The following is a 72,089-nucleotide window of genomic DNA, read 5'->3' as shown; positions in this document are numbered from 1 at the left end:
TGGGTTCACGAAGCTTCTGCAGCTACTTTACTTCCACAGCTGCACTTTACTTACAGCCTCCAGTTTTTTTACTTACAGCTTTCTACCAGCTTTTCTCCGCTTTACTTGGGGCAAGGGCTATATTTATACAGTAGCAGCAACTGACCTCATCTCACTCCAAACCACCTCATCCGATCAGAATCACACACGCTCCAGGCATTAGCTCAGGTTGGTTACAGATAGGCTGACAGATCCGGATCACAAGGAATAATCTAACTTGGCAGGCAGCTTACACATGCAGTTTCATTGCACATGTTCGGGCAAGGCAGTAAACATGTAGGTTTCATGGGACCTGGCAATGGGCCAGGGTGCCATCTTGACCCATGCGGCCACTCCCGCTTCCCGCACATCATCTCTGAATGAACACATACCCAGAAGTCCTCTACTGTATGTGTGTTGAGGGCCTCATATCATCTGGTGTATGTTGTCTGTTTGGTGGTCCAGTGTTTGAGAGATCTCAGGGGTCCAGATTAATTGAGACTGCTGGTCTTCCTACAGGATCGCCCTTCTCCTCAGCTTCTTTCAGCCTCTCCTAAATTCAATAACAGGAGTAAGCTGCTTCTGCCCATTGGTTGGGTACAAATATCTGCATCTGACTCTTCCATCTGCTTGTTGGGTCTTTTGGGGGACATTCATGACAGATCCCTTTTTGTGAATGCTCCATAGCCTCAGTAATAGTGTCAGGCCTTGGGACCTTCCCTTGAGCTGGATCACACCTTGGGCCTGTTGTTGGACCTTCTTTTACTCAGCCTCCTCTTCAGTTCCATACCTGTAATTCTTTCAGATAGGAAAAATTGTGGGTCAGAGTTGTGACTGAGGGATGGCAACCCCATCCCTCACTTGATGTCCTGTCTTTCTGCTGGAGGTGGGCTCTCCCTCTCCCTACTGTTGGGCATTTTATCTACGGTCCCTCCCTTTGAGTCCTGTGAGTCTCCCAACTCCCAGGTCTCTGGTGCTTTCCGGGGTGAGGGGTTCCACCAACCTCCTATTTCCTGAGGTTGCCTGTTTCCATTCTTTCTGTTGGCCCTCAGGGCTTCAGTCCTTTTCCCTTACCCAATATCAGATCAGGTTTCCCTCTCCCCTTTCTTCCTCCCTACCCTGTCCATTTTCCCTTTCAGGTCTTTCCCTCCCTACACACTTTTGATTACTTTCTTTTCTCTCCCAATTGGGACTGAGGCATCCTCACTTGGGCACTTCTGCTTGAACTTTTTGAGTTCTGTGGACTGTACCTTGGGTATTCTGTATGTTTTTGTTTGTTTAGTTGGTTGGTTGGTTGGTTGGTTGGTTTTGTTTTTTTGTTTTTGGCTAATATCCACTTATTAGTGAGTACATACCATGCATATCCTTTTGAGTCTGAGTTACCTCACTCAGAATGATATTTTCTAGTTCCACCTATTTGCCTACAAAACTCAGGATGGCCTCATTCTTAATTGCTGAGTAGTATCCATTGTGAAAATGAACCACATTTTCTATATCCATCCTTCTGTCGTGGGACACCTAGGTTGTTTCCAGCTTCTGACTATCACAAATTAGGCCACTATGAACATAGTGGAAGATGTGATGCTGTGGTATGATGGGTCATCTTTTGGGTATATTCCCAAGAGTGATACTTCTGGGTCTTCATTTTCTGAGGAACCTTCATATTGATTTTCAGTGTAGTTGTACCAGTTTGCAATCCCACCATCAATGGAGGAGTTTTTCTCTTTCTCCACATCCTCTCCAACATGTGTTGTCACCTGAGGTTTTGTTCTTAGCCATTCTAATTGGTGTAAGGTGGATTCTCAGGGTCTTTCTGATTTGTATTTCTCTGATCACTAAGGACTTTTAACATTTCTTTAGGTGATTCTCAGCCATTCAAGATTCCTCAGTTGTGAGGAATTTTTTTTTTATTGGGTTGCATTTTTTTTTAACTTCTTGAGTTCTTTATATCTTTTGGATATTGGGCCTCTATCGGATGTGGGGTTAGTGAAAAATTTTTTCCCAATCTGTAGGTTGCCAATTTGTCTTTTCAACTATCTTTTGCCTTACAGAAGTTTTCCAGTTTCATGAGGTCCCATGTATCAATTCTCAATTTCAGAGCATGAGCCGCTGGAATTTTGTTTAGGAAATTTTCCCCTGTGCCAATGAACTCAAGGCTCTTTTCCATTCTCTCTTCTATGAGATTCAGTGTATCTGGTTTTATGTTGAGTTCCTTGACCCACTTGGACTTGAGCTTTGTACAAAGTGACAAATATGGGTCTATTTTCATTCTCTTACACAGAGACAGCCAGTTAGACCAGCACCATTTATTGAAGATGCTTTCTTTTTTCCATTATATATTTTTGGCATCTTTGTCAAAGATCAAGTGACAGTAAGTATATGCTTTTATTTATGGGTCTTCAATTCTGTTTCATTGATCAACATGTCTGTCTCTGTACTAATACCATGCAGTTTTTATCACTGTTACTCTGTAGTAAAGCTTGAGATCTGGAATGGTGATACTCCCAGCTGTTCTTTTATGGTTAAGAATTTTTTTTTTTTTTTTGCCATTCTGGTTTTTTTGTCTGTCTGTTTGTTTGTTTGTTTGTTTTTGTTTTGTTTTGTTTTGTTTTTTGTTTTTTGTCTTTCCAGATGAAGTTGAGAATTGCTCTTTCCATGTCTTTGAAGAATTGTGTTGGCATTATGATGAGGATTGTATTGAATCTCTAGATTGCCTTTGGTAGGATAGCTATTTTTACTGTTAATTCTGCTAATCCATGATCATAGGAGATCTTTCCACCTTCTGAGATCTTCTTTGATTTCTTTCTTAAGAGACTTATAATAAGGATACATACTCCATAATGTTCATAGCAGCCTTATTTATAATAGCAAGAAGATGGAAAGAACCCAGATGTCCCTCAACAGAAGAATGGATACAGTAAAAGTGGTACATTTACACAATGGAGTACTACTCAGCTATTAAAAACAATGAATTTATGAAATTTTGGGGCAAAATGCTGGATCTTGTTTGCATATTCAGTGTTAGCTTATGTCTTTTTATAGGTGAGTTGAGTCTATTAATATTGAGAGATATTAAAGATAGATGACTGTTGCTTCCTGATATGTTTGTTTTTGTGGTGGCTTTGTGTGCTTGTCGTTCTCTCCTTTTTACTTTGTTGTGAGATGCTTGTCTTTTCTTTGGTATAGATACCTTCTTGTGTTGGATTTTTCCTCTGTAGGCAGGTAGATAGATACTGTTTGAATTTGGTTTTGTTCTGTAATATTTTGGTTTCTCTATCTATGTCAATTGAGAATTTTGCTGGGTATAGTAGCCTAGGCTGGCATTGTATTCTTTTAGATTCTGCATGACCTCTGATCAGGCTCTTCTGGCTTTCACAGTCTCTGTTGAGAAATCTGGTTTAATTTTGATAGGTCTACCTTTGTATGTTACTTGACTCTTTTCCCTTGCAGCTTTTAATATCCTTTCTTTGCTCTATGCATGTAGTGTTTTGGTTATTATGTAACAAGAAGATTTTCTTTTCTGGTCCCATTTATTTGGTGTTCTATACACTTCTTGTACCTTTATGTCCATCTCTTTCTTTAGGTTGGGAATGTTTTCTTCTATGATTTTGTTGAAGATGTTTTCTGGTCCTTTAGGCTGGGAAGCTTCTTTCTCCTCTATTCTGATTATCCTTAGATTTGGTCTTTTCATTGTGTCCTGAATTTCCTGGATGCTTTGGGTTAGGAGTTTTTTATGTTTTGAATTCTTTGACAGGTGTGTCAATCTCTTCTACCATATCTTCTACACCTGAGATTCTCTCTTCTATCTCTTATATTCTTTTCATAATACTTATATCTGTAATTTCTGACCTTTCGCCTACGTTTTTCATTTCCAGGTTGGCCTCCATTTGTGTATTGTTTATTGTTTCTACTTCCATTTTTAGGTCTTGGATTGCTTTATTCAATTCCTTCACCTGTTTACCTATGCTTTCCTGTATTTCTTTCAGTTAGTTATTGCTATCCTCCTTAAAGAACTCTATTACCTTCATGAGATAGGAATTTAGGATAGATTCCTGAATTTCAGGTGTGTTGGTGTATTCAGGATATTTTTGGCCTCTGTTACTTATTGTCTTGTGCTTATATTTCACCATCTGGATATCCCTGGTGTTTGTTGATCTGGGCAACTGTATGGAGTCTGCCTCTTTTGTCCCTGAGTTGCTTCAGTTCTCCTTGTAGGCTTGCAGCCCTGGCTGTATCAGATCACCTATAGGGCCTTCCAAATGGGGCTCTTCACAGGTACATAGAAGCTACTGATATGTTTCCCTGGCTGCAGTAGATCTCCTGGGAGTCCTTTAGATTGTTGGGTCTTCAGTGGAGCAGTCAAGCCACTGTCCAACTGTTCTGAGTGCAGCTGATGCTCAACTGTTCTGAGAGCAGTGGATCCTCAACTGATGAACTGCTCTGAGTGCAGTGAATCCAACGGCTCTGAGTGCAATGGTTCTCTACAATGTATCAGGATATGGAGTCTTCACAGGAGCAGACAAACTAGGAGCCTGTCCCAGCAGCAAGGGCAAGGCAGAAGGGGTGGAAGGGAAAGAAGGAGGGAAGGAAGGAAGGAAGGAAGGAAGGAAGGAAGGAAGGAAGAAAGAAAGGAAGGAAGGGGAGTAGTATTTGGGAGGGTGGGGTTTTGGTGGTTGATGGGTCCCTCAGGACTCCAGCAGCAGCTCTGGGATGTGGGTGTGTGAGTTGAAGTAGTTTCTTCAAGAAGCAGAGCAACTAGGGCTCTGCCCCAGCAGCAAGAACCAGTTCTATTTTTTTAAATATATTTTAATTGAAATAATCATATTACTTTCTTCCCTATAGCCCCTCCCAAATAACCTTCCACAAACCCTTCTCCTGCTCCCAATTCTCAAGTTGGTGGCCTATTTTTATTACTATTGTAGCACAATACACACATATACATGCAAAAATAGAACCTGCTGAGTGTGTTTTTGTTGTTTGTATGTATATGGTTTCAGAGCTGACCACTCTGCATTAAGCATCCATAAGGGGACTCATCACTAGAAGAGGATAATTCTTCTCACAGCAGTCCTTAGTTCTTCGTTGATTAGTGGGACCTCACAACATTTTCCCCTTCCATGCTATTACAGCCTTTGAGATGTACATCATTCTTGACTTATTTGTGCAACCATTTCTAAGAGAGATTGTTAACAGAAGACTTCCTGCTGGTTTACCATCTGCACCTGGGAGCTGAGGCAGTTCACAGCCTGCTGTGCACAGGTCCTGTCACGAGAGACCTGTTCTCCCCAGGAGTGCTTTACTTCAGGGGTTGAGGTGAGATAGCCACTTTCTCTCCAATAACTGTCAGGCGCGGGCTAGCAAGGAGCACACAGGGAATAAGAACAGTAGAGCAGCTGGGAGAGGATCCTTCCAGTCGCCATATGCACCCATATCTTGGGCTGTTCCAGAGCCCTCTGTACACAAATTCTTCCAGGAGAAAGCTGGTCTCCCAGGAGGGCTGACACAAGCTTACAGACCGACAGGAGGAACAAGCTCCAGCCAGAGATAGCTAGAACATCTAACACCAGAGATAAACAGATGGCAAAAGGCAAATGCAAGAATCTTACCAACAGAAACCAAGACTACATGGCATCATCAGAACCCAGTTCTCCCACCACAGCAAGTCCTGGATACTCCAACACACCAGAAAAGCAGATGTGGATTTAAAATCACATTTCATGATACTGATAGAGGATTTTGAGAAAGACATAAATAACTCCCTTAAAGAAATACAGGAGAACAGAAATAAACAGGTAGAAGCCCTTAAAGAAGAAACACAAAAATCCCTTAAAGCATTACAGGAGAACACAGGTAGACAACTAGAAGCCCTTAAAGAGGAAACAGAAAAAACTCTTAAAGAATTACAGGAAAACACAACCAAACAGGTGAAGAAATTAAACAAAACCATCCAGGATCCAAAAATGGAAGTATAAATATTAAACAAATCACAAAGGGAGACAACTTTGGAGATAGAAAATCTAGGAAAGAGATCAGAAAGCATAGATGCAAGCATCACCAACAGAATACAAGAATTGGAACAACCTCAGGTACAGAATATACCATAGAAAACATTGGCACAACAATCACAGAAAACACAAAGTGCTAAAAGACCCTAACTCAAAACATCCAGGAAATCCAGGACACAGTAAGAAGACTACTCCAAAGGATAATAGGTAAAGAAGAGAGTGAAGATTTCCAGCTTAAAGGGCCAGTAAATATCTTCAACAAAATTATAGAAGAAAATTTCCATAACCTAAAGAAAGAGATGCCCATGAACATACAAGAAGCCTACAGAACTCCAAATAGACTGGACCAGAAAAGAAATTTCTCCCAACACATAATAATCAAAACACCAAATGCACTAAATAAAGATAGAATATTAAAAGCAGTAAGGTAAAAGGTCAAGTAACATATAAAGGCAGACCTATTAGAATTACACCAGACTTCTCACCAGAGAGTATGAAAGCCAGAAGATCCTGGACAGATGTTATACAGCCACTAAGAGAACACAAATGCCATGGCATTTAGGCTACTATACACAGCAAAACTCTCAATTACCATAGATGGAGAAACCAAGATATTCCATGACAAAAACAAATTTGTACAATATTTCTTTCAAATCAAGCCCTTGAAAGGATAATGAATGGAAAACTCAAACACAAGGAGGGAAACTACAACCAAGAAAAAGGAAGAAAATAATCTTCTTTTAACAAGCAAAAAAGAAGATAGCCACAAAAAAAAAAACATAAAACCAGCTCTAACAACAAAAATAACAGGAAGCGACAATCTTTTTTAATGGACTCAATTCCCCCAATAAAATGACATAGACTAACAGACTGGATATGTAAACAGGACCCAACATTTTGCTGCATACAGGAAACACACATCAGTTACAACACAGACACTACCTCAGAGTAAAAGGCTGTAAAACAATTCTTCAAGCAAATGGCCCAAAGAAGCTGGACTAGCCATTCTACATTGAATAAAATCAACTTTCAACCTAAAGTTATCAAAAAAGATAAAGAAGGACACTTCATACTTATCAAAGGAAAAATCTTCCAAGTAGAACTCTCTATTCTGAACATCTATGCTCCTAATGCAAGGGCATCCACATTCAAAAAAAACAAAAACAAAAACAAAAACAAAAACAGCACCAACTTTATTAAAGCTCAAAGAACACATTTTACCACACACAATAATAGTGGGAGACTTCAACACCCCACTCTCAGCAATGGACATATCATGGAAAAAGAAACTAAACAGAAACACAGTGAGACTAACTAAAGCTGTGTACCAAATGGATTTAACAGATAGTATAGAATATTTTATCCTAAAACAAAAGAATATACTTTCTTCTCAACATCTCCTGGTGCCTTCTCCAAAACTGACCATGTAATCAGTCACAAAACAGGCCTCAACAGATACAAGAAGATTGAAAGGATCCCGTGCATCCTATCAGATCACCACAGACTAAGGCTGGTCTTCAGTAACAACTTAAACAATAGAAAGCCTACATATACATGGAAGCTGAACAACACTCTACTCAATGATAACTTGGTCAAGAAAGAAATTAAAGACGTTTTAGAATTTAATAAAAATGAAGCCAAAACATACCCAAACTTATGGGACACCATGAAAGCAGTCCTAAGAAGAAAACTCATAGCTCTGAGTGCCTCCAAAAAGAAACTGGAGAGAGAATACACTAGCAGCTTTGCAGCACATCTAATACCTCTAGAACAAAATGAAGCAAATATACCCAAAAGGAGTAGATGAGAGGAAATAAATTCAGGGCTAAAATCAAGTAACTGGAAACAAAAAGAACTATCCAAAGAAGCAACCAAACCAGAAGCTGGTTCTTTGAGAAAATTAACAAAATAGAGAAACCCTTAGCTAGATTCACTAGAGAGCACAGAGACAGTATCCTAATTAACAAAAGCAGAAATGAAAAGGAAGACATAACAACAGAAACAGAGGAAATCCAAAAAACCATCAGATCCTACTACAAAAGCTCATACTCAACAAAATTGGAAAACCTGGATGAAATTGATAGTGCTCTAGACAGATACCAGCTTCCAAAGTTAAATCGGGATCAGATAAACAATCTAAACAATCCCATATCCCCTAAAGAAATAGGAACAGTCATAAAAATTCTCCCAACCAAAAAGATCCCAGGACCAGATGGATTTAGTGCAGAGTTCTATCAGACCTTCAAAGAAGACCCAATACAAATACTCAAAACTATTCCATGAATAGAAACAGAAGGTACTCTATGCAACTCATTCTATGAAGCTACAATTACTCTGATACATAAACCATACAAAGACCCAACAAAGAAAGAGAACTTCAGACCAATTTCCCTTATGAATATTGATGTAAAAATACTCAATAAAATTCTCACAAACCAAACCCAAGAACACATCAAAACAATCATTCATCATGATCAAGTAGGCTTCATCCTAGGAATGCAGGGATGGTTCAATATAAGGAAATTGATCAATGTAATCCACTATATAAATAAACTCAAGGGGGGGGACATATGATCATCTCATTAGGTGCTGAGAAATTGTTTGCAAAATCCAATACCCCTTCATGATGAAAGACTAGAAAAAATCAGAAATTCAAGGCTCATACCTAAGCATAGTAAAGGCAATATACAGCATCCAGTACCCAACATCAAACAAAATGTAGAGAAACTTGAAGCAATCCCACTAAAATCAGGGACTAGGAAAGTGTGCCCACTCTCTCCGTACCTATTCAAAATAGTGCTTGAAGTCCTCGCCAGAGCAATTAGATAACATATGAGATCAAAGGGATACAAATTGGAAAGGAAGAAGTCAAAATATCACTATTTGCAGATGATATGATAGTATACCTAAATGACCCCAAAAATTCTACCAGAGAGCTTCCTAAACCTGATAAACTACTTCAGCAATGTAGCTGGATATAAAATTAACTCAAACAAATCAGTAACCTTCTTCTATAGAGAATAAATAGGTTGAGAAAGAAATTAGGGAAACACATCCTTCACAGTAATCACAAATAATATAAAATACCTTGGTGTGGTTCTAACTAAGCAAGCAAAGATATGTACAACAAGAACTTCAAGTCTGAAGAAAGAAATCAAAGAAGATCTCAAAGATAGAAAGATCTCCCATACTCACAGTATGGCAGGATTAATATAGTAAAAATGGCCATCTTGCCAAAAGCAGTCTACAGATTTAATGCAATCCTCATCAAAATTCCAACTCAATTCTTCATAGAGTTAGAAAGAGCAATTTGCAAGTTCATCAGGAATAACAAAAAACCCAGGGTTGCAAAAAATATTATCAACAATAAAAAACAAACAAACAAACTTCTAGTGGAACCACCATCCCTGACGTCAAGCTATACTACAGAGAAATTGTGATTAAAAAAAAAAACTGCTTAATATTGGTACAGTGACAGGCAGGTAGATCAATGGAATAAAATTGAATACCCAGAAATGAACCCACATACCTACGGTAACTTGTTCTTTGACAAAGGAGCTAAAAACCATCCAGTCAAAAAAGACAGCATTTTCAACAAATGGTGCTGGTTCAACTGGTGGTTAGCATGTAGAAGAATGTGAATTGATACATTCTTATCTCCTTGTACAAAGCTCCAGTCCAAGTGGATCAAGACCTCCACATAAATCCAGATACACTGATACTAATCGATAAAGAGTGGGGAAGAGTCGCAAGCACCTGGTCACAGGGGAAATTTTCCTGAAGAGAACACAAATAGCTCATCCTCTAAGATAAAGCCGGGGTCTAGCAAACACAGAAGTGGATGCTCACAGTCAGCTATTGGATGGATCACAGGGTTCCCAATGGAGGAGCTAGAGAAAGTACCCAAGGAGCTAAAGGGATCTGAAACCCTATAGGTGGAACAACATTATGAACTAACCAGTACCACGGAGCTCTTGACTCTAGCTGCATATGTATCAAAAGATGGCCTAGTCGGCCATCACTGGAAAGAGAGGCCCATTGGACTTGCAAACTGTATATGCCCCAGTACAGGGGAACGCCAGGGCCAAAAAAAAAAAAAAAAATGGGAATGAGTGGGTAGGGAAGTGGGGGGGGGGTATGGGGGACTTTTGGGATAGCATTGGAAATGTAATTGAGGAAAATATGTAATAAAATAAATAAATTAAAAAAATTTTAAAAAAAGAATTGACAAATAGGACCTCATAAAATTGCAAAGCTTCTGTAAGGCGAAGGACCCTGTCAATAGAAAAAAAAAACAGCAAACAACTAATTAGAAAAATATCTTTATTGTTCATACATCTGATAGAGGGCTAATATCCAGTATATTCAAAGAACTCAAGAAGTTACACTCCAGAGAAACAAATAACCCTACTAAAAGTGGGGTACAGAGCTAAACAAAGAATTCTCAACTGAGGAATACTGAATGGCTGAGAAGTACCTAAAGTACCTATGTTCAATATCCTTAGTCAAAACAAACCTGAGATTCCACCTCGCACCAATCAGAGATGTTGGAAGATGCTGGTGAGGCTGTGGAGAAAAAGGAGCCCTCCTCCATTTTTGGTGGGATTGTAAGCTGGTATAACCACTCTGGAAATCAGTTTGACAGTTCCTCAGAAATTTGGACATAGTATTACCTGAGAACCCATAAATACCACTCCTGACCATATACCCAGAAGATGCTCCAACATGTAATAAGGACACATGCTCCACTATGTTCATAGAAGCCTTATTTATAATAGCCATTAGCTGGAAAGAACTGAGATGTCTCTCAACAGAGGAATGGATATAGGAAATGTAGTACATTTATACAATGGAGTACTACTCAGCTATTAATAACAATGAATTAGTGAAATTCTTAGGCAAATGGATGAAACTAGAAAATATCATCCTAAGTGAGGTAACTCAATCACAAAACAATACACATGTAATCTACTCACTGATAAGTGGATATTAGCCCAGAAGTTCGGAATACCCAAGATACAATTCACAAACCTCATGAAACTCAAGAAGAAGGAAGACCAAATTGTGGATACTTCAGTCGTTCTTAGAATGGGCAATAAAATACCCATGGAAGGAGTTACAGAGACAAATTGTAGAGCAGAGACTGAAGGAATGACCATCCATAGACTGCCCTAACTGCTGATCCATCCCATATACAGTCACCAAACACAGACACTATTGTGGATTCCAACAAGTGCTTGCTGACAGAAGCCTGTTGTAGCTGTCTCCTGAGAAGCTCTACCAGTGCCTGAAAAATACAGAGGTGGATGATCTCAGCCATCTACTGGACTGAGCACAGGGTCCCCAATGCAGGAGCTAGAGAAAGGACCCAAGGAGCTGAATGGGTTTGCAGCTTCATAGGAGGATCAACAATATGAACTAGCCAGTACCTCCAGAGCTCCCAGGGACTAAACTACCAACTAAAGTGTACACATGGTGAGACTCTTGGCTCCAGCTGCATATGTAGCAGTGGATGGCCTTGTCTGTCATCAATGGGAGGAGGGGCCCTTACTCCTGTGAAGGCTCTATGCCCCAATATAGGGGAACCCAGGGCCAGGAATTAGGTGTGTTGGCGAGCAGGTGTAGGTGGAAAGGTATAGGGAATATTCTGAGGGGAAACCAGGAAAGGGGATAACATTTGAAATGTAAGTAAAGAAAATATCTAATTTTTAAAAAACTGAAAAAAAAAAAAAAACAGAGGACTAGGAGATTCCGGTAATCTTTCTGACTTCCCTTCTTTGATGGTCCCTAAGTCATACATGAGGTGTACACTGCAGATGTCAAATATCTGTTGTGGCTGGGAGCCCCATGTTCCAGTAACCCCTGCCTTGTCTAGTAGTGTTTTATTGTTGTGGTTTCCATTTGCTAAAGTGTCGGTATTTTGATGAGGAATGGTAACTATACTTCTCTGTGGATATATGTATAAGTTTTAGAATAAAGTAAGTAATTATGCTGGTCTAGCTTGGTGGTAGTACCAGATTCGTTTCTAGGTTTTTAGTCTGAGGCATAATTTCCCTACTATTGAGTTAGACTTAAGCAATACGATCGGTGTTGATTACCACCAACAGGTAAGGGACATTTATTGCATCTTTTTTTTTTTTTTTTTTTTTTTTTTGGTTTTTCAAGACAGGGTTTCTCTGTATAGCCCTGGCTGTCCTGGACCTCACTCTGTAGACCAGGCTGGCCTTGAACTCAGAAATCTGCCTACCTCTGCCTCCTGAGTGCTGCGATTAAAGGTGTGTGCCCGGCCCTTATTGCATCTTTATGAAGAGCCTGCTATGCTTGTCATTGTCTTGTTTCATAGGTGTTGCAGTCGTGTAGGGCTGTTTAATTGCTTCCCTTCCTTGCCAGCTCTCATAGCATTTTCTGGTACCCTGGAGGCTCGAGTACAAGAACAAGGCTTTTGGGTAAGATCCATCTCAAATGTTTAGGCTTTAATGAACATATCTCTTTTTATATATAAAATTGTGCACAAACAATTTGGGGGTATTATTTCCCTGCCTATATTACTTAGGAACTCTTTCTTCAGCAAAAAAATGAAAACATTTCCTATCTCTGAGGAACTTGTAGAAACACTTCCTAAAAGTAGTGATTATATAATTGAATTGTAGGGCTAAGCCCAAGTGTACATGTAAAAAATACATTTTAATCACAGGCCAAAGTTTTTTCATATTTGGTTCCTGAAGGTCAGCTTTCTCAACTAACTCCAAACTGGTCAAGAAATATTTAACCAAACTCCCACCAGCAAAAGTAGCTTAGAGCAACATGCAGTCTCAGATTTAGTCTCATGAAAGGATTTTGGATTAGAAAGTTAAGAAAGAAAAACTTTTAAAAATTCTTATATACCATTTTTATTATGGAACATATTACAGTAAACGGCCTACTCCAAAAACGTGATAAGCTTTAATAGACAGTATAGTATATATTGTGAACACTAGACCATCATTTCAGAGGCTAGTAAGTGGCACACATTTTCAGCTACAGATCATGATAATACTGACATCCAACACACCATTGCTCCCTACATCTTTTTCAGGAGCACTGTAGTTCCTTCTGTTACTGTTCCATTTAAATCCCAGAAACAGATGTTCATCCAGGAATAGAAATACCACCAGGGTTTTGGTTAGGTTTGCATTATATCTAATCATCAATATGGAGAAAACTAACCATAAAGTTTCCGTTTCTAATCGGTGACTTTTGTATGTATTATCAGGTTTTGTTGTTATTGTTTACTTGGGGGGTTTGTGGGGTTGTTTGTTTGTTTCTTTGTTTTTGTCCTCAGAATATCCTCTACTTTTCTCTGTAGATGTCTCGCATGTCTGTACCTGGCAGGTTCGGTTTAGAAATGCAATGCTTTTCTAACATAACAAATGTCTTTATCTTAAGTTGTACTCCTTATGCTCTGTCATTTTTTAAATAAAACTGATCTTTTTACATATTGGATATTTTTAACCTGGAATTCGCCAACTATCTTTATACATCTTTTCTAAATTTTAATTTATTTTTATTCTGTATTCATGGGTGCTTGTCTACATATATGTCTGTGTCTCAGTTACATGTCTTGTGACCACAGAGACTGGAATACTGTGTTATAGCACTTGAGATTGGAATCACAGAGGTTTTGAGCTTCCATGTGGGTTTCTGTGATTTGAATCGATCAAATTCCTCTGGGACAGTAGCAATTACCTTTATGGTTGAGCCTTATCTTTGTAATTCTTATGAATGAAGAATCTTTGGGCATGTAAGATATAGAACATATGTATAAAAGTAATGTTAATTTTGGTTAATTTTTTTAAAAATTTTAAATTTTCCTTTATTTTCTTTTAACCTGTTTTCTAGTGTAACATGAAGCAGAAATGTTGATGGCAAGAAACATATCTGGGAAGGTAAACTTTCATTTTTTAGTTATGGAATATAATCAGGGTTATCAATTATTAGTGTGTCTTTATCTAATGTAGAACATTTTCTTTTAACATCATCTTGTTACCATTTAAAATCATGAATCATATTGAATTTTATAAGATTTATCACTAAGTTACTCATGATTGTTGGATTCCTCTCCTTTCTCTACTTCTTAGAGAGCAGACCCAGGCAAAGCATGAATGACATCCAACACACCAAATGCTCCCTACATCTTTTTCAGGAGTACTATACACATGTACACATCCACAGATCTGTGCTTATTTCTCTCTCTCTCTCTCTCTCTCTCTCTCTCTCTCTCTCTCTCTCCCTCTCTCCCTCTCTCCCTCTCTCTCTGTCTTTCTCTCTCTGTCTCTCTCTCTCTCTCTCGCTGTGTGTGTGTGTGTGTGTGTGTGTGCACGTATGTGCATCTATCTATCTATCTATCTATCTATCTATCTATCATCTACAATCTATCTATAAGTTTGTAACTTGGCTTCAATTCCAACCCAATCTTGTAGGATCCATTCTAGTCTACTGCCTTTCCTTATCTGTAATTCTTTCCTCCAATAAGAACGTCTGAATCTCATTACCTACAATGTATTTGCTTGTTTTCTCAGTCACAGAGTACATACAATGAAGCTTTAAATGTATAGCACACATCACTGCAAAACCTGAACTCACTAACCAGAGTAATTGTGCATAGTTCATTTTGTCCTTTGCCTTGGAATTGATGTGAAATATCATAAACCTACTTAGGCTTTTTCTTCTTTCCCAAACCCTGTGTGATGATATTATTGATTTACGTTAAATGCTTCTTTAACATTTGTAGGATTGCTTGCACATTGATTAATTTATTCAAAATTAAATGCATTAGAATATTAAGATAAAATGAGTGTAAACTGTGACTGTCAGAAAGCATCAAGTAGCTTTCACAACACATCAAGTAATGAATCTTTAAAGAGAAAATATTTTATTTTATCTCACAGTTTTTGAGGTTTCAGCTCTTTATTGGCTGTTCTCATTGCTTCTGAGGCAGAAGTGAGGTAGCACACTGAGGACAATCAGGTGCATGCATATTTTTTCCTCTCTTTTCCCTTCCTCTACATCTCTCAATTTCAAAGTTTACTTTTTACTCACTAAAAGATAATCCAATTGGGAAACCACAGAAAAGACAGAATAACTGAACTACTGTTTTTATTTGAAATGAGGCAATGATTTTAAATGATGCTCTGAGTGATGGGAGGCAGTCCCTTAATCTCAATTCAACTGGCTTTAAAATCTGGTGAGACTTGTATAGAGGTGAAAAGAGATACTGTACTGCAGATCAGTTTCCAGATAAGTAAAATCTTCTGTATCTGCAAAAGCACTAAATTTTCACTTTCTGTATAGCAGGTGATTTTATAGCAAGGCTTCTTGGTTCCTGCTGTGCTGCCTCCTGATCACATGTGGAATGTTATTTTAGTTAGTTCATCTAAATTTCTTCATCACAGTTTGATTGTATAAACATGAAATGAAACATAAATCTGTCCAGAGAACATTACCTGAGAAATCATGGTGATTGTCAGGTTTGCAACCGGGGACAAATGGCTGAGGTGCCAGTTTAACTTATTAAAGCAGATGCCGATCACTAGGTTCTCCCTGAACCCTTCAGTCCATATATGTTAGATGGCCCTCCTGGCTGGCTTACCCTGTCCCACATGCTAAACTTCTCTAGCCCTGGGCCTGGGCCACCTTCCCCCCAACTGCCCTTCATCATATAACCATATAACTTCATCATAATCATATAACTGCCTATATCATTTAACCATTTTTGTTACCTGGTCCTCTACATATACTCTCTTTTGGACCTCCTGGCTGCTACACCTAGTTTCTTTCTCTCTCTCTCTCTCTCTCTCTCTCTCTCTCTCTCTCTCTCTCTCTCTCTCTCTCTCTCTCTCTCTCTCTTTTCCCATCCCAACTCTCTTCATATAGTTCAGGATTATGTCCACTCTGTTATTCTCCAGATGTCTATGCCTTGGGCTAAGCTATCCCACATATCTATAACAAACTTTCTCCTGCATCATACCTAGCAGCAGTCATGTCCTTTTCTTTTTCTTTCTTTTTTTCACTCAGTAATGTTTATGCAATACTGATGTAAATTAAGATCTAGTTCAGTGTAAATTTCCTCATGAATCTCTATTTATCTATCATCTATCTAGATAGATGATAGAGAGATAGAGAGATAGAGATAGAGAGAGAGAGAGAGAGAGAGAGAGAGAGAGAGAGAGAGAGAGATACAGAGACAGGGATAGATATTGATATATAGATAGATATAGATATATGTGCACATCTATATCATATATATATATATATATATATATATATATATACATATGGTTGTGCATATTAAGGCTGTGCATTACTAATGAATTCATTCCTCCATCATTCTCCACATTATTTTCTTAGACAGGTCTCTTCTTAGACAGGGTCTCTTTGAGTGAACCTGGAACTCACTGATTTCACTATGCTGGTTGAGCTGGCAAGCACCTATGACCTCCTGTCTCCACCATCCCATCACAAAGAATACAAGTATGCACTGCCATGCCCAGAATTTTTACATGATTGCTGGAGATCTGTACTTAGGTCCTCATGATTGATTGCATAGCAAGGACTGTCTTTAACTCCTACACTTTCTCTTTAGTTCTCTCCTAGTAACTGTTGTGATAAATAATTAATTCTCTCTCACTTAATATCTGAAGAATATAACTAGGAAGTTATTGATTTTTAATGTTTGAAAAATCACAAAACCATGAAAGTTTAACTTGTCTTTAATATGTCTGGTGATACCAGTCACTTTTAGCTTCTGTGACCCTTAGTCACCAAAGTCTTTTTGTTAGTTTAATTTGAATACAGAAACTCATTAAGATGTCACAGTGTGATTTCTAGAAAAAAAATTAATCCACAACATATTTGTACTGGCTAATTTTATGTCACCCTGACACAAGCAAGAGTCATTTGAGAAAAAGGGTGCTTAATTGATAATGCACCTATCAGATTGGCCTACTGTAGACAAGCCTATGGCGCATTTTCTCACTTGTTCATTGATGTGAGGGACCCGGTTCACTGTGAGTGGTGCTACTCCTGGACTAGTGGTCCTGTGTGCTTTAAGAAATCAGAATGAGCAAGCCATGGAGCACAATCTGTAGACAGCAATTCCTCTATACCTCTATGCCAGTGCCTGCCTTTAGTTCTTGCCTTAATTTCAGTGGATAATGAACTATAAGCTATAAGATAAAGAAAATCTCTTCCTCCTCAAGTTACTTTTGATCATAGTGTTTTTATCACAGCAATGGAAGTTGTAACTAAAACACCTTCTATATATATAGATGTATTTCCTTTAACTATGTAAGGAAATAACTCTTAGGATAGCATCAAAGATCAGCAGCAGCCTAGTAATACATCTAGCAGCTTTCACAAATATCCTGGCTCTTCTTGGTTCTTAAATAGGAAAGATGTGTAAATCCATTTGTTCTCATGTAACATCTATAGCAATTTATGACTAAGTTAATGGATGTACTATTGAAGTTACTCATAGTTGAAATTTGTAAGATAAGTTGGCACATTAATATTATATATACATAGGTTTTTTGAGACAGGGTTTCTCTGTATAGCTCTGGCTGTCCTGGAACTCAACCCTAGGCCAGGCTGGCCTCGAACTCAGAAATCCATCTGCCTCTGCCCTCGAACTCAGAAATCCATCTGCCTCTGGCCCCCAAGTGCTGGGATTAACAGTGTGCGCCACCACTGCCCGGAAGCTAATTTAAAGTTAGTTTAAATTAGTTAATTTTACATTAGTCTATTTTAAACCCCAGTTGGCACATAACACTATGTGCTAAGGTTAAAATGTTTCATGTATACACATAATTTGAATGTTAGCAGTCTGGTGTTTTGTTTTGTTTTGTTTTGTTTTGTTTTTCTGTTCTTTCCTTTCCAATCTTACTATTATTTTACCTACACCATTATCTGATTGTTTTTATCATAGTTTGGTTAATACCATAGTATGTTCCATGGTAATACATCAATAATATTTTATTCACAATTTGATAATCTCTAGACTTCATGTGTCTGTCCAATGTAAATTATTTATTTCATCATCTCTAAGGTACCATCCCCTCTTCCTGTTATGTATTCACTTAAATTTCTTGTTTTTACTTAATTTTGCCTCTAGAAAAATGGAATGCTTAGTGAGAATGTGATTTTAGACTCTATCAAGATTTTAGACTCTATCAAGGAAATTTCCACTAAGAATTCTGAAATAAATTTAGCTAGACCAAGTTAAATATAATACTCACTGATTAAAAATTACAGTGAATTTTATTTTTAATTTTAACCATATTTTTGATAATCTTAGAGTCTAGTAAACACATATTCCTTGGAAATTTTCTTTAAATGTAAATATGTGTATGTCTTTGACAAATTATGTCTACAGTATTCAGGGTGCTCCCATACAGAGATACCTTACAGAAGAACATATGCCATCAACAAATTAGGAATAGTACCTATTGGAAATCTTACTTATATGAGGATACATACATGTATTATTTGCATGCCATGTTGATAGTTATTTAACAGTAGATTCTCTTTCCCCACATGTACCACACAAAGGGGTGCTTTCTGTCAACTTTTAACCAAGTCTTAAAGTCACCAACCTGAGAAATTATCCAGATGAAATAAAGTAAACAAGTTTTCTAAATATGCAAGATATTTTTCTGTATTTGAAATAACACCTAGAATAGATAAAGTATCACCTGAATCTTTACTGGAAAAAAATAGGCCACATCATGGTTTGCTTCTGAGTCAAGAACATTAGCTTTTCACACACCTACCTACTATATAAAGCATAATCATGCTCTGTGTGATTTGATAGTTGTTTTTGAATACCTAGACTGGAATTAGAGCTGTATGGGCTTCATGATGATATTGAGAATAAACACTTGTTCTCATGGGGGTGTATTTAATCACACTCATATACTTTACCATCTATTTAGAAATCACTCAGTGGTTGAGCTGCCACATAGCTTACTTTTAAATACAATACTGGTGAATGAATCATAGGCACAGCATCCCTATTACCTGCTATCTATTTAGTACTAGAAGGAAGAAACAAAGAGAAAGTATTCTCCTGTAATGAGGTCTAAACATGTTTGTAGTCATCAATCTATTTATAAAGTCAGTTTACAGCAAGCCCATAGCCAACATCAACTTAAATGGAAATAAACTCTAAGAAATTCCACTAAAGTCAGGAACAAAACAAAAATTTCCACTCTCTTTATAACTATTAAATATAGTACTTGACGTCTTCCTTAGCTCAGTAAGACAACTGAAGGAGACCAAACGGATATATAAATTGGAAAGGAAGAAGTCAAAATATTCGTAAGTAACCCTAAAAATTTCACTGGGGAACTCTGACAGCTGATTAACACTTCCAGCAAAGTAGCTGTATACAAAATTAATTCACAAAAATCAATAGCCTTCCTACATACAGATGACAAATCAATGGATAAAGATGTCAGGCAAGCCGCACCTTACTCAATAGCCTCAAATAATATAAAATATATTGAGTTAACTCTAACCAGGCAAGTGAAAAACTTGCATGATAAATTCTTCAAGTCACTGAAGAAAAAAATTTTTAAATATATCAGAAAAGGTTAAGGTCTCCCATGCTCGTTGATAGGAACAATAGTTTGAAAAGGGCCATTCTACCAAAACCAATTTATATATTCAATGTAATCTCCATCAAAATTCCAACACGATTCATCACAAACATTGAAAGTGCAATTCTCAACTTCATAGGGAAAAACAAGAAAACCCAGGATATGTAAAAACAATCTTGAATATTATAGAACATAATATTGAATAATATAGAATATTCAGAGGTGTCACCATTCCTGATTTCAAATTGTACTTTATAGCTTTTTCTTTGACTATTATTCGTGTGTGTGTGTGTGTGTGTGTGTGTGTGTGTGTGTGTGTGCACAGATGTATGCAAATACAACCTTCTTAGTCTGTTTTGTTGGTAGTGAATATATGGTTTTAAGGATTAGACAACCAATAACAAGGCTCATCTTTGGGAAAGACAAATTCTTGTTCTCCCAGCAGTCATTCATTGCCTACAGTTCTTTTTTTGGGGTTAGGATAATGCAAACTTTTCTCTTCCATATAAACATATACCCTCACGTTATTAAAGAGAGCATGGAGGTTTGAGGTCTCAGATTCAGTTTAGTAATTACACTTCACCAATCTAGTATTTATACTGCTTTAAAAATGGCTCTCAGTATGATTCATTTGCTAGACTAGATAAAAAATGTAGCATCAAGACTGAGGAAGCTGCTAGGCTCACAGCCTCCCTGCTCTCCATCCTAGGGTAACATTGAATTAATAAGAATTTATTACCATGGCACTTTCCTCCTTCTGCACCTGATGGACTAAAACTTCTAAATCCCAGCTAAGATTAACTTCCAGCTCCAATTTCAGGGAAATATACATAACAAAATCTCTAGATATTCTCTTGTCCATCCTATGTCAGTCATGAGACTGTAAACAGACTTTTCAGGCCCCACAGTGCTTTAATCAGATAACAACAAGAAAAAATACTGTAAAGCAGGTCAGAGGTACTGATGGGCCCCCCAGAGGGGCCTCCATGCTGAAAGTTCACAATAGGGTAGAGAAGGCTCTACTGAACATGCATTTCTTTTTATATATATTTTTTCCCAATTTTTATTAGGTATTTACTTCATTTACATTTCAAATGCTATCCTGAAAGTCCCCTATACCCTCACCCCACCCTGCTCCTTTACCCACCCACTCCCACTTCTTGGCCCCGGGGTTTCCCCTGTACTGGGGCATATAAAGTTTGCAAGACCAAGGGGCCTCTCTTCCCAGTGATGGCCAACTAGGCCATCTTCTGCTACATATGCAGCTAGAGACACGAGCTCTCGGGGAGCACGCATTTCTTTGGTGAATTCACTTTGCCCATGTGTGGCAGCAAAAGACTTAGAAATTCTCCTACCCTGTGTCATGGAATGCCAAAACTTTGTGGGTAGAGTAAGAGTCTACAAGGGAGTTTGCAAAATGAGGGATTGATGTTGGGACCTTGTGCCCAAGGAAAGGTGACAATTACCTCTTTGTCTAAACTGAATCAGTTGCAGTCAAGATATAACAAATTCAGGAATAGCTGCTTCACACCTGAGAGAAATGAGGCAGCCAGTGAGCCAAGCCTGTAGCTCTCCTATTCTGGAAGGCAACTTCCCTTTATGTGCCAGAACTCTACTGCTTTCTCCTGGGCAAAAATGGCAGGAGAACCATATACCAAATACCTTAGTTTATTGTCTAAGAGACCATTTAAACTAAAGCAACTGAAACATTATTGACTGAGACCTGAGATGTTGCCCCCTCTTTGGTGGGAACCTCATAAATAAATATAATTCAGCCATAGGAAATAAAGAGATGTTTTGGCATGTGTTAAAGGGTGAAAGTAATATATTTATAGTAAAACTGTATTTTATTAACTTCTGTTTTTTATTGACTTTTCATATCCAAGGCTTCTAGTTATTTTTAGATGGCACCAAATTTGTTTTCCCCATTTTATGCCTGCTTGCTTGACCTTACTATTTCCTGACAACATTAACTTGGAAAGCTATCATGCTTATTGTTGGTATTCTGTCTGGACTCCACCCCCACAGTTACCTGGCAACAATCAGATATGCTCCTCCTCACAGTTACCTGGCAATAGCCAGGTAGGCCTGGCCCACTATAAAAGGGACTGCTTACAGCCCCCTCACCTCTCTCTTGCCTCTTGCTGTCTTGCTCCCCTTTTCTCCCCCCCTTCCCCCACTCTCTCCACGTGGTTTTGGCCAGCCTCTACTTCTCTACTCTCTCCCTCTCTCTGCCTTTCTCTGCCTCTACTACCCTCTTAATTTCACTCCCCATGCCATGAATAAACCCTATTCTATACTATACCATCATATGGTTGGCCCCTCAGGGGGAAGAGATGGCTCGTCATGGGCCCGCTGAGGAACTCCCCTCACAACTCACCACACCCCTGTAGAACATATCTTAATATTCCTTCATCTTTCTTTAATCACAACATTAGTGCCGTGACTCGGATCTAGAAACTCTGCAGGTTTGCATCCCACCTCAGCTACCACAAGAGATCCACACTCACTAACCCAGATCTGGTCAACCCCCATTCTCACTGGTCAGAGTCACCATCTGCATGGTCCCAGAGAAGATATCTTGAGTTCAGAGCTAACCCTGTGCTGCCCTGCCCCTTGTTTTGGGACTCTTTCCCTTGGATGAGATTTCCCTTTCCTTGGAGACAGTTTCTTTCTCACAGCTAAGAATTCCAGGCTGGGCCTGGACAACTGCTCTTTGGCTCAACAGCACCAGCTCTGAGCATTAGACTTTAGCCCCCATGTGTCTCTCCCTTGGGTCAGTCTGCTATTGACCCTTAGCTTAGACTTTCCCCTCCCCATTCTCTCATTTGCAACCTGCTGGTTCAGTCAGTTTGCCTGAGAAGTAGGTTTGGCTTTGCCTACTTCTGGAGACTCTGCTTGCTGCCCTTCCCGCTCTGCTCTTGGTTCAGAAAAGTGTGTCTCCACTCCTTGCGTCCTGCCAGAGGTCCAGACTCTTAGAATTTGCTTTCCCATTTGTGACCACCTGCACACTCTCTCCCAAGCAAAGCACTTGGCTGCCCACTCCCTCACAGGCAAGGGAGCCCCTTTCTGGCCAGGACTTATAAAGTGAGTGCTAGCAGGGCTGCCTTTTCCCTGCCCACTGAGGACGCTGGGCACTAGGCTGAGACTTCTGGCTGCAAGTAGGAAGTCCTGCCCCACAGAGCCAGGTCTGATCTATGCCATCTTACATCACTGATGCCAGCTTTCTTAATCTGGTCCTAGCCAAATGATTCTTTGCTGATACAAAAATATACTTTTCTCTACCTACACAACCTGTCAAAGTTGCCTAAGGTTTTCATTTCTATCCTGTCTTAATATGATTTTTACAACTGTCATTAAATTCTATTCAGTTATAACCAATATATATAGTGCTCAATCCTGTCAGAAGTTTGTTAATTATTAAGTTTATGAAAGACAGAATTCCCCAAAGCCTCTAACAGTTTCTCCCACAAGGTCTCACAGGACACAGCTACAGGATGCTGCCTGGATTGTGATATGATAGTCACTGAAATACACAGTGGACAAAACTGGAAACTCTGAGTCAAATCACTTAGCTAAACCAACGTAAGCTATTTCTCATGTCACACATATCCATTCCACAGAGAAAAATCCCTGTGTCTTCTGGGCTTAAAAGCCAGACTGACTGCCCAAGTTGCCATAGAGACCACAGGAATTGTTGACTAGTGGACTCTGTCATTTTTTAAAATAATATAACTGCTAAATTATTGTTTACCCCCAGACTTCTTACTACATTGACAGCTAAGACAGAAGCTAGAAAAAACTTTTACAGATATAGTCTGTTATCTCCTCACCTGAACTCAGTTTTTGTTAATTAAATGCTTCATATTTCCTCTTCTTGCTGTGCCACTGTCTTTTTTTTCTTCCATTTTTTATTAGGTATTTAGCTCATTTACATTTCCAATGCTGTACCAAAAGTCCCCCATAGCCACCCACCCCCACTCTCCTACCCACCCACTCCCCCTTTTTGGCCCTGGCGTTCCCCTGTACTGGGGCATATAAAGTTTGCAAGTCCAATGGGCCTCTCTTTCCAGGGATGGCAGACTAGGCCATCTTTTGATACATATGCAGCTAGAGTCAAGAGCTCCGGGGTACTGGTTAGTTCATAATGTTGTTCCACCTATAGGGTTGCAGATCCCTTTAGCTCCTTGGGTACTTTCTCTAGCTCCTTCATTGGGAGCCCTGTGATCCATCCATTAGCTGACTGTGAGCATCCACTTCTGTGTTTGCTAGGCCCCAGCATAGTCTCACAAGAGACAGCTACATCTGGGTCCTTTCGATAAAATCTTGCTAGCGTATGCAATGGTGTCAGCTGTGCCACTGTCTTAACATTACCTGAGTTCTTAAAATTTGCCTAACTAATAAAACATTCCACAATACAATCCAACTTTGCCAAGTTTTTAAAATCTTGTTCCTTCTGCTACACAAAAGGCTCATCTTAAAGACTGCTCATGTTGCTAACTCATGTTGTTATCTACAGAACACCTACCCAGATCTACCTCTTATGGACCAAATAGGCTCCATTCTGATAAGTACATCTGCCTAACCTTTTCCAGAGGGTGGGATTCCTCTGGGTTTCAAATGTACATCTTAATTTTTTTCTTTCTCCCAAATGTATTTAATCTTATTCTCTACATACACATAATAATGTGTTTCAACTTCTTGTCAAGTCTAGGCACTTACTACATCCAGGACAGCTCCAGAGAAGCAACCTTGAGATGCTACAGTTCTTGTCACTGATGCTTCTACAGCACCTGTTCCTTCTGACTTATCCTCAGATGGCTCCACAGACCCTGGACATCAAGGAAAAGACAACTCTCCTAAAACTGAACAAACACCCCCTATATCCATCCTTCCAGGTTCCCCAGAGACATGTTACCCCAATGCCAGCATGAAGCATCCAGATATCACAACAACCCTATTCCTGCTTTGCCTCTTTCCAATTTTTCTTTTTTAATTAACTCAAAACTGGGGAATATTGGTATTCTGTCTGGACCCCACCCCCACAGTTACCTGGTAACAGCCAGGTATACCTGGGCCCACTACAAAAGGGGCTGCTTGCCCCCTTCTTTCTTGCCTCTCTCTCTTGCCTCTTGCCCCATTCTCTTCTCCACTCTCTCCATGTGATCATGGCCAGCCTTCTCTTCTCTTCTCTTCTCTTCTCTTCTCTTCTCTTCTCTTCTCTTCTCTTCTCTCTCTCTCTCTCCCTCTCCCTCTCTCTCTCTCTCTGCCTTTCTCTGCCTCTCCTACCCTCTTAACTCCCCTCCCCATCCCTGAATGAACTCTATCTATACTACACCATCATGTGGCTGGTCCCTCAAGGGGAAGGGATGCCTTGGCATAGTCCTGCCAAGGCACCTCCTTCCTCCATACCTCACTCTCACACATAGACATACAAATATACTGACATATCTTCTTTGTGGTCGTCTCAATGTTAAGATCTCAGCTCTTGATTTATTCTAGAACAGGGAACACTCTCAACACCAGTCATGAATGACTTTTTAAAGTGTCTATTCAGAGAAACCATGTAATGAAGTCCAGAGATCTCAGCAACACCACAATTCTGTTTTCTTTAGGGTAGTTAATGTAGTTGATGGTAGATCAGTATGTCAAAAAAGGACACAAACTTCTACAATCACAGGAGGCCTTAAAAAACTAGGTTTTTATGTTTCTTAAGTCAAAGTCAAACCAGTCTATTCACAATTTTCTGGAAGATTCTTTTACCATTTATTTTTTTGAGATTCCATGAAGAGATGAATATCTATAAATAAAGCAATAGTGGTGAGAGATCAACAGACATACACACATAATATGGGGCTTCTTTATTCTCATTGTGTAGCCAACCCCTTTCTTAAACATATTTTTGTAATTGGTCTATCAGTCTAGGTTAGCTTTTGCCTATCTCAACAAAATAGTTGGCTTTTAGGATAATTTAGCATCAACTTCACAATTTGCTTTCACAGATATTATCAATCACTCACAATAGCCTCCAATATATTTTGGTTCATAGTGCTTTAACTTCCAATGATAATGCCCAATGCTCCCAGGGTTGTGATGCCCTCAGTGTGATTTTGTGCTATTATAGAAGATGTTAATTACAAAATCTTCATGGCCTTTTCCCTAGTTATCATTATCTCATCATCACTTTTGCTAAAAGAATATGACTTTTCTGCACTGATTTTACTCAAGTATCCAGGTTACAAATGCAATACTGGAACATATAATCAATGTTTCTAAAATGAGGATTGTGGCATCAGAAGAGATTGAAAAGTGGGAGATAGAAAAGTACAGATTTTCCTCATCAAGCAAACTTTGGTTGTCTTTTTTGTTTGTTTGTTTTAAATGACCCTTTTAATAAGGTGGTACACACCTGTCTCCCATAACTAGGAAGGTAGGAAGAAGGGAGAGTTCGAGACCATCTTTGGCTATATTTACATAGTGAGATGGTTTGATTCAGAAATCCTCCATAAAGTCTCAGACATTTAAATACTTGGTCCTAAGTGGGTGGCTATTTGTGGAGGATTAGGAGGTGTGGTTCTGCTGGAAGAAATGTGTCATTGGACAGGAGATGACAGGAGAGGAGAGGGAGGTAGAGGAGTGACCATGAAGTGATACACAAAGAGTACCCAATAATAAAAGAGATGAGGGTGAAATGGGTGTAAATGGAGGTAACTAATGAAACAGTCACTGTAGAAAATCAAATCAGTAGTCCATTAGCAGTAGGAGGAGTACATACAGCAGAAAAGGGGTGGACAGAGCCCAAGCCAGCACTCTCCATCACCCAGAAGACATTATGAGCCACCTGCTAGACTCTGCCCAGGGCAGTGTCTTTCCATGTAAGATTTAGGTTCATCTTTGCAGTTCATTGAACATTCAAGGACAGTGTTAAAAGAACCTTCATAACCAGCATCTGATTCTAGATGTGTTTGTCTATTTGATTAAATTATTGGACAACCAATTGGGCAACAGTAATTCAATGGAGTAAGGATATTCAGAGGCAAATCTGCTGTGGAGCTTGTCTATAAAATGTTTAACCATGTACAAATGTTCAGTGAGTTATATACTGTTATAACTATGTGTCACAAAACGCAAGTGTTACTAAATTAGTTCCAAGTGTAATAGCGTCATCAAGGTTGTACCCTCTTAAAAAAGGTTAATACTGCCGGGCATGGTGCTGCATGCCTTTAATCCCGGCACTTGGGAGGCAGAGGCAGGTAGATTTCTGAGTTCGAGGCCAGCCTGGTCTACAAAGTGAGTTTCAGGACAACCAGGGCTACAGAGAAACCTTGTCTCGAAAAACCAAAAAAAAAAAAAAAAAAAAGGTTAAGACTGTTATTGTGGGGGTATGTCCTTATATATGTTCAAGACAAGATGAGTCAGGCCTGTAATCCCAGCACTTGGGAGGCAGAGGTAGGTGGATTTCTGAGTTCGAGGCCAGCCTGGTCTACAGAGTGAGTTCCAGGATATCCAGGACTGCATAGAGAAACCCTGTCTCGAAAAACCAAAAATAAATAAATAAATAATTTTAAAAAAGGCGAGTCTAGCCTTTGTTTCTGTCCCCGCCCACTCTTCTAACTGTCATGTTTATTCTTTCTTGCCTTCTGCCTCTACCATGGGTGATATAGGAAGAAAGTCCTTACCAAATGCTGACACACTTATATTAGGTTTCTCCATCTCTAAAACTATGAGAAACATATCTATTTCTTTGGAAATTATCTATCTGTAGAATTATGTTACAAGAATATATAACAAATTAGAGGCAGGCAGATTTCTGAGTTCGAGGCCAGCCTGGTCTACAAAGTGAATTCCAGTACAGCCAGAGCTATACAGAGAAACCCTGTCTTGAAAAAAAAATTTAAACAGGAAACTGATATTGAGAAGTGGATCATCTTTTACTATAACAAGTAGCTAAAAATTTGGAAGTAGCTTTAAAATATATTGCCATAGATTAAAAATTGGGGGGAACAGGACTGAAAACTTATAGATAGCTATGAATAGAACATTAAATGGGATCTTGAGCTCGTGGGTGGTGGTGATGGTGGCGCTGGTAGTGGCAGTAGCAGAGGCAGTGATTTGGAAGTTGGTAGAAGTATTTATGGTAAAAAACATTCTGATGAGATCTTACAGGAGACATAAGAGTAAGTATAGACAAGGACAATGAAGATCATCACTGAGATGAGTTTTATGATTTGAAACAACCTTTCATCATAAATAACATAATCTAATCATCACAAATACAACAGTGCTGGGAAGTGGGCCTTTCTTTTTTTTTTTTTAACAAAAAACAACGTTTTATTGTCTTAACAGAGTCAAATATTTTGTTATTTGCAGAACATTTGTTTTCTGCCTAGAACAAGTATTCAAGTATTGTGACTCTCTCTCTCTCTCTCTCTCTCTCTCTCTCTCTCTCTCTCTGTGTGTGTGTGTGTGTGTGTGTGTGTGTGTGTGTGTGTGTGTGTGTGTGCGTGTCTGTGTGTGTGTGCGCGTGTGTGGTATTCAACCTTAGCCTAGTGGCATCTCCATTTTGTATAGGATTATTGAAGAGGACCCAAGCAAAGAGGCTTACTGGTATTTTACAATTATCTGCCAATCTAAAAAGGAATTCATTGTAAAGCTTGTAAGAAATATACTTGGAATTTTGATGGGGGATTGAATTGAATCTGTAGATTGCCTTTTGTAGGATGGCCATTTTTTTTCCATTTTTTATTAGGTATTTAGCTCATTTACATTTCCAATGCTATACCAAAAGTCCCCCATACCCCCCCACTCCCCCTTTTTGGCCCTGGCATTCCCCTGTACTGGGGCATATAAAGTTTGCAAGTCCAATGGGTCTCTCTTTGCAGTGATGGCCGACTAGGCCATCTTTTGATACATATGCAGCTAGAGACAAGAGCTCCGGGGTACTGCTTAGTTCATATTGTTGTTCCACCTATAGGGTTGCAGTTCCCTTTAGTTCCTTGGGTGCTTTCTCTAGTTCCTCCATTGGGGGCCCTGTGGTCCATTCAATAGCTGACTGTGAGCATCCACTTCTGTGTTTGCTAGGCCCTGGCATAGTCTCACAAGAGACAGCTATATCTGGGTCCTTTCAGCAAAATCTTGCTAGTGTATGCAATGGTGTCAGCGTTTGGAAGCTGATCATGGGATGGATCTCGAAGTGGGCCTTTCAAACTGTAGTCATTCTTGAATGTGTTAATGCATTATATGGGGGAAAATTAATCATCTCTGGAGTGAGATTTTATTTTAAAAATAATCTTTCCCCCTCTCTTCTCGAGTTTACTTGCCTCTGCACTCTCTTCTCCATGATGCTGCAGCAAAACAACCCTTATTAAATCTTTACTGACTTAAAACATCTCCCAACCTCCAGAGCCTTAAAAATAAAAATGCATTTTCTTTGTAAATTAGTGATAATGCATGATCCTATTACAGCAGGCCAAAATTAATGACAGCTTACCATTTCCAGCCAGGTAGATAAAACATTGTCTTCATGTGCCTAAAAGTCTGTCAAGGAAGGTGAGAAGTTAAAAGAAATTACAGAAAGGAAAACCTGAAACCTAAAGACAACATGAGACATAATTCACCAGGAAGAAGAGGATACAAAACTATTCCAATCAGCTGAAACAGCATATCTAGGTTTGGAGAAAGTAAATTCATTAGAGGAACTACAAGGAGGAGTTGTCCTTGATCAATCAAGAGAAGATACTGAAAAACTTTTGAAAATTTCAAACAGAAGGGGATTTAGTCAGGTAGCAAAATTTGGATTTTTATCTAAACATTGAGAATATGAAGACATTCAGAATGTCAGTGAGGTGAGCAACATAGAGGGAATATTCATCACAGAGAGATGATTCTGCTTGTAGGGTGGAATGTGGGGTTGCAGTTCAGAGAGGCAGGTATTAGAACAATTTGTTGAGGAAACCAAGTGGTGAAGTTTAGAATCCAGAGTAAAGCTATGACAAATGAGAAGGCAGAAACTAAATACAGATCTGAAGAGCTGAGGGATCTGCTGAAAATAGTAACACACTCTGAATCAGTCTAAAAGAAGAACATTAACAGAGTGGTTTTGAATGGTTGCACTTGGTACATGAAGATTCATTCATTCCTGGACAGTTTAGCATTTTAGTGCTTGTAACAGCTTAAGTAGGTGTGCCAATAACTTTGTCAGTGAAAAGGTTGACTCAAACAGAACAATGAATGCCATTGACATTTGATAGGCACTGAGGTTTTTGGGAATTGGATAAAAAAGAATTTATAGATGAAGAAATAATAATTAATGAAATAGACCAGAAGTCAGATAATGTAACCACATTGGAGATCTAGATTAGGAGATTATTTTAGAAAGTTCAGGGTAGTCTATACTGCTGGATTGAGGAAAAAAAGTTTTGGTGAATAAGGAGAAGGGAAACAGATTTTAGACTAAAATAGCTACACAAAGGACAAGATTTCCACTGAAGATGGTCATTTGTGATAATGGTCACCTTTCACAGTCTACTCAGGATTGAGGATTCCTGGTAAATTTGTGCATGGAGACAGAAGCTCTCAATCGGACAAAGGGATGTGAAAATGGAAGAAGCAGTATAGAGACATTGGGATCATTCTCAAAGGCAAGTATATCCATATTTTAATTCCCTTTGTCCTAGCCCTATTTTTTCCTGTCTCCTCCTTCTATTCTCTCTATCTCAATTCCTTCTTTCTTCCATCCTTTTCCTTATTCATCTGTGAGTGTGTGCATGCAGGCGTGCATGTGCCTGCATATGTGTGTGTATGTGTGTCAGATAATGTAATCACATTAAAAAATCATCACTAACAAACATTACCCAGCACTATTCTATGTTCATGTAGTTTTCTGTTATTCTTAATTTTGAACAATTTTTGTCCTAATGGTGTTTTAATAAGTCACAATTCCTGGTTTGGTGGTACGGCTAACTCAACAGTACTTGTCTAACACATATGGAGCCATGAGTTACATCCCCAGCACAGATAGATGGATGGGTGGGTGATATGTTAGATGATAGGTAGATAGATAGATAGATAGATAGATAGATAGATAGATAGATAGATGACACAAAGACACTTAGAACAATGATAAATAATAGGCAGTATGTTACTATAAATTTATGAAATGTAGCCACATAGTAAGAATTTCTGAAAAAAAACTCCTTTTACTTATAAAAGCAATTTTGAAAAAGTGTTCTATGACTTTAAATAAAGATGTTAGTAACTAATTTGGAACCCAAGAAAGCCAATTTAAAATAAAGTAAAATTCATGACTGCCTGCTGAGTACATAATGCAAAAAAAATTGGATCCTCTGTGCACTGGAATAGTTGCCATGTGTTGAGCCATACATAAATATAGCATAAATGAGGAAGTATTAGTATAAGAGCGTTAGTGTTTGACCCTCATCTCAGCCTCGATACTGCAAAAGTACTCTAATGGTATTTCTTCCTTGAAATAAAACATCTTTTCTGAATTTTGTGTAATATTTGCTTTTGACATGGACTCTTAACAAGTTTGTCCTCTTGAGAATACATGATGAGGTATGGAATGCTATGGATATTTTCCAATAGAGATGTATTTCTGAAAGTTACTGGAAGGATTTATGTTGGAAGCACTTAGTGACTAACAATACCCTATTGTGTAGAAACTACCTACTCACGTCTGAAGGCAAAGTAATGAAATATTATACCACTATAAAGAAATAATTATAATCACAACATTTCTGTAAAATATTATTAAATATCCCTTAGCATCTCTGAAGAAAAACTAAGTAATTATCAAGTCTCATATCAAATCAAAACCCAGTCCTGGTTGCCCACATCACTCTTACACAGGCATGGTAATGAAGAGAATTGTGCTACCCTTGTGTATATTGCAGAAGAGTGAGTTGGCTAGCCACCCACATGATAGAATCTTTTTCAGCTGCAATTTAATTAAAACAGTGAAAGATCTGACCTTTGCTGGAGATTTTCTTATCCATACCACTAAAAATATCCTTTGGAAATGATCTTTCAAATAAAATACTGCTAGAACTTAAGAAAAGACAGGAAATGAGACACAACAAAATTCACAAAGGTTAGCATAGTTTAGCTCACATTTAGTTGTCAAGAAACCAGAGTCACAAGATGCTTTGCAATAAAGGAAAGGCACAAATTCAAGCTGACCAGTTTTAGAAGCAGCAAATGAAATCCCTTGGTAAGTGTCCTTCATACAGTAAAGGTCTGATCACGGGGAAGGGCTTCCTATTCCTCATCCCTGTCTGGGTATTATCCTGACTGTGTCTTTTTGTTTTGAATAGTACTTAGAGACTTTAATTCCTTGATTTATAGATATCTATGGGAGGTTTTAATGTCCTCATAGCATCATAAATCTATGAAATCTCTAGAAATGCATTTTAATGAAACAAGAGTTATTCGTTATTGATGATAACAGGAACACTCTGTTCTGACAATTGATGTGTTCCCATCTGGTCATAACATAGATACCATTTAACTGCACAGCTAACACCAGAAAGGAAACGTTCTGTTTTTCATTGTGTGAATGTGAACCTTCAATTAGAACTGTAGTCTGGAAAGAAATGTTAGTGTTGGAGAGGAGTACAGCTGGAGAGTCCAACCCATGATAAGGCCAAGTCCTACTAGCGACAACAATCACATTGAAAGACCCATTGTGAGCTCAACTAGGCCTTGGGCCTGGCCTTCACTACTGCTGAGTCACCAGTCCTTCAGAAATGCACAAATTACTTCTACTTGCTTTACAAAATGTGAATAATATTGATTTTTGGAAAGTTGCCAGCTAGTAGATATAGGTTTAATATATCATCTTATATACAATGTATTGTTTATAAGTAGACTACATTAAGATTGTTTTCAATTAAGTACCAGAAAATTGTGGAATACAGGAAGCTACAGATCCTCCCTATAAAATCTGAATTAAAGTTAGATCGATCAAACCCATGCTGAGTATCAACCAAATAAAATAGCAAGCACATTTTAATCAATAAAATATTGTTGGTATACTAAACTAATTTCAAGTTAAATTCAACTCATTCACGGTGTGATCTCAGACTTTTATAAAATATTTGCACAGTCTTTGACTTTTAGAATATATTTCCATGGTCTCAGCCTTTTGCTATACTTAGTTTTTGAATTGTCTGTGTTTGAACTGGTGGCCATGCCAACTCAGACTCATAAAACAATTATTCAAACTTTTCACAATAAATAATTTTCAGTGTTTGTGTGTAAGTTTTCTGGTGTGTTATCTAAGTCAAATCTGATCTTTAATTATGGTTGTTTTTATAAAGTAACATGTTACACATTTGAGTGACAGACAAATTTTATTCGTTCATACTCATAATCTATTTTAATTTGATTCACTCAAAAAGGCTATAAGGGCTAGGAAAATGACTCAGTGAATAATATGGGTTCAATTCAAGTTAGAGCACTGGAGTTCATAACTCTGTGATTCTGAGGATATCACTGAAATTCTTGGAGCCTACCACTTATGGGTGATACATGCTAATGATTAGACTGAGCATCAAGACTATTTAGTTTTCTCAAATCCTTCAGCACACTTCAAACCCAGCTAGTGGTCTCATGTAGCCCATTAAAATTGTCAAGAAAGTAAAGCTATCTCAGTTTCTATTGTAATGACGCATTTATTTTTGCTCTTCTATATCTGCTTTTAAACCAAATAATAATTTGGTTAGCTTTAATAATAACTTTAATAATAATGCTTAGCAGGCACATCTGGAAGACATGTTGCTACTACTTGGAAACAGACATTTTACTCAATCTAGGACAGAGGAAAGATTGATATTAATTAGTTATCATGGAATGTTATATATACATATATATGTTATATATACATATATATTACATATAATGTTTCATGGAAGACATACTCTGACAAGCTGATGACATCATGATAGTTGAACTAGGCAGTATAGCACTGTGCTCATTGCTTCTGTTATAGGATGTTTTTGTTCCTGTTCTGCAAATTAATGCTGCCCTCATCTTGAATTTTGTCTTCCCCTCTTCTGGGTTGTCAGTCAAATTATCTGTTGAAATTCCATGCAAAGGACAACAGCTACTTTATTAATAGCAACACACATATCTTGGTGAATCTTTCTTATAGAAGAGGTTGAAGCAAGCAAAGAAAATGTAAGTCCTAAGCAGATTTCACCACTTCCTAAATAAACCTTTCAAGTAAGGTCTACGGAGCAGGCAAACCAAGAGATGTTAAAAGTAAGCTTTTGGGTGGTGGTGGTGGTGGTGGTGGTCTTCAGAATATTTTATGCCTTATACTGAAAGAATGGGTCACAAAGACATTAAGATGAGGGTGTAAGTCTACTGATTCTCTTAAATAAAAGAGAACTGGAATGGTGAGTATTTTTACACCTACAGACAACAAAATCTTGCAAACCAAATATGCCAAAAATAGACCAAATTCTCAAGCCCTTTTATTTGAATTATAGAAAGAGAAGTGTCCACACAGAGGGACATCTAGACCTCTAGAATATCACCCCATAGCACAGTTCTTGCTTAAGTCCTTACTGCCTGAGATCTGCTGTCAATAAACCTTCATTTTATATATTTAATAGATAATTTTTTAAGATTTTTAAAAAGGTTAAGAATAATTATACAAGAGCTAACGTGGAGACCTAAAAGGTAAATAAATGGGCAACTAATTTCAAAAGTGAGAATATGGGGTGAGGGGAACGTGGGTTTATTAAAGGAAAGGGTGTTTTGCCTTTGTTGAACCTTAAAAGAAAGAAAAAGCGTAGCAGAATCTATCCTCTTAGTATAGTGTGGTTAACTGTTTCCTATCCATCATGTAATGGGATGGCAGTGAATATTTTCCATGAAGAAAAGTAGTGATCTCAGAGACTACAGCTGCTTCAGTTCTATTCCAGTCAAAAATTCTCCTTTCTGATTTGAAAATGCACTACTAAGGACTGATAGGGAACATAATATTATTAGTCGTTCATATTACCAATTGCTGGGAGTATGACTACAAAATAAAAGCTTACAGGGTTTTTTGTTTATTTGTTTGTTTGTTTTGCTATCTTAGTTTTGTTGCAGTTATCCCTCTGGATCTACCTACAGATAACCACAGAAATTACATGAATGGAAACACAGAAGCATGCCTCAGAATTTCAAAAAAAATCAAAATACATAAGCTGGTACAACCACTTTGGAATCAGGCTGGCAGTTCCTCAAAAATTGGACATAGTACTACCTGAGTATCCAGAAATACTACTCCTGGGCATATACCAAGAAGATACTCCAGCAGGTAATAAGGACACATGCTCCACTATGTTCATAGCAGCCCTATTTATAATAGCCAGAAGCTGGAAAGAACCCAGATGTCCCTCAACAGAGGAATGGATACAGAAAATGTGGTACATTTACACAATGGAGTACTACTCAGCTATTAAAAACAATAAATTCATAAAATTATTAGGCAAATGGATAGAACTAGAAAATATCATCCTGCGTAAGTTAACCCAACAACAAAAGACCAGACATGGTATGCACTCACTGATGAGTGGATATTAGCCCAGAAGTTCAGAATAGCCAAGATACAGTTCACAGACCACATGAAGCTCAAGAAGAAGGAAGACCAATGTGTGGGTGCTTTGGTCCTTCTTAGAAAAGGAACAAAACACTCACAAGAGCAAATATGGAGATAAAGTGTAGAGCAGAGACTGAAGGAAAGACCATCCAGAGACTATCCCACCTGGAGATTCATCCCATATACAGTTACCAAACCCAGACCCTATTGTGGATGCGAAGAAGTGCATGCTGAAAGGAGCCTAATATGGCTGTCTCCTGAGAGGCTCTGCCAGAGCTTTACAAAGAAACGAATGCTTGCAACCAACCACTGGACTGAGCACCAGGTCCCCAATAGAGGAGTTAGAGAAAGGACTGAAGGAGTTGAAGGGGTTCGCAACCTCATAGGAAACCCCACAATATCAACCAACTAGACACCCCAGGGGTACCAGGGACTAAGCCATCAACCAATGAGTACTCACGTATCCAGGTGTATATGTAGCAGAGGATGGCCTTGTCAAGCATCAATGGGAGGAGAGGTTCTTGATCCTATGAAGGCTCCATAGATGCCCCAGTGTAGGGGAATTGAGGGCAGGAAGGTGGAAGTGGACAGGTGGCTGTAAGAACACCCTCAAAGAGGCAGGTGGATGGAGGATGGGGTAGAAGGTTTCTGGGAGGGGGGAAACCAGGAAATGGGATAATATTTTAAATGTAAATAAAGAAAATATCGAGAGAGAGAGACAGAGACAGAGACAGAGAGATTAAGAAAAAACAATGGAAAACCATCTTTAAACTATATGCCTCTAACATAAACAGTTGAAGATACTGAAATATGTAGTCAGAAGTGAGTAGAGGCCATAGAATTGTGTAGAAGGAAGCACTGATAAGCATCCAAGGTAGTTTAGGGTCCTACAGTGGCAGTACATACTCCCATCCTTCTACCCTAAAGCACAGTTTCAGGAGAGAAGTATCATTTTTTTCACCAGGAGTAACCCAAATGTTGAAAGAAAAGGGAGGCAGGTATGAGTTTCTAAATTCAAGTACCTTTTATTTTATTTTATTTTATTTTATTTTATTTTATCTTATTAGATATTTTCTTTATTTACATTTCAAATGTTATCCCTTTTCCTGGCCTCGATCTGAAAACTCCCTCCCCTTATCCCCTTCCCATTCCTCCTGCTCACCAAACAACCCACTCCCACTTCCTGGCCCTAGCATTCACTTACACTGGGGCATAGAACCTTCACATGACCAAGGACTTCTCCTCCCATTGATGACCAACTAGGTAATCCTCTGCTGCATATGTTGCTGGAGCCATGAGTTCCACCATGTGTATTCTTTGGGTGGTGGTTTAGTCCCAGTCAGCTCTGGGGGTTAGTTCATATTGTTGTTCCTCCTATGAAGCTGTAAGCCCCTTCACCTCCATGGGTACTTTCTCTGGCTCCTTCATCGGGGACCCTGTGCTCCATCCAATGGATGGCTGTGAGCATTCACTTCTATATTTGTCAGGCACTGGCAGAGCCTCTCAGGAGACAGCTATATCATGCTTCTGCCAGCAAGCACTTATTGGCATTCAAAATAGTGTCTGGGTTTGGAGGTTGTATATGGGATAGATCTCCGGGTGGGTCAGTTTCTGATTGATCATTCCTTCAGTCTCTGCTTCATACTTTGTCTCTGTAACTCCTTCCCTGGGTATTTTGTTCCACCTTCTGAGAAAGACTGAAGTATCCACACTTTGGTCTTCCTTCTTGAGTTTCATGTGGTTTGCAAATTGTATCTTGGGTATTGTGAGATTCTGGGCTAATATCCACTTATCAGTGAGTGCATATCATGTCTGTTCTTTTGTGATTAGGTTACCTCACTCAAGATGATATCCTCCAGATCTATCCATTTGCATAAGAATTTCATACATTCATTGTTTTTTTTTTCTTTATAGCTGAATAGTGCTCCATTATGTAAATGTACCACATTTTCTGTATCCATTCCTCTGTTGAAGGACATCTGGGTTCTTTCCAGCTTCTGGCTATTATAAATAAGGCTACTATGAACATAGTGGAGCATGTGTTCTTATTACCTGCTGGAGTATCTTCTTGGTATATGCCCAGGAGCAGTATTTCTGGATACTCAGATAATACTATGTCCAATTTTTGAGGAACTGCCAGACTGATTTCCAGAGTGGTTGTACCAGCTTGCAATACCACCAGCAGTGTAAGAGTGTTCCTCTTTCTCCACATCCTCAGCACCAGCTGTCACCTGAGGTTTTGATCTTAGCCATTCTGACTGGTGTGAGGTGGAATCTCAGGGTTGTTTTGATTTGCATTTCCCTGATGATTAAGGATGATGAATATTTTTAGGTGCTTCTCAGCCACTTGGTATTCCTCAGGTGAGAATTCTTTGTTTAGCTCTGTACCCCATTTTTAATAGGATAATTTGGTTTTCTGGAATCCAACTTCTTGTGTTCTTTTTATATATTGTATATTAGCCCCCTATCAGATTTAAGATTGGTAAAAATCTTTTCCCAATCTGCATTGCAGTTTTGTCTTATGACAGTGTCCTTTGCCTTACAGAAGCTTTGCAATTTTTTGAAATCCCATTTGTCAATTCTCAATCCTACAGCACAAGCCATTGGTGTTCTGTTCAAGAATTTTTCCCCTGTGCACATATCTTCGAGGCTTATTCCCACTTTCTCTATTAATTTCAGTGTCTCTGGTTTTATGTGGAGGTCTTTGATCCACTTAGACTTGAGCTTTGTGCAAGGAGATAAGAATAGATCGATTCTCATTCTTCTACATGCTAATCGACAGTTGAACCAGCACCATTTGTTAAAAATGTTGTCTTTTTTTCCACTGGATGGTTTTAGATCCTTTGTCAAGATCAAGTGGCCATAGGTGTATGGGTTCTTTTCTGGGTATTCAATTCTATTCCACTGATGTATCTGCCTGTCACTGTACCAATACCATGCAGTTGGTTTTTTTTGTTTGTTTTTGTTTTTTTTTTTTTTCACAATTGTTCTGTAGTACAGCTTGAGGTCAGGGATAGTGATTCCCCCAGAAGTTCTTTTATTGTTGAGAATAGTTTTCACTCTCCTAGGTTTTTTTGTTATTCCAGATGAATTTGCAAATTGTGCTTTCTATCTCTGTGAAGAAGTGCATTGGAATTTTGATGGAGATTGCAATGAATCTGTAGATTGCTTTTGGTAAGATAGTCATGTTCACTATATAAATCCTGCCAATTCATGAGCATGGGAGATCTTTTCATCTTCTGAGTTCTTCTTCTATTTCTTTCTTCAGAGACTCAAAGTTCTGATCATACAGATCTTTCACTTGATTAGTTTCAACTACCATTTTTTATCTACCATTGAAGAATCCTGAGAACACACACTAGACTGGAATCTACACTGTATTTTTCTTACTGATAAAACAAAACTGTAACAGCCTAGACAATCAGAGTTATAGTTTGTACTTCCTGGAGTCTTCAGGCTTCATGGTTATATTCATGGGCTGTTTCACAGAGTTCAAGCAAGATAGGCAGGCAGTGATCTCTTGAGCCTTTCTACTGTCATTACTGTTTCATTACGGACATTACCATTTCTATCAGAGTAGCTCACTTTTATCCTTAAATTTTCATGGAGCTATAGTGTAGCATTAGCATCTTGGGAAAAGATTCTGACTATTAAAAAAATGTATACTGCAACTTACTGGCTATGCTAGCAAATCAATTAGGGGCTGCTTAAGAGTCTTCTAAATGAATTCCATTCTTGTACCCAGGAAGTCTCCTACAAGATGTCTATATCTATGGCATTGACCACCAAGAAACTACCTAAAGAAAGAAAGTTTTGTCCAAATAATCACAGAAAGTGCCAAGAGAAGGTATGCACGCTATACAGAAGGAAGAGACTTTTAACTTCTTGATCCATTTCATCTAAAACCAACCAAGGAGCTCAGTTAAGATGAGAAATCACTCCTTCTAAAAAGTAAAATATGGGGTTCTTTTGCCCATCAGAATGATTATCATCATTGTGATAGATAATAAGGGCCAAGTATGCTAAGAGTCCCATAATATGTGGGGTAGTCTTGCAAAATGAAATTTGGGTGACCTTACCAACCACAAAAATAAATGTATTTAAAAACACTACATATCTATAATCTATTCTGATGTATGCAAAACCCATGGAGTATATTTCTGAAGCTATTTTTTAGAGTTGATATGTAGCTTAATTTCATATAAATGATATAGCCATAGTAATATTTCACATACAGTGAATATCTTCCATGCTTTCAAAGTATCATTTTGCTGCCCATGTCAATCTGGTGGTAATGTTTTCGTTCCTCCCATTAGTTACAGTCTTGTAAATTTCTAAATTACTAAATCAGCCATCTGTTTAAGGGGCACTGGTCTGATTAGTTTGGATTAATATGAGATGGATAATGAAGCATATATATTCTCTGACACTAATTGGATCATAGCAAAAGACTCCTTAATGAAGAATAAATGTAGTCATTCAAGAGTCAGTTCCTTCAGAATCTATAGACAGTCTGCTGTCCCGTTATAGGACATCGGTGCCTTATTTCAAACCTTTTCTAGAAACTTAATATGAATATCCCTCTTGAAGAAAGTGCTTGGAAAGAACAGATTGAAAATGTGATTGTAGGACCTGACTTGGCATTATACACATAATCTAAAGAGATGTTTAGACTACATGATTTTAAACATTAGGAACAATATGAACAGTAAGCAAGATATTTTTTCTCTTGTATTTTACTAGCCATAAAAAGTCTTTTGCTTTTATAAATCTTTTTTTTAACTAAAGCATTTTTCCTCCTTTTCAGTTCTTTTTTTTCTGCTTTCTTTGTTTTATATTTCTTTTTTTTTCTTTTTTTAATTAATTAGGTATTTTCTTCATTTACATTTCCAATGCTAGCCATAAGTCCCCCAAGCCCCACCCACTCCCCCCCCCCTCCAACTCCCACTTCTTGGCCCTGGCGTTCAGAAGATGACCTAGTCGGCCATCAGTGGAAAGAGAGGCCCATTTGTCTTGCAAACTTTATATGCCTCAGTACAGGGGAATGCTTTTATAAATCTTTATTTGTGGGAAATTATTTAGTATGACCAAGCCATAAAATTTTAATAGAATTAGACATATAGTTAGCAGTTAGTTAAAAATATCACCTTTTACTATAATTCTCAAGTACTTTTATGCTTCAGAGCAGAATCACAAGGGGTTAGAAAAATAATTCATTGGAATAAAATTATATGCTTGTTAATTATATGGGCTATGGAGAAGATTATTCTCAATAGTCTAATGCTGAGATGAAATGAGTATAAAATTCTAGAGGAGTAGGTCCCCTTCTCTGATAATGTAGCATTCTGTGATTAGTAGTAGCCACATATTCCTTCCTGAATGCTAAGAAATAACATCAGCATTTAATGTTATCCAGATTGCTTTTCACTTTTTGAGATAAGTTTATTATAGATCCTTAGACAGAAACTTAAGAGAAAGAAAAAGCATTAGGCATGGAGGTTAGCCACATTATGGGCTGGCAACTTCATAGCAAAGATGGAGAAGAGGATAAAGAAGCCCAGAGTACAAGACCTTAGCTCTGGCTGATACCTAAAAGAGACACAGAAGTGAAGAGAAAGAAAAAGTTAAACTGTTCTGAATCCACCTTCCTCAGAAAATTGGTACTTCCAACAGAACCTCATGGAGACTTATAGAAACTACCTTAAGGGAACTGGAATTCTGGGAAGGATCTCATTAAAGGGATAATTATCTTCCTCCTTAGCAATGCTTAAGGTGAATCAAACTTCTGGAGGCATGGTTCCTTGACTAGGTGATTAATGTACCCAACTTGATTAACACAGAATGGAGAAGAAAATGGCATATCTCCACCAGAACTTTTATAAGGCAATAACCAATAAATTCAATGTTTGCAAAGCATACACCGATAAGATTTTACTTTTCCAAAGTTTTCATTTATGTTGCACCCCAGAGTACATTTGCAGTATGGAAAAAGTCAAGATCCCCAAACTAACAACATCTAGTACTTGCTTTTTTAAAATGATGTATGCATAAGGTTCTTTAACTGTTTCATTGTGACTTAGAAGATGCTGAGTACGTTCAATACAAAGAAGTTCCTAGATAATTAAGTCTCATTGATTGATATCTGCTGCTTTATTTTTTGATGAAATATAATGGCACACTGAGTGGGAGGTAACCATTTTCTTGAATGCAAGATGTACCAGTTTTCCATGAGCTGACAAAGGCTTATCTTCCTAAAATTTGGCACTGGAAAAAGTTCAACAAACTTATTAAGAGAATGAATTATGCTTATTTGTTGAAGGGTCAACTCTCTTCTTCAAAGAGTAAAACTATTAAAACTTCAACAATAAATAGAATCGGCACAAATTAAAGGTTTTAGTAAAGAAAGTTATCAAGGACCTCAAAAGCCACAATGGCCTTAAGAAAGAGAATAAAACAGAGACCCATATTCAGTGCTAGATATACCACCTATGTACATAACTCTACCTCAGCTAGACCTGTTTCCAATATTTGAATATGTACATAAAATTTATGAAAATCCTGTAGAGTTCACCTGGATTGTGCTCAGTATCTGCCTCTCCACCTGCTCCAGTACCATGCCTGCTTGCTTGATTGTATGTGTCCTGCCATGATGGTCATAGACTCACCCTTTTCTTACACAAACTGTTGTGGTCATGATGTCTCTTCACAACAATAGGAAAGTATGAGATAATTTCTATGTATACTCATAGGCTATGGTCCAGATTGTCCAACAGTTGTATTCCAAGAGAAGTTCCAAGAATCCAGCAGTTGTTCAGCTAATGAGGCTGGATATCTTAAGACCCTTACTTCTTCCATATCCTTTCTATATGCTGCCAGAAGAAGGTGTGGACCAAATTAAAATAGAATCTTCTCATTTCAAATGATCTTTACTAAAAGTGACTCTTTCTAGTTTAAATGATTTAATTAAAGCATTTCCTCACAGATTTACACAGCCACTTGGGTTTTAGTTAATTCCAAATTTAGTCAAATTGACAACCAAGAATAGCCATCAAAGTTTCTATTTACAAATATTGGGTCATTCACAACTATACTTCACATCATCATTGAGTACAGCCTAAACAGTTCTCATGGTTAGTAGACAGGGCCAATTATGTCCAAAATTAAACATAATTTTGAGATTGAGAATGGTGATTTCTTCCAACAGTTTATTATTCATAAAAATTTGTTTAGCTATCCTAAAGTTTTACTATTTTTATTCTTTATTACCTTTTTTTTTACACTCCAGTTGTTACTCCCCCTCCTGGTCTGCCCTCCCACAGTTCCTCATCCCATTCCTCCTCCCATCTGTCTCCAAGAAGATGTCCACCCTCCTCCTGCACCAGGCCTCCCTACTCACTGGGGCCTCAAGTCTCTCAAGGATAAAGTTAGGCACATCTTCTCCCACTGAGGACAGACCAGGCAGTATTCTGCTGTATATGTACCAAGGGCCTTGAACTAGCTCCTGTATGCTGACTGTTTGGTGGCTCAGTGTCTGAGAGATCTCAGGGGTCTGGGTTAGTTGAAACTGCTAGTCTTCCTATGGGCTCACCCTCCTCCTCACCTTCTTCCACCCTTTCCCCTAATTCGACCACAGGGCTCCCCAACTTCAGACCACTGGTTGGATGTAAGTATCTGCTTCTGTCTCAGCTGCTTGTTGGGCCACTCAGAGGACAGCCATGTTAAGCTCCTGTCTTTAAGAACACCATAGCACCATTAATAGTGTTAGGCCTTGGAGCCTCCCCTTGAGATGGATCCAAAGTTGGTCTGGCCCCCCTTTCCCTCAGTCTCGTCTCCATTTTAGTCCCTGCAGGAACTATTCTGGGTCAGAGTTTTTGACTGTGGGATGGCAACCCCATCCTTCTACTAGATGTGGACTCTACAAGTGCCCTTTCCCCACTGGACATCTCATCTAAGGTTCCTCCCTTTGAGTCCTGAGAGTCTCTCACTTCCCAAGTCTCTGGTACTTCCTGGAGGGTCCACCCCTCACCTCTGAAGTTACATATTTCCATTCATTCTGTTGGCCTTCAGGGCTTCTCTGTCTCCCCCACCCCCATACCTGATCTCCTTCCCCCTTTACCCTCCCCCTTCCCTTTCCCACCCAGATCCCTCTCTCCTTCCCTCTGCCTCCTGTGACTGCTTTCTTCTCCCTTCCCAAGTGGAATTTAAACATCCTCACTTGGACCCTTCTGCTTGTTAACCTTCTTGAGTTCTGTGGATTGTATCTTAGGTATTCTGTACTTTTATGGTTAACATTCACTTGTTAGTGAGTACATATCATGCATGTCCTTTTGGGTCTGAGATACCTCACTCGGGATGATATTTTCTACTTCCATCCATTTACTTGCAAAATTCATAATGTCCTCGTTCTTTTTTCCCATAAAGAAATGTATTTGAAGTGTATGAGAATCAGACAGCTAATTTTTTCTTGGACATTTATAAACCCAATTCTTTTTTTATTAGATATTTTCTTTATTTACATTTCAAATGTTATTCCCTTTCCTACTTTCCCCACTGAAAAACCCCTATCCCTTCTCACCTCCTCCTCTCACCAATCTGCCCACTCACTCTTCATGGCCCTCACAGTCCCCTATACTGGGGCATATAACCTTCCCAGGACCAATGGTGTTTCCCCCCATTGATGACCAACTAGGCAATCTTCTGCTACATTTGCAGCTAGAGCCATGAATCTGACCATGTGTTTTCCTTAGTTGGTGGTTTAGTCCCAGGGAGCTCTGGAGATATTGGTTAGTTCATATTGTTGTTCCTCCTATGAAGCAGCAAATTCCTTCAGCTCCTTGGGTCCTTTCTCTAGCTCCTTCATTGGGGACCCTGTGTTCCATCTAATGGATGGCTATGTGCATCCACTTCTGTATTTGTCAGGCACTGGCAGAGCCTCTCGGGAGACAGCTATATCAGTCTCCTGTCAGCAAGCTCTTGTTGGAATCCACAAGGGTGTCTGGTTTTGGTGATTGTATATAGGATGGATCCTCAGGTTGGGCAGTCTCTGGATGGTCATTCCTCCAGTCTCTGCTTCACACTTTGTCTCTGTAACTCCTTCCATGGGTATTTTGTTCCCCCTTCTGAGAAGGACTGAAGTATCAACACTTTGGTCTTCCTTCTCCTTGGAAGTAGAAACAATAAAGAAATCACAGAGGGAGACAACTCTGGAGATAGAAAACCCAGGAAAGAAGTCAGGAGCATAGATACAAGCATCACCAACAGAATACAAAAAACAGAAGAGAGAATCTCAGGCACAGAAGATACCATAGAAAACATTGACACAACAATCAAAGAAAACGTGAAATGCAAAAAGACTCTAACCATCCAGGAAATCCAGGACACAATGAGAAGACCAAACCTAAGGATGATTGGTATAGATGATAAGGAAGATTTCTAACTTAAAGGGCCAGTAAATATCTTCAACAAAATTATAAAAGAAAACTTCCCCAACCTCAAGAAAGAGATGCCCATGAACATACAAGAAGCCTACAGACTCCAAATAGTTTGGACCAGAAAAGAAATTCACCCTGTCACATAATAATCAAAATACCAAACGCACAAAACAAAGAAAGAGTATTAAAAGCACTAAGGGAAAAAGTCAAGTAATATATAAAAGCAGACCTATCAGAATTACACCAGACTTCTCACCAGAGACAATGAAAGACAGTAGATCCTGGGCAGATGTTATACAGACCCTAAGAGAACACAAATGCCAGCCCAGGCTACTATACACAGCAAAATTCTCAATTACCATAGATGGAGTAACCAAGGTATTCCAAGAAAAATACAAATTTATACAATATCTTTCCACAAATCCAGCCCTTCAAAAGATAATAAAGGGAAAACTCCAACACAAGGAGGGAAACTATGCTTGAGAAAAAGCAAGAAAGTAAGCTTTTAACAAACCTAAAAGAAGACAGCCACATGAACAGAATCCCAACTCTAACAACAAAAATAACAGGAAGCAACAATGACTTTTCCTTAATACCTCTTTAATATCAATGGGCTCAATTCCCCAATAAAAGACATAGACTAATAGAAAGATTCTGTAAACAGGATCCAACATTTTGCTGTGTACAGGAAACATAACACAGTGACAAAGACAGACACTACCTCAGATAAAATGGCTGGAAAGCAATTTTCTAAGCAAATGGCCCCAAGAAACAAGCTGGAGTAGCCATTCTAATATGGAATAAAATCGAATTTCAACCTAAAATTAAGAAAATATAAGGAGAGACGCTTCATACTAATCAAAGGTAAAATTTAAAAAGATGAACTCAAAATTCTGAACAACTACGTTCCAAATGCAAGGGCCTCAACTTTCATTAAAGAATCTTAACTGCAGCTCAAAAAATACACTGTACCTCACACAATAATAGTGGAAGACTTCGAAACCACACTCTCATCAATGGACAAATCATGGAAACAGAAACTGAACAGAGACACGGTGAAACTAACAAAAGTTATTAAACAAATGGATTTAACAGATATCTATACAATATTTCATCCTAAAACAAAAGAATAAACCTTCTTCTCAGCACCTCATGGTACCTTCTCCAAAATTGGCGATATAATAGGTTAAAAAAAAAAAGCCTTAACAGATACAAGAAAATTGAAATAATCCTATGCATTCTATCAGATCACCACAGACTAAGGCTGATCTTCAATAACAACATTAATAATGGAAAGTCCACATGTTAGGAATTGTAGGCTGGTCTCCAGTCGAGCTGAGGTCTGAACCCTGATGGTCATAATGCACCTACATGACACGGTAGGCGTTCCCTCATGCTCTGGAACTCCAGCCCTTTCCTGAGGTACCACCTCCCACAGCACCCACAAGAGAAGCATGGTCAGTAGTCAAGTAAGCAATGGCCCAAACTTCTGACCTTAAGGCTAAACTCCTCCCCAGTTACCTAGCAACAGTGAAGACCATAAAAAGGGGTGCTCAGCCCTTACCTCGCTCTCTATTCCTTTGTCCTCTCACCTCTCTCTTCTCTCACTTCTCTCTCCTCTTCCCTTTCTCTTTGTCTTCTTCATTCCTCCTCTCTCTCTCTCTCTTCCTCCTTTCTACCTTCTCTCTTTCCCCTGCATTTCTATAATAAAGTTATAAAACCATAGAGTCTCTGCTCTGCTCCTTCAAGTTCCACTGTGCACTCTGGTCAGTGTTGGGAACTTCTTCCCTCTTTCCTCTCTCCCACAACCCTGGTGGCTTTAGCAAAGTAGCTCCAGGGGGTCCCCAGGCAGGGCTGCCCCTTGACCACCCCCTGAAGAGTGGGATAGAGGAATGCCTACCCAGGGATGAGTGGATAGGGTAGATAGCAGCCCTCCCACGCCTGACTGACCAGAGAATAGGAAAACTCTAGCAGGGTGTGGGCATCTTTTTTCTTCTGTTCTTCCCCAGGGTGCCCACTTTGTTTTACTGAACAACACTCTACTCTGTGATAAATTGGTCAAGGAAGAAATAAAGAAAGCAATTAAAGATTTTTTTTTTAGAGTTTAATGAAAATGAAGCCACAACATACCCAAACTTATGGGACACAATGAAAGCAGTCCTAAGAGGAAATCTCATAGCTCTTAAGTACCTCCAAAAAGAAACTAGAGAGAGCATAACCTAGCAGCTTGACAGCACACCTGAAAGATCTAGAATAAAAAGAAGCAAATTCACCCCAGAGGAGTAGATGGCAGGAAATAATGAAAATCAGGGCTGAAATCAACCAAATGAAAACAAAAAGAACCATAAAAAGAATCAACCAAGCCAGGAGATGGTTCTTTGAGAAAATCAACAAAATCAATAATCCCTAAGCAGACTAACTAGAAGGCATAGAGACAGAATCCTAATTAACACAATAAGAAGTGAAAAGGGAGACATAACATTAGAAACTGAGGAAAGCCAAAAAATTATCAGCTCCTATTACAAAAGCCTAAACTCAACAAAACTGGAAAAGCTGGATGAAATGGACAATTTTCTAGACAAATACCAGGTACGAAAGTTAAATCAGAATCAGATTAATGATCTAAACATTCCCATATCTCCAAAAGAATTAGAAACAGTAATTAAAGGTCTGCACCAAAAAAAAAAAAAAAAAAAAAAAAAAAAAAAAAAAAAAGCCTAGGACCAGATGAGTTTAGTGCAGAGTTCTAACAAACCTTCAAAGGAGACCTAATACCAATACTCCTCAGACTAATCCACAAAATAGAAACAGAAGGTACTCTACACAATTTGTTCTATGAACCCACTTACTCCAATACCTAAACCACACAAAGACCCAACAAAGAAAGAGAACTTCAGACCAATTTACCTCATGAATATCGATGCAAAATTATTCAATAAAATTCTTGCAAGCCAAATCCAAGAATACATCAAAACAATCACCCATCATGACCAAGTAGGCTTCATCCCAGGGATGCGGGGGTGGTTCAATATACAGAAATCCATCAACATAGGCCACTATATAAACAAACTCAAAGACAAAAACAACATGATCATCTCATTAGATGCTGAGAAAGCATTTGACAAAATCCAAAATCCGTTCATGATAAAAGTCTTAGATCAGGAATTCAAGGCCCATACCTAAATATAATAAAAGCAATACACAGCAAACCAGTAGCCAACATCAAACTAAACGGTGAGAAACTTGAAGCAATCCCACTAAAATCACGGAATAGACAAGGCTGCCCACTCTTTCAGTGTGGTGCTTGAAATCCTAGCCAGAGGAATTAGACAAGAAAAGGAGATCAAAGGGATTGAAAGGAAGAAGTTAAAATATAACTATTTGTAGATGATATGATAGTATACTTAAGTGACCCCAAAAATTCCACCAGAGAATTCCTAAACCTTATAAACAACTTCAGCAAAGTGGTTGGTGGTGCACATCTTTAATCCCAGCACTCGGGAGGCAGAGGCAGGTGGATTTCTGAGTTCGAGGCCAGCCTGATCTACAAAGTGAGTTCCTGGACAGCCAGGGCTATACAGAAAAACCTTGTCACAAAAAGCCAAAAATAGATAGATAGATAGATAGATAGATAGATAGATAGATAGATAGATAGATAGATAGAATTAATTCAAACAAAGCAGTGTCCTTCCTTTACACAAAGGATAAACAGGCTGAGAAAGAAATTAGGGAAACACCACCCTTCCCAATACTCACAATAATATAAAATAACTTGGTATGACTCTAACTAAGGAAGTGATAGATCTGTATGATAAGAACTTCAAGTCTTTGAAGAAAGAAATTGAAGAAGATCTCAGAAAATGGAAAGATCTCCCATGCTCATGAATTGGCAGGATTAATATAGTAATAATGGCCACCTTGCCAAAAGCAATCGACCTATTCAATGCAAGTCCCATCAAAATTCCAACTCAATTCTTCATAGATTTAGAAAGAGCAATTTCCAAATTCATCTGAAATAACAAAAAACCCAGGATAGCAAAAACAATTCTCAACAATAAATGAACTTTTGGTGGAATCACCATCCCTAACCTCAAGCTGTACTCTGTGAAAAAATCTGTGAAACTGTGAAAAAAACTGCATGGTATTGGTACAGTGACAGGCAGATACATCAGTGGAATAGAATTGAAGACCCAGAAATGTACCCACACACCTATGGCCACTTGGTGTTGACAAAGGATCTAAAAAAGACAGCATTTTCAACAAGTGGTGCTGGCTCAATTGGCAGTTAGCATGTAGAAGAAGGCAAATATACCCATTTTTATATCCTTGTAGAAAGCTCAAGTCCAAGTGTATCAAGGACCTTCACATAAAACCAGATACAATGAAACTTATAGAAGCGAAAGTAGGGATGAGCCTCAAACATATTGGAACAGGGGGAAAATTCTTGAACAGAACACCGATGGCTTGTAATGTAAGATGAAGAATTGACAAATGGGACCTCAAAAAATTGCATAGCTTCTGTAAGGCAAAGGACACTTAATAAGACAAAAGGGCCAAAAACAGTTTGGAAAAAGATCTTCAACAATCCTTCATCTGATAGAGGGCTAATATCAAATATATACAAAGAACTCAAAAACTTTGACTCCAGAGAAACAAATAACCCTATTAAAAATGGGGTACAGAGCTAAACAAAGAACTCAACTGAGGAATAACAGATGGCTGAAAAGCACCTTAAAAAATGCTGAACATCCTTAATCATTGGGGAAATGCCAGTCAAAACAACCCTGAGATTCCACCTCATACCAGTCAAAATAGCTAAGATCAAAAATTCAGGTGACAGCACATGCCGGTGAGGATGTGGAGAAAGAGGAACACTCCTCCATTGCTGGTGAGATTGCAATCTGAAACAACCACTGTGGAAATCAGTTTGGCAGTTCCTAAGAAAATTGGACATAGTACTACCTGAGGACCCAGCTAAACCACTCCTGGCCACATACCCAGAAGATGCTCCAACATGCAATAAGGACACCTACTCCACTAAGTTCATAGTATCCATATTTATAATAGCCAGAAGCTGGAAAGAATCCAGATGTTCCTCAACAGATGAATGGATACAGGAAATGTGGTGCATTACACAATGGAATACTACTCAGCTGTTAAAAACAATGAATTCATGAAATTCTTAGACAAATGGATGGATCTGAAGGATCCAGCTGGATATGTAGCAGAGCATGGCCTAGTCAGTCATCAATGGGAGGAGAGGCCTTTAGTCCCATGAATGCTCTGTGCCCCAGTATAGGGGAATGCCAGGACCGGGGAGCCAGGGATTGTGAGTGAGTGGGTTGGTGAGCATGTGGAGGGTAAGGATATAGGGTGAGGGGGTTTTCAGAGGTGAAACCAGGAAAGTGAATAACATTTGAAATGTAAATATGGAGAATATCTAATAAAAAAGTTTAAAAACAACAAGAATCTAGAATAGTTTAAAAATTACAATTAGTGAAGTTCACCTAGTAATAGTGCCATTTATACTTAACCTCTTTTCTCTTTCAATCTTTTCCATAACTCAAACTCCACATTGTAAATTCTTGACTGTTCCTTTTCTACCATACCACAAAGAGCACATAATTCTACAGTTTTGCATTGTACACATGGTTGTCTAGATTCTAAATGCACACAATGTCACACTATATATTGGTGTCTATTTTTCTCTAGGTGAGTTTATCTCATGTTTGGACTTTGTTGTATGTTATTTGATGACAGAAATGGATCTGAAACTTACGTGCAAAGTGGTTAATTAGTAACAATATTATTCTTTGTATTACCTAAACTTCACTCTATTAATTTTTAATATATGGTCCTATTGTGGAGTCTTGAACTTCCAGAAACTTTGTTTTAGCCTTTTGAACAAACATGTATAGCTTAACAGTTCCTTTCTCAGTGGGGACACTTAAATGCTGAAAATTATTTAATTTCTTTACAGATTAAACTTGTTTATATTATATTAAAACATAATGTACTTATTTTTACAATTAAAAACCCAAATATATTTAAAAATTAATAATATTATCATTTCCTTCCCTTGAGATAGTCTGGATTGCCTACTTATTACTACATTCATTATATCTAATATCTATGTCTATATATCATCAATCCATCATCCATTCATCAATTATCATCTATTAGTTATCCATGTATCTACCTAATGATGTATATATCACTCTACCTATTATTATCTATCTATCTATTTATCTATCTATCTATCTATTTATCTATCTATCTATCTATTTATCTATCTATCATCTATTGATCATTATTTATCTATTTTCTATCATCTACTTGTATTTACTCATATAAGCTTTGCTTTCTAGAGGGCATGGATGTATATGCTTTTAATGTTGAATCAATTATACGTATTACTTAGAAACTTTGGTACACTTGATAGATCATGGAAATGATTTCCAAATTCATAAATATGGCTCTAGCTCATTCCCTTTCATAGCTGCATGACACTATATAACAGAGAAATGCAATGATTCTTAATACACTCTTGTTTCAGGGTTTGGAGGTATTTCCATCTCACATACTTACATTTTTCTTATGTGGGATAAACTACAAACAGGAAGTTTGGGGATCTCTTTTCAAATCTTCAAAAGCTAATTTAACATGCATTTCCCTAAGAGATAAAGATGTTGAACATCTTAAAGCTAATTCTTAGCTATCATTTCTGAATTTATTTTATTTTTTCAGATTATAATACGATTACATCATTTTTTTTCTCTTCCATTTCTTCTCTCCAAACCTACTCGCATACCCCTTGCTCTCTGTTAAATTCATGGCCCCTTTTCCCACTCCCCCACCCCAATTTTTGTTACATACATACATGTATATGCAAATATGCATATATTCCTAAATACAAAAATACAATATATATGTATGTTTGTATGTTATTTGTATGTATGTTTTTATAGGGTTTGACAGGGGAATATTCAAGAAGCCTCAACACTACATAAAGAACAACATGCTACTAAGCAATGCTGAGTGTGGGAGAAATGGTCTTCTTAATTGGTTAATGTAATTCTTTATTGTTATCTATTAAATTTTTCATATAACATTACACACTTAAACTTTTGAATACATAGTTGAATTTAAACAAAATCTCACCAATATATACCTCAAAATATTCTTTTATGCCCTATTATCTATTTATTATGTTCTTTGTGACCTATTCCCCATGTACTACTATTTTGTAGTGTTTTCTTTTTCCAATGGAATAATCACATGTTTTTTACTCAAATTTTTCTAGCAATCTTGGTGGTGGGAGTTCATTATATTCTGATGCTTTTCCTAGCAGTTTTATAATTTTGTCCTATGTAAGAGGAATCCTCACACACACACATATTAATAATGACAGAAGCTCCATTCATAAAATCTCACCAACATGATTAACATGAGCTGCACAAAGACAACTCCAAAGGACTTGCCAAATTGAATGGGGAAAAGTCCAACCCTACACAAAGAACTACAGGCAACTGTGGAATGCTGAGAGCAGAGGAAATAGCCTTCCCTAGGGAAGAGCAAACCAACTGGTTATCCAAAATCAAGTGGTCAGCTCTGAAAATTCACATACAAGTAATGTTACATAGGCTGAGTAGGTTATATTTAGGAATATATGTGTATATATATTTAGGAATATATGCATATATTTAGTAGCCCATTTTTATTCGGGTCATTTGTTTCTTTGACTTTCTGTGCTCTTTTTGTTTTTATGATTTTAATCCTTTATCAGATATATAGCTGACAGTCTTACTTACTCTGTGGGTTTCTTCTTCACTCACTTGATTGTTTTCTGATTGTACAGAAGGCTTTTTGTCTTTTGAGATCTCAGTTGTCAGTTGTTGGCCTTAGTTCCTAAGCAAGAGTAGTCCTGCTCAGAAAGTCCTTTCCTACACCTATATCATATACAATAGTGCCTATGTTTTCTTCTAGCAATGTTACTGTTTTGGCTTCAGATGAGGTCTTTGAACCACTTGAATCTAATTATGGGTCAAAATAATAGTCACAGGTCTAATTTTATGCTTCTGCATGTGGGCATCCAGTCTCTCAGCATCATGGGTTGAATATGCTATCATTTATCAAGAATGTGTGTGTTTTGTCTCTTTGTCAAAATATCACATAGCTGTAGTTGTGACTGTTCACATTTGGGTCAGGTCCATGAGTGTGCAAGTCAGTTTTTGCATCAGTGGCATATTATTCTTATTACTATTGCTCTATAGTATATGCTAATAGCAATAGCCTCAGTATCTTTTCCCCACCCCTGGATTGCTTTGGATATCTGGGACCTTTTCTGGGACCATGTATACTTTAGGATATTTTTCTATTTCTGTAAAGAATGTTGTGGATTTTTTTTATCAGGATTTCATTGACTCTGCTGTTTGCGGTGGGAAGCATGGGCATTTTTGCAATATTAATTCTACTGATCCATGAACATGGAATCTCTTTCCATTTTCTAGTGTCTGTCTCAGTCTCATCCTTTAAAGATTTGAGGTATTGCTTAAAAGGGTGTTTCACCTTCTTGATTAATATTTTGAGGATTTTTTTATTGTCTTTCAAGCTATTATAGTTGGGAGTGTGCCCATGATCTCTTTCTCAGTATATTTATTGTTAGTGTATAACAACTAATTTTTATACTTTGGATTCTACTCCTTTTCTGAAATCCTTAATTGTTTCTAGATGTACTCTGGTAGAAGTTTAGGGGTCTCTTACATATAATATCATATCATCATATATAATACCATGTTATCTGCAAATAAGGACAATGTGATTCTTTCTTTGGCCATTTGTGTTCTTTTATTTTCCTTCTCTTCCCTTACTGCTCCATAGAGTTCTTCTAAACACTGCATTGAGAAAGGTCAGCAGCCTGGCCTCATTTTGTTGTTGTTGTTTTTTTGTTTGTTTGTTTCTTGGGTTTTTTTTTTGTTTTGTCTTTTTTTTTTTTTTTGAGAGGGTTTCTCTGTATAGCCCTGGCTGTCATGGAACTCACTTTGTAGACCAGGCTAGCCTCATACTCAGCAATCTGCCTGCCTCTGCCTCCCGTGTCCTGGGATCAAATGTGTGCGCCACCACGCCCGGCTTCTGGCCTCATTTTTGATTTAGCAGAATTGCTTCAAATTTTTCTCTGTTTAAGATGATTTGGCTGTGGGATTTATCATGTGATGGCTTTATTATGTTAAAGTATATCCCCTCTAGTCATACTCTCTAGTACAAGGAAAAAGGTCATTCACTATAAATGTGAATGCAAATTGCTGCAGCTACTCTGGAAACAAGTACAAAAATCCTCATAATAACTAAAATATAAGTCTACATATGAACTAGGTATACAAGTCCTTGACATGTGCCCAAAGAACCCAAAGGACTCAACCTTCTACTCCACAGGTACTTCTCTAGCAGTGTTCATTGTTGCCTTATTCACAATAGCAAGGAAATAGAAACCAAGCATTGCCAAGCATCAAACTCATACTCTCTTTTTCTTTGATGATTATCATTACATACATAGATACAAATACATAAATGCAACCCGCTGACTCCACTTTTGTTTATATATATATATATATTATATGTAGTTTTAAACCTGACCACGTTGTATTGGATACCATTTCTAGGACATACTGTTTCAACAGATGAGCGGACAACACAAATATGGTACATTTACACTATAGAATACTATTGCACTCTAAAGAAAAATGAAATTGGGAAATTTTCAGAGAAATGGATGGACCTACAAAAGATTATTCTGAGTGAAGTAACCCAGACCTAGAGAGACAAATGCTGAATATTCTCTCTTATCTGTGGTTCCTAACTCTAGATACTCAGATGTGAGTATACAGTAAGAGTAATCACAGCAACCAGAAACATATAAAGGGATCATCACATTGAGACCATGAGAGAAAACCACAGCTGGAAACAAAACCAAGTCAATGGATCATGGAGATTCCAGCTCCAGTGTGTGCAGCTACATCAAAGCGCCACATCTATGGTTCAGGAAACATTCCAGAACAGGAGGCAGAGAGGTGGTAAGAGCCAGAACATTAGGAAGTCTGCTTTGAAACAGTATGTCCTAGAAATGGCTGCATAACCAAGACCATAGCAATAGCAGTAACAATAGATATGCTAATGTGGAAAGGGGAAGTTTCATAAGTCCCATCTCTAGACAAAGAAAAATAGGGATTAATGACCTCTAGGAAAGGGAGAATTACCCTTTACCAGGGATAAGCACCCTTATTGGTATCAAATGCAAAGTGGTCAGATTTAAAACCATATATATACAAACAACAAAAATGGACTCAGAGCGGATTGTATTTATGTATTTGTATCTATGTATGTAACCATAATAATCAAAGAAAAAGAGAGTTTCAGTTTGATGCTTGGTGAGGCGTGGGAATCAGGTACGTGAGGGGGACGAGAGGTAGGGGAAAAAGGGCAAAGTGTCATAATTCTATTTTAATTAAAAATATTTTTTAAAATGTTAAAGCTAATTCTTTTCAGCTTGCTAAAAGGTTGTTGTAATTTGTATCCTCATAAACAATATGTTAAAGGGCACACACCTTCTGCCTCCTGAGTACTATATTAATTTGTATTTTTTTAACTGAAAAAAAATGTATAGTAAACACATGGTTGGATCCTCAACCCCTAATTTGCCTTTGCGCACCAGCAGTCTTAGGGTGTAGAGGAGCTGAGGAGCAGCATCTCCACTGGTGGTGAGTATGGCAGGGATGATCAACCTGGGAATCTGTTTGGGATGACAGCTTGTTTACTGAAACAACAGTGAATCTAGCTTATATATAGCTCCAGTCAAGAGAGAGGCAAACAGACAAAAGAGGAAGTGTAGCAGTAGGGGCAGGAGTCTTCCAAACCGATTAGTTAGATTAGCAAAGTGCTGGTCACATGAATTATGAAGCCAGTTCTCTGATGGGGAAGCAGAAACCCAATTGGCTTTATCAGTGACTTGGTCTTTGTATCTATGGAGTTGAGTAGGCACAAGCCTAATTTGGGTAGGGAGCAGCCCCACTCCTTCCATGTTCTCTGAGAGATGTCCCTGGTAGGAGCATTTCTCTACCACCCCTTACCTGCTTGGGACAAACACACACACACACACACACACACACACACACACACACACACACACACACCTGGTAAATCACTATTGTTTTTGTTTGCATTTCTCTGGTAGGAGCATTTCTCTACCATCCCTTACCTGCTTGGGACAAACACATACACACACACACACACACACCTGGTAAATCACTATTGTTTTGGTTTGCATTTCTCTCCAGAAGTTTAAAGCGTCTTTAGAAGGTGCTCTATGCTGTTGTCTTTAAGTGATCTGTTTATAATTCGTGTTTTTCCTCCTTTCTCCTTCCTCCTTCTCTTTCCTCAGAAACACTTCTCAGCATGTGCTTTCCTATGTAAGGTGAGGTGATTGACCAGCAAAAAATTGCCTGAATTAACAGAACCCTTACTTGATTTTTTTTCCTTGTCCAAAGGCTGAGGAGACATGGCTCCATTTCTCTGGGAAGTAACTACCTCCATTTAAAAAAAAAAAAGTGGTGGGAGAAGCAAAGGAGAAAAGAGCACTTCTCTACCTCAAATAATCCTCTTTACTATCCTCAAACCCTGCTGCTATGGTACAATTCATGTGGGATTTATATTCCAGTGACCAAAGAGTATAGTATAAAACCCACCTGCAGAGATTCTGCAGTCTGGAGTGCCAGTGTTCAGCAACCATCCACTTAGTGTCATGCTGCTCTTCTGAAGAGTATGGCCTCCTTCTGATAATGTCACTTAAGGGAATAGAAACCCCAAGTGTGGCATCCCAAATGACAGGGCTTCCACCTTCCTCAGCACTAGGCTTTTGTCCTGCCTTTTTGAATGCTTCTACAGTGCTTGACTTTTCTTCCCCTGTGTGCACTTCACCTTTCATATTTCATAAGAGAGCCTTGCTCGTATTGCTGATGCTAATGAGCTTCAAGCTGATTTGGGAAGAAAAGAAGAAAAATAGAAAAAAAAGCCCTCATCTTTTTAGCCCATATATATCTAGCAGGCTTTTCCACAGAAAAGGGAGTTAGTTTCAAACTTACAGGAAGGCTGATGAGGGTCAGGACACAGCAGTCTGCTTTCATTAAAATGCTTCCTTGACCATAGTCTGATGTTTTTGAGGGCCAGTTTACTGTTCAGTGAAGAGCTGTAAAATGCACTCTGGTGCTTCTGTCCATAAACCTTCTTCTGCTTGTTAGCTTGAGGAACAGAAAAATATCCTTGACTGCAGCCCCAGACAACCCCCATATCATCTCCCCCACCCTCTCCAGCTCACTGGCTTCTCCAAAAGGCCTGTGCTAACACATTTAGCTTAGTAATTATTGTCTTTCTCTTTTCCCTTCCCAAGCTTGGTGGCATTTATCGTTTGCCCCTATTAAAAAATAAAAATCAAATCCTACAGAGAATTCCATAAACAGAGAATCATCATGATTCTGCTAGCATATTTCAACCCACACAGGAACTAGCTTGAAATGTCATATGATAGCTGTGTTTGAACAGAATTTGTTCATAAGCAGATATCAAATCTTCAGTCATATTCCACCAAGAATACATTGTGCTTAGAATATGTCTTTGTTATTAATTAAATATCTAATTTTTCTTTCTTTTAAATTTATTTTATTTACTATTTATACATTCACAAGTGTTTTTTATCAAACCCACCTCATTTTCCCCCTCCAATTCCAGAGATCCAAGGATTATTCATAGGTTTAATACTTTTACTTGTGAATACATTACCAATAAATTAAGTATTTGATGTCTTTGATTTGACAAGTTTGTTACAGAGTGTAGTTGTATAGTCACCATTCTGGTCCAGTTTCAGAAGTGTTCTGTTGTCTCAAATTGTCTCCCTTTCTGTCAGTGTGAGTGCTCGGACTAGCAAGGGCCAAGGGCATATGCTTTGGTACTGAGGACAGGAAGGAATTTAGCAATGTCAAAGTCTGAGAGACGGAGATCAATAGATGTGCATTCACTTCAATCTTTCTACATCAGACTTTAATTATATAGATCATGCTTAAGGGGGGACTATGAGAGTGCTTCATCTGAGTCTATATAATAATCCGTCATTTCATAAGCTTTTCTTTGATGTATGGAACTGAAACATCCAATTGGATTTTATCTGTGGTTATGCAGCTCTCAAATACATGTGAGTCATATGTTCCCAGGATCTAAATAATCTCTTATAAATTAGAATGAACCCACGTCATGTAGCTATGCAGAGAATACAAAGAAAATAAGTTTTAAAATCTTTTTTTAACTGAAACCCCATAGTAGTTATGATTCTTATAACAATTAGAGATGAGAGACGCTGCTGAAAACGGTGGTTACTTTTTGACCTAAGGAAAGAAGGCTGGATCTGTGGATATTTTCCTCACTGGAATTGGCTAGAAGTCTCTCAGGGTTCCCTGTCCTTGACCTTTTCTCATAAACCTCGAGTACAAATTTCACATCCAAGAATGTGCTAAGCATTCTACCAATTATAAAAACCATTAACATCTGCTACATCCACTCCAGTAGTGATAAGCATGACGGGCCAAAAGCCTGGATGCAGTCCCGAGGCAAAAAGTTCACGGAAACTTAGTCTCCTGGAACTGTGGCATTCCATAGCGGGTATGCTCCAAACTTGTCCTTGCAAATGGATCTGTGTGCTTCCTTTCAGTATTGTTTTGTTATAGGTGCCTCCAAGCAATGACTTGCCAAATACCTAAGCAAAGTTGAACTTTGCTTCCTGACCTTCACCAATGCCCTAAGTAGTCCTTGAGCTAACCATGGGCTTGGAATTCAGTAAGAATGTTGCCTATTCAGTGACATTCAGAATTGCCTCTAGTATTGTAAGAGAGATAGTGAAAGAAATCAGGCTTTACTATCTACTACATAGAGTTAGAAATCTCAGGGCAAGCTTAGCAACGTAAGTTTAGAATTCTTATTATAGTTACGTATGGCAGACTACATTACTTAGTAGAAACTCCCCCCACACTATCACTTAGAATAAAAGCCAAGTCGCTCCCATATACAGGAATTTACGATGGTTTAGGAAGTAGATCGGGCTGTGGTTTTAGAGTATTACATTATTCATGAGATGGTTAGCTAGAACTGAACTCCCTAATTAGAACCATGACTTGGGTGTGAAAGCCCTTGCCCTAGGAGTGTAAAGACCTCACACCTGGCTTCTAAGACTATAGCTGACCTTAAATAGAGCTGACTTTGTCTCTGTTGTTTTATTGCCCAGTTCCTGCCAGTCTTTGTGATTGCATTTCCTCTGTTCTGTTTAAGAGTCATTAAGCATCCAGTAACCTCATTATACCTTGCCAATGTGTCACCTAACTTCCCTATTTTCTTCTGTATAAAAAGTTTGATGCTCAATTTGACAAATTACATTCAGATTCAACACACTCCCTTGTGTCCTGTCTGTTTGTTGCCCCATTTTCACCGACTCTATGCCCATCTGTCCGAGACCCTGATTCCCACGGATTGAGGGGGTCACACTGAGCCCGGTCCATGGCAAACATCCAATAAGAAAGAAATGGCACTTGTCTTTAGGTTTGCTGTTTGTACAAGATTACTTATCAAACAAAACCAAACAAAAACAACAAAAGCAAAGCAAAGCAAAGCAAAAGCCTCTCCTCGCTTCATGATCATTGTGTTTGGCATCTCACAAAGACCCAACACATAAAACTTCAAACCTCCTTTCAAATAGCTTCACAGATATTGCTTTTGTGAAGCATTGAGTTAGATTCCTCACTTACTTCCCCCCGAAGGGTTAAAATGATACTGTAAAAAAGGACCAAATAAAGACACCAGTTCTAATTTTAACTCTACGCCTCTCCCATTGTGTAACCTGGGACAACCTCCTTGCCACTTCAAAACTCTCTTTACTGGTACTTGAATTAGAAACTTCTCAGAGATGTTTCCAAAAAGTGTATGTTTAATAAATAGTAGCTCTAATGAATAAAAGCAGGTTGCCTAAGACTCAGAGCATATGGAGTTCAGAAAGATCAAGTTAGATTTGGAGAAGCACAGAAGATGATTTTTCAATATTTTGTTTGATTATTTGTTTAGGTGTTCAAGGTTACACACAATAAGGGAATTGCACGTGCAAGTGTATGCATGCACTTAGCCATGGAAGTTCACCTTGGATGGAGTTTCTCAGGAGTCACCCATCACTTTTTATTAGATATTTTCTTTATTTACAATTCAAATGTTATGCCCTTTCCTAGTCTCACCTCCAAAAATCCCCTATCCTCTCATCCCTCCCGCTGTTCCTCAACCCACCCACTCCCAATTCCTGGCCCTGGCATTCCTCTATACTGGAGCATAGAACCTTCACAGGACCAAGTGCCTCTCCTCACATTGTTGAGCAAATAGGCCATCCTCAGCTACATATGCATCTAGAGCCACGAGTCCCACCATGTGTTTTCTTTGATTGGAGGTTTAGGCCCAGGAAGCTCTGGAGGTACTGGTTAGTTTACATTGTTGTTCCTCCTATGGGGCTGCAAACCCCTTTAGCTCCTTGGATACTTTACTAACTTCTTTATTGGGGACCCTGAGCTCTGTACAATGGATGACTGTGAGCATTCACTTCTGTAATAGTCAGTCACTGGAAGAGCCTCTCAGGATACAGCTATAAGGCTTCTGTCAGGAGCTCTTGCTGGTATCTGCAATTCTGTCTGGGTTTGGTGGTGGTTTATGGAATGGATCCCCAGGTGGGGCAGTTTCTGGATGGTCATTCCTTCAGACTTTGTCTCTGTAAGTCACTACATGGGTATTTTGTTCCCCCTTCTAAGAAAGACCGAAGTATCCAAAATTTGGTCTTCCTTCTTTTTGAGTTTCATTTGGTCTGTGAACTGTATCTTGGGTATTCTGAGATTCTGGGCTAATATCCACATATCAGAGAGTACATATCATGTGTGTTCTTTTGTGATTGGATTACCTCACTTAGGATGATATCCTCCAGATTCACCCATTTGTCTAAGAATTCCGTGAATTCATTGTTTTTAATACCTGAGTAGTATTCCATTGTGTAAATGTAACACATTTTCTGTATCCATTCTTCTGTTGAGGGACATCTGGATTTTTTCCAGCTTCTGGATATTATAAATAAGGCTACTCTGAACATAGTGGAGCATGTGTCCTTATTACAAGTTGGAACATCTTCCAGGTATCTGACTAGAAGTGGTATTGCTAGATTTTCCAGTAGTAATATGTCCAATTTTCTGAAGAACCTCCATATTGATTTCTAAATGTATCAGCTTGCAATCCCACCAGCAGTGTAAGAGTGTTCCTCTTTCTCCACATCCTAACCAGCATCTGCTGTCACCTGAGTGTTTGATCTTAGCCATTCTGACTGGTGTGAGGTGGAATCGCAGGGTTCTTTTGATTTGCATTTCCCTGATGACTAAGGATGTTGAACATTTTTTTTTAGGTGCTTCTCAGCCATTTGTTATTTCTCAGTTGACTCAGTTGAGAATTCTTTGTTTAGCTCTGTGCGCCATTTTTTCATAGAATAATTTGGTTTTCTGGAGTCCAACTTCTTGAATTTTATATATATATATATATAAAATATATTATATATATATATATAATAGATATTAGCCCCTAATCGGACTTATGATTGGTAAAGATCATTTCCAAGTCTGTTGGCTGCCTTTTCATCTTATTGACAGTGTCATTTGCCTTACAGAAACTTTGCAATTTTATGAGGACCCATTTGTCAATTCTTGATCTTACATTACAAGCCACTGGTGTTCTGTTTAGGAATCTTTCCCCTGTGCCCAAATGCTCAAGGCTCATCCCCACTTTCTTCTCTTTAAGTTTGATTTTCTCTGTTTATGTGGAGTTCCTTGATCCACTTAGACTTGAGCTTTGTACAAAGAGATAAGAATGGATCAATTCACATTCTTCTACATGCTAACTACCAGTTGAACCAGCACCATTTTTTGAAAATGCTGTCCTTTTTCCACTGGATTGGTTTAGCTCCTTTGTCAAAGAGCAAGGGACCATAGGTGTGTGCATTCATTTCTGGATCTTCAATTGTATCCCATTGATTTACCTGTCTGTCACTGTTCCAGTACCATGCAGTTTTTATCACAATTGCTCTGTAGTATAGCTTGAGGTCAAGGATGGTGATTCCACCAGAGGTTCTTTTATTGTTGAGAATAGTTTTGCTATCCTAGGTTTTTTGTTATTCCAGATGAATTTGCAAATTGCCCTTTCTAACTTGGTGAAGAATTGAGTTGGAATTTTGATAGGGATTGCATTGAATCTGTAAATTTTTTCATCAAGATAGCTATTTTTAATATATTAATCCTGCCAATCCATGAGCATGGGAGATCTTTGCACCTTCTGAGATCTTCGATTTATTTCTTCAGAGACTTGAAGTTCTTGTCATACAGATCTTTTACTTGCTTAGTTAGAGTCACACAAAGGTATTTTATATTATTTGTGACTATTGTGAAGTATGTTGTTTCCTTCAATTATTCTTTCTTAGCTGGTTTATCCTTTGTATAGAGAAAGGCTGCTGTTTGGGTTTTTTGTTGTTGTTGTTGTTGTTGTTGTTGTTGTTGTTGTTGTTTGGGGGTTTTTTTTTGAGTTAATTTTATATCCAGCTAATTCACTGAAGTTGTTTATCAGGTTTGGGAGTTCTATGGTGGAATCATTGGGGTCACTAAAATATACTATCATATCTTCCAAAAATCGTGATATTTTGACGTCTTCCTTTCCAATTTGCATCTGTTTGAGCTCCTTTTCTTGTCGAATTGCTCTAGCTAGGACTTCAAGTAGTGTGTTGAACAGGTAGGGAGAGAGTGGGCAGCCTTGTATTTTCTCTGATCTTAGTGGGATTGCTTTGAGATTCTCTCCATTTAGTTTGATGTGGGCTACTAGTTTGTATATTGCTTTTATTATGTTTAGGTATGGGCCTTGAATTCCTGATCTTTCCAAGAATTTTATCATGAATGGGTGTTGGATTTTGTCAAATGCTTTCTCAGCATCTAATGAAATGATCATGTGGTTTTCGTCTTTGAGTTTGTTTATATAGTGGATTACGTTGATAGATTTCCATATATTAAACCATCCCTGCATCCCTGGCATGAAGCCTACTTGATCATGATGGATGATTGTTGTGATGTGTGCTTGAATTCGGTTTGTGGGAATTTTATTGAGCATTTTTGCATCAATATTCATAGGGGAAATTGGTCTGAAGTTCTCTTTCTTTGTTGGGTCTTTATGTGGTAAACCACATAAAGGTATCAGAGTAATCGTGACTTTATAGAGTGAATTGTGTAGAGTACCATCTGTTTCTATTTTGTGGAATAGTTTGAGGACTATTGGTATTAGGTCTTTGATGGTTTGATAGAACTCTGCACTAAACCCATCAGGTCCTGGGCTTTTTTTTTTTTTTTTTTTTTTTGGTTGGCAGACTATTAATAACTGCTTCTATTACTTTAGGGGATATGGGACTGTTTAGATCATTAATCTGATCCTAATTTCACTTTTTGCCTGGTTTCTGTCTAGAAAATTGTCCATTTCGTCCAGGTTTACCAGTTTCATTGAGTATAGGCTTTCGTAGTAGGAGCTGATGTTTTTTTGTTTTTTTGGGTTTTTGTGGTTTGTTTTTGTTGTTGTTGTTTGTTTTTGTTTTGTTTTGTTTTTGATTTCCTCGGTTTCTGTTGTCATGTCTTGTTTCTGATTTTGTTAATTAGGATACTGTCCCTGTGCCCTCTAGTTAGTCTGGCTATGGGTTTATCTAGTTGATTTTCTTAAAGAAACAGCTCCTTGTTTGGTTGTTTCTTGTATAGTTCTTTTTGTTTCTTTTTGGTTGATTTCAGCCCTGATTTTCATTATTTCCTGCTGTTTACTCCTTTTGAGTGAATTTGCTTCCTTTTGTTCTAGAGCTTTTAGGTGTGCTGTCAGGCTGCTAGTGTATGCTCTCTCCAGTTTCTTTTTGGAAGCACTCAAAGCTATGATATTTCCTCTTAGGACTGCTTTCATTGTGTCCCATAAGTTTGGATATGTTATGGCTTCATTGTATTAAACTCTAAAAAGTCTTTAATTTCTTTCTTTATTTCTTCCTTGACCAAGTTATCATTGAGTAGAGTGTTGTTCAGCTTCCATGTGTATGTTGATTTTCTATTATTTATGTTGTTATTCAAGATCAGCCTTGAATAGTCTGTGGTGATCTGATAGGATACATGGGATTATTTCAATTTTCTTGTATAAGTTGAGGCTTGTTTTGTGACAGATTATATGGTAAATTTTGGAGAAGGTACCATGAGGTGCTGAGAAGAAGGTATATCCTTTTGTTTTAGGACAAAATGTTCTACAGATATCTGTTAAATCCATTTGTTTCATAAGTTCTGTTAGTTTCAATGTGTCTCTGTTTATTTCTGTTTACAGGATCTGTCCATTAATGAGAGTGGTCAGTTGAAGTCTCCCACTATTATTGTGTGAATGGGTGCTTTGAGCTTTAGTAAAATTTCTCTAATGAATGTGGATGCCCTTGCATTTGGAACATAAATGTTCAGAATTTTGAGTTCATCTGAATAAATTTTACCTTTGATGGGTACAAAGTGTCCCTCCTTGTATTTTCTTAATTTTAGGTTGAAATTCGATTTTATTCGATATTAGAATGGCTACTCCAGCTTGTTTCTTGGGGCCATTTGCTTAGAAAATTGCTTTCCAGCCATTTTATCTGAGGTAGTGTCTGTCTTTATCACTGTGTTATGCTTCCTGTACACAGCAAAATGTTGGATCCTGTTTACAGAATCTTTCTATTAGTCTATGTCTTTTATTGGGGAATTGAGCCCATTGATATTAAAGAGGTATTAAGGAAAAGTCATTGTTGCTTCCTGTTATTTTTGTTGTTAGAGTTGGGATTCTGTTCATGTGGCTGTCTTCTTTTAGGTTTGTTAAAAGATTACTTTCTTGCTTTTTCTCAAGCATAGTTTCCCTCCTTGTGTTGGAGTTTTCCCTTTATTATCTTTTGAAGGGCTGGATTTGTGGAAAGATATTGTGTAAATTTGTATTTTTCTTGGAATACCTTGGTTACTCCATCTATGGTAATTGAGAATTTTGCTGGGTATAGTAGCCTGGGCTGGCATTTGTGTTCTCTTAGGGTCTGTATAACATCTGCCCAGGATCTACTGTCTTTCATTGTCTCTGGTGAGAAGTCTGGTGTAATTCTGATAGGTCTACTTTTATATATTACTTGACTTTTTCCCTTAGTGCTTTTAATACTCTTTCTTTGTTTTGTGCGTTTGGTATTTTGATTATTATGAGACAGGATGAAATTCTTTTCTGGTCCAAACTATTTGGAGTCTGTAGGCTTCTTGTATGTTCATGGGCATCTCTTTCTTGAGGTTGGGGAAGTTTTCTTTCATAATTTTGTTGAAGATATTTACTGGCCCTTTAAGTTAGAAATCTTCCTTATCGTCTATACCAATCATCCTTAGGTTTGGTCTTCTCATTGTGTCCTGGATTTCCTGGATGTTTTGGGTTAGGATCTTTTTGCATTTCACATTTTCTTTGATTGTTGTGTCAGTGTTTTCTATGGTATCTTCTGTGCCTGAGATTCTTTCTTCTGTTTCTTGTATTCTGTTAGTGATGCTTGTACTATGCTCCTGACTTCTTTCCTGGGTTTTCTATCTCCAGGGTTGTCTCCCTCTGTGATTTCTTTATTGTTTCTACTTCCATTTTTAGATCCTTGGTGGATTTGTCTACTTCTTTCACCTGTTTGGTTGTTTTCCAGCAATTCTTTAAGGGATTGTTTTTTTGGTTTTTTTTTTTTGTTTTTTTTAATTTCCCCTTTAAGGGTTTCTGTAGGCAGCCGGGTGCCTAAAAGATGGCCCCGGCCTCAGGTACACCGTCACCATAAACAACGCCACTTCGCAGGTGATAGCCGGAATCTGGCGCCAACCCCTCCCAAGCGGGTGCATACAAATCAAAGTGCCGGCAAACTGACCAATCCCAGGAAGGCACATAGCTCTCCCCAGTGCTGGGGTGTATATAAGCAGTCCTCCCTGGTTTTCCGGAGTTCCTGTAGCAGCGAGGTGTTCCTGAAATAAAAAAGGCTGTTGAGAAGAATCCAACCGTGTTGCGTTTTTGCTTGCTGGACGAGGTGAGTGCAACAGGTTTCTACCTATTTAGCCTTATTCTCCTGTATTTCTTTAAGGGAGTTATTTATGGCCTTCCTAATGCTCTACATCATCATCATCATGAGAAGTGACTTTAGATCCATACCTTGCTTTTCTGGTGTGATGGTGTATCCAGACTTGCTATGTTGGGAGAGTTGGTTTCTGATGATGCCAAGTAACCTTGGTTTCTGTTGCTTCTGTTCTTACACTTACCTCCCACCCTCTGATTATCTCACATGATCCCTGCCCTTGACATATCTGATTGCAGCCTGTCCTTCCTGTAATCCCAGTTGAGTCAGAACTCAGAGTCCAGCTTTCTTTGTGATCCTGTGATTCTGGGATCCTGTGAACTGAGATTCTGGGTGTGTCAGACTTCTTGGCAGTCAAGCTTCCTCTGAAACCCTGATATCTTGGTGTGACCAAGCTCCTTGGATTCTGGGATCCTGGGATCCTATGCCCCTGGGTGTGTTAGAGAACCTGGAAGTGGTATTTCCTCTGGGACCATGGGGCTGTCAGCTGAGTTTGAAACCAAGATAGACCAGCGCTGATTGAAAGGCACTTGAGCCATTCATTGGTCAGGAGGGGTTCCTGTATCACTGTTCCTGCTCACCCCAAGCACTCCCAGTTCTGTTGGAACAGGTGTTATGTTCCACTCACCAGTGATCCTAAGTTATTGGGCATGCTAGGGTGCCTGGGAAGTGGAGTTTCCTCTGGGGACTGTGGGACTGCCTGCACAAGATGACCTGGTGGTAGTGCTTTTAAAAGCTTTTCTTGTTTTGTTTTGTTTTGTTTTTTGTTTTGGTTTGGTTTGGTTTGGTTTTGGGTTTTGTCCGATACAGTCTCTCTTACTAGGACCAGGCACTTGCTAATTTGACTAGACTGGCTTATCAGCTGGCCCCAAGAACCTTTCTTGATCTGGTTCTTCAGTGTGGGGATTATAAGTATCTACTTCTGTGCCCAGAAGACGAGTCCAGAACAGGTGACTGAGCTTTCAGGACCCAAGTCTACTATGTGTTTGACTTGGAAATTCCACAAGTTGATGATGAACCTGTATCCTATTTCCTTAGTTTTTATGAAGAAGCAACTGTGATGACATTTCTGTCCCTGTGGTGCTTTGAGTAATCAAATTAACATATATGCCTCTAACATTGCTTACCATACCAAATGCCTCAGTTTAAATATAGGCATAGAATTCCTTCCCCATTGTGACTTTGGATTTTCTAAATCTGAAGCTCATAAAAAACATTTTAAATAAGTTTTATTACATACTTTGTACAAAAAACTAATAGCAGTTGTGATTTACAAAGATCAGGCCTGAGTATCAGAGAGAGGGGCCTTCCTATGTACAGATCTCCTCTACAATCAAGGAAGTGTCAGTGTTAATTATCATAACATACCTGGTGGTTTAAATCCAATTTAAATGGTCTGGATATTTATAAATCCTTGGTTTTTAATTTGTCTTTGAAAAAGTGCTGTCTCAGTTTGAAATATCCTCCTGAGCTTTATGACTCATATCATCAGAAATCTGACCTTTCAGCAGAGGGGACAACATCTAAGTTGTTTCCTTGACAACAAAAGATGATCAAGATGCTGTGGGCTCTGGTGCTTCAGTTATAAATAATCCATCTCTGGCCAGAGAATAGAATGTGATCTTAGAGAGAAATAAGCAGGGTTGGCTACCGGCAAAGTCTCTGTGCCAAGAGATCATTTTAATCACCACATTTTAGCATCACCCCCAGAGGTAATTATCTTAACCAATAAACTAGGATGAGAGAATGAACTCAATTTCTAGGAAGGACAATTTACATGGCTAAAGATATGCTTTCAGACCATTGTGTAGGTGCTTGCTGTTGTGTCCCTTTGAATATTCATTCTCAGTCCCTGCCCCACAACCTTTAACCTAGAACAACAGGAAGTAAACCATGTACTTTGGTTATGTGGCCAGTATGAGCCTGTTCAGTAACAGGAAAGGAAAAGTAATAAAGAATGCCTCTTAAAACATTGCAGATTATTAAAGTAAAAAAGGAAGGAAGGAAGGAAGGAAGGAAGGAAGGAAGGAGGGAAGGAAGGAGGGAGGGAAGGAGGGAGGGAGGGAGGGAGGGAGGGAGGGAAGGAAGGAAGGAAGGAAGGAAGGAAGGAAGGAAAGAAAGAGAAATCTCTTGGTTGAATGTCACAAAATACAATATTTTCTTTTAATAGCTATACTACTGGCTGTGATTATCCCTTGCTTGCTGACGTAAATTAGTCTTCTGGGAAGTCCAAGTTATTTCTCAATAAGTTATAATAGCCTCTAACTCAGAGTGGGTGCTGATGATAATGAGTCTTGTAAGATTTATAGGAAGGTGACCTAGATATTGAGGCCCATGTCCACTCAATATCCTTTAAAAGAGTATATTAAAATATTTCCTATATATGAGCCTTTGTGCTAGCAGAGTCTGTCTGCTTTTTAGTAAATACAACTCACCCAGAATATTTTGTAAAGTAAGCTTCTAGCTCAGTGTGGTCTTTGTGACAATTTGTTCTTTGTATTGTGGTGATAGCATCAACATTCACACAATCAGACCCAGATATTCTGTCAGGTAATTTGGATTTTATACTCACATACGCACCCTCCAGGGATTTTGTGTTGGTCTTGAATTCCAGCTGTGAATGATTGTAAGAGAATGTCTCTAGATTACAAGAGAACCCCATAGGAAGAACAACAATATCAACCAACCAGTCCCCCAAGAGCTCCCAGGGGCTAAGCCATCAACAAAGGATGGCTCCAGCTGCATATATTACAAAGGATGGCCTTGTCATGCATCAATGGCAGAAGAGGTTCTTGGTCCTTGGTCCTATGAGATTCGATAGATGCCCCTGTGTAGGGGAACTGAGGGTAGGGAGGTGCGAGTGAGTGGGTGGAGGAACACTCTCATAGAAGCACGGGGAAAGTGGATGGGATAGGGATTTTCGGGGTGGGAGGACTGGAGAAGGTGATAACATTTGAAATGCAAATAAAGAAAATATCCAATTTAAAAAAGAAACATTTAGGAGACATAACCAAATATATCATACTAACTGAATCTCCGTTCAGCAAGCCAGCTGACAACAAAAATAGTGATAATAATTTTTTTTTTTTCCATTTTTTATTAGGTATTTAGCTCATTTACATTTCCAATGCTATACCAAAAGTCCCCCTTAAAGCCAATGAGACAGACATTTAAAATGTACTGAATATTAACTAATCTGTGGAATAATTATTGCATAAGGTGTGAGAATATCATTATGGCAATGGTTGAAATTGCCTACAGTTTTTGACATGCATTCTGGATTAAGTTTATCCAAAATGATGAATGAGGTTTCCCGTAATGTATTTTATTAAAAGTGGTATGGTATATGCAAGAAACCAGTGAGGAGAATCTTGACTATGATGTTCATGGTACTTTTCCACTCTTGTATATGCTCTAAAATGTCTCATCCAAACTAATAGCTTCTCTGTCTTCTTTACTAAGACAGTGAGCTGTGGTGTGGCTACTATACTCTCCTGGAGTTGGATCCTGATGTTCTCTGGTCTGTATTGGGCCTACCTCTTAAGGGTGTACTTTATGTAGTAGAAGCAGATTGCTTTATCATGTCTGGGCTACCTCTTAAGGGCTCAGCCTAATATGATTCTTGGTCTACCTCTTAAGAGCTGTATCTTACACAATAGAATCAGATTGGTCTGATATGTTTGAGCCTCCCAGCTTTTTATCTCTGCCTTTGTTGGTGCTGATGCTACTCTGAGGCTTGGCCCTCTTTCCTAATAAACTTCTGAAGTGGTCTATACTGTGGCTGTCAGAGCCATCGTGCTCTTCCACAGTCTTCTGAGCATGTCAGAGGGTGTTCTCAATCTGTTTCTACATGCCATCTATGAAAAAAAATCAATGGAATATATAGAATACTAATGAAATCTTCAAAAGACTTTGTGCAGCCATTTTTTACTCTATTCTCCCATGCCTTGCTGGATATCCTGGCTCAGTGCCAACTCTGAGCTTATGGGTGAATCAGGGAGCCTTTCCAGAATGGAACCATAGAAAGCAGAAAATGAATGTTTCAAAATGACCACAGACTTCTGTTTTGTTTACTTCTGTGTCACAAACCCCAGAGATTATGTGGCATCATCAAAAATGTCACAAATACACATTGATTAAATAGTCAATGAATAATAACATCTATCATTTCCCAAATTTTGAGTATATTGTAAATTTACCTTGTATAAATCCTTGATTAATATAACTTCTTTTCATTAAAACTGTTTCTGAAATGTGCTTGGTAAAACTTGTTTGGTAACAAGAGGATCTCAGTTTTGCCCTTGAAATCCTGATTCTGTAGGTCTAATATGGAGGTGAGTACTGAGTATGGTGTATACGATCAAGTATGTGGTATAGATGTTACCACAAAACTTCTAACATTGTACAATAAATATATAATTAATAGGTGTTTTTAAAGGATGGACTGGGAAGATACAGCTCAGTTTGTAAAGTTTTGCTGTACTATCATCAGTCCTTGAATTCCATCCTCAGAAACCATGGCTGGGCATAAGCTTGCAATGCTAGTTAGTTCTGAGGAAGTAGAAACAGGGAGATGCCTATTGCTCACAGACCAGCAGCCTAGCAGGACCAACAAGAGATGCTGACACAGGAAACAAGGTGGACAGCACTCAAGGAACCACTTTCAAGGTTTATTCTGGCCTCTATGCCATCTCATGCCTCCTTCCCACATATAGACACACACATAGAAACACTTGCTAATGTACAAAATAAATACCATTTTAAAAGGAGCTATGTCTACTTTATAAGTTTCTCCTATCACCAAGGACATTCCTATCACTAGGTAAGCTAGGAACTGGAGGAAGTACCCAGGGAGCTGGGGGGATCTGCAACCCTATAGGTGGAACAACAATATGAAATAACCAGAACCCCCACCCACCCCCAGAGCTCATGTCTCTAGCTGCATATGTATCAGAAGATGGCCTGGTCGGCCATCAGTGGAAAGAGAGGCCCATTGGTCGTGCAGACTTTATATGCCTCAGTACAGGGGAACACTAGGGCCAAGAAGTGGGAGTGGGTGGGTGGGGGAGTGGGTGTGGGAGGGTGTGGGGGACTTTTGGGATAGCATTGGAAATGTAAATGAAATAAATATCCAATAAATAATTAAAAAACAAATATGTTTGCTTGATCACACTGTGCTAAAATGCACAAATAAAACATCAACGATCTGAGCCCCAAACCAACCTTATGATTACTAACGAGAATTTAAAGATCAAAGCATGGACTTGGTTTCTTTTTTCTTTTTCCATTTTCTTCTTCTTCTTTTGTTTTGGGGAAGGTCACATGGGTAGGAGGACTGGGAAGTAAATGTGATTGGAGTGCATTATGTGAAATTTCCAAATAATCAATAAAAAGTTTGTATTAGAAAAAAAAGAAAAATATAGCTATCAAATACAACCTCTATAAAGTAAATCTACAAAATTCAGCTTTTGTCATCAACAATATGGCATAATATTCTTCCTTACATTTTTCTTGGATAAATCCTATTGAAAAGCTTGTGCTAGCTGGATTCTGTAGTTTGTATTATCTTTTGATACAAGTGAAGAACCATAGTTCAACTTTCCAAAATCATATTATATTTCAAATTTTGAGAGAAAAATTGAATATTCTCTTACTTCATTAATAAGAGATACATGTTATGACTACTGCAAAATCAGTTATAGATCCTCTTCCAAAACTGAAGTAAAACATCATATTCATTAAAACATAACAACTAAATACTATATATGAGTAATTATGACAGAAACAGCAAATTTTTTACTTTATTTTTAAATAGCAGGATCAGAAACTAGAAAATATAAAGGCTGAGTTCTGAAAATATTTGGTAGCTTAGTGATTAGATGAAATATACAATAGACAAAATTCCTCTATTACCATGCCAATTCTCTGTACTCAGATACACATAACTAACACTGAACAGGCAGATGGCCTGGAAGCAGAGTTCTCACTGGACCAGTGGCAGCAGACTGGCTCACCTGCTAACTGGTTCTATGCCTTTATCAAGTCAGGACCTTCATCAAGTCTGTGAACTGTGGCTCAGAGAGCATGTGTTCCAGGATAGCTGTAAGTGTGACCCAGCATGTCTGTGGATTACAATATTAT

The 72,089-nt window shown here is 38.4% G+C and overlaps 1 long non-coding RNA gene across 1 annotated transcript; it reads left to right on the top strand.

The window, feature by feature from the left end:
- The first annotated feature begins 13,225 nt into the window (after positions 1-13,225).
- Gm30867 lies at positions 13,226-30,267 on the top strand. The gene is made up of 3 exons (XR_382661.1): positions 13,226-13,261; positions 13,902-13,948; positions 30,181-30,267. It is a non-coding gene; the product is annotated as a predicted gene, 30867 (long non-coding RNA).
- The last annotated feature ends 41,822 nt before the right edge of the window (positions 30,268-72,089 follow it).

The sequence above is a fragment of the Mus musculus genome, chromosome 13, assembly GCF_000001635.26.
Source record: "Mus musculus strain C57BL/6J chromosome 13, GRCm38.p6 C57BL/6J".
Lineage (NCBI taxonomy): Eukaryota > Metazoa > Chordata > Mammalia > Rodentia > Muridae > Mus > Mus musculus.
Note: the sequence above shows the minus strand (reverse complement) of the source record. Positions and strands in the feature narration are given on the sequence as shown.